Genomic DNA, 72,089 nt, shown 5'->3' with positions numbered 1-72,089 from the left:
ATGTGGCTCAAAAATGAAAATTGAGAAAGTGTTGGAATCGTGACACGATTTTGGGATCAAGACACGATTTTCAAGGCCGTGAATGGGTGTGCTCTAGAAGCCAAATCGTGACACGATGTGGGAAAACATGACACGAATTTGACAGATCTGAAACACGTTTTAAGCACTCCATGACCCATTTGTTGGGTAAGCTTGGTTAATCTCATGGAAACCAAAGGATGGAACTTTTAGGGTTTTAGATACTAAAGGTTGAGGGTTTTTGGGTGAGGTTCAAAGCTTCAAGATGTGAGAACCAAAAGAGGGAGCTCTTGGGAAAGGGTTGGTGCCTTTTGGGGAAGATTCATGGGGTTGGGAAACACATGAGTGGAGAGTCATTTGTGAGCAACTTTGGTGAGTCTTGTGAAACCAAAAGAGAAGATCCTTAGTGAAATCAAAGGCTAACGATTGGTTCTCTTTTATGGGTTAGATTCTAGAGTTGGGAAACAATTGTAAACACCTTGGGAGAGTGAAAATCATGAGTGCCTTGTTGATTGGTGAGATTTGGAAAATGGGTAGAAATTAAGGTTGTTCTTTGTGAGTTTATTGAAGCTAATTTCTTGTAACCCATTTGTATCTCTTTATAAGAACTCATTGATAGTGGATTGAAGAAATCAATCTCTCCTGTAGAGTAGGTCAAGTTGGACCGTACTGGGTGAACATTTCTTGGTGTTGTTATCTTTTCTTTACTCTCTTGATCTTGTTTATCCATTAGTTGAATTGTGTTTTTGCTATGCACTTGATTTATAGACTAGGTCTATATTGTTGTTATTGCTTGTGGTTTATTTACATTTGGTTATTGGTTGCCATTGATACTTGCTCCACACATCATAGTTTGTATTGGTGTGAAATTTGAGTCCGAATTCACAACAATTAGCCACCACCGTTGGGCAAGGGGAGAAGTTTGTCAAGTGTGCAGCATGGGTAATAAATGTTACATCTTGAAGATGGAAACAAGCATGGTTGAATGGAAGTGTATGGAAGCATTGAAGGTTGAGACGGTGATGTTAGTCAACCTAGCACAATCAAAGAAGGTTAAGTGTGAAGAGAGGAGGTCATGATGGTGGTGTCGGTGATGTGTGTGTTCCCAATTGTCAAGTTCAGCTTGGAGGGGCGGTGTGCAGAATACTCGTGATCAACCTTTGAGGTGGAGTTGCAAGGTAAAGGCAGAGTATGTGTACGCGTTTGGAAGTTGAGGTGCAGAAATCTCAACTTGAGGTGGAGTGTTTCTCTAGTGAGACTAGGAGGAGACAAGTTGAAGACACCGAAGCGGTACGACTATTGAGGCCTTAGGTGCTTATGTTCTAGTTGTGAGCATGTGAATTCTTCATGAAGACAGAAGGCATTTCGGGGTTGGAAGAATGTATGGCATTACTTGTGGAATTACCGGAAAAGACCAATGGTAATTGGAGGCAAGTGAATCTTCGGGAGGACGGGTTTGATCACTACGGGGGGCCGAAGAGGTTATGGTGTAGGCTTGTGGAACTATCTAAAAATCCTAGTGTAGTTGGATGCAAGGAACTTCAAGAAGGCGGAAGGCATTCCGAAGTTTGAAGAGGTAAAGGTGAAAACTTGTGGAACTACAAAGTGTAGTTGGATGCAAGGAATAGGACTTGAAAGCTTGTGGAATTACCGAGGGTGGTTGGATGCAAGTGGAGGTCAGATTGTGGATCAAGGTTCAAGCGGGGCTTTGGACTTGATTGGTTTTGTCTTGAGGGATTGTTCAAGGCAAGGATAAGGAGAATGGTGGTTGATGGTTAAATTAACATCATCATCATTTTAGAGTCAAGGTGGAGAATTGTTGAGATGTGGCTCAAAAATGAAAATTGAGAAAGTGTTGGAATCGTGACACGATTTTGGGATCGTGACACGATTTTCAAGGCCGTGAATGGGTGTGCTCTAGAAGCCAAATCGTGACACGATGTGGGAAAACATGACACGAATTTGACAGATCTGAAACACGTTTTAAGCACTCTATGACCCATTTGTTGGGTAAGCTTGGTTAATCTCATGGAAACCAAAGGATGGAACTTTTAGGGTTTTAGATACTAAAGGTTGAGGGTTTTTGGGTGAGGTTCAAAGCTTCAAGATGTGAGAACCAAAAGAGGGAGCTCTTGGGAAAGGGTTGGTGCCTTTTGGGGAAGATTCATGGGGTTGGGAAACACATGAGTGGAGAGTCATTTGTGAGCAACTTTGGTGAGTCTTGTGAAACCAAAAGATAAGATCCTTAGTGAAATCAAAGGCTAAGGATTGGTTCTCTTTTATGGGTTAGATTCTAGAGTTGGGAAACAATTGTAAACACCTTGGGAGAGTGAAAATCATGAGTGTCTTGTTGATTGGTGAGATTGGGAAAATGAGTAGAAATTAGGGTTGTTCTTTGTGAGCTTATTGAAGCTAATTTCTTGTAACCCATTTGTATCTCTTTGTAAGAACTCATTGAGAGTGGATTGGAGAGATCAATCTCTTCTTCAGAGTAGGTTAAGTTGGACCGAACTGGGTGAACATTTCTTGGTGTTGTTATATTTTCTTTACTCTCTTTATCTTGTTTATCCTTTGGTTGAATTGTGGTTTTGCTATGCACTTGGTTTATAGACTAGGTCTATATTGTTGTTATTGCTTGTGGTTTATTTATATTTGGTTATTGGTTGGCATTGATACTTGCTTCATACTTCATAGTTTGTATTGGTGTGAAATTTGAGACCGAATTCACAATACCCCATGAAAATGATTTTATTGAATAATACTAACAAGTGTCTTTGAAATTTTGTTTTAATTAGAAAAGTTCAATTTCTTAAAAGTTCAAAATTCATTTTTTAATAGAAAATTGATAGTTTTTCTTCAATAACTAGCTAGTGTCCAAATTAAAACTTATGGATGGCCCTATTTAATTTGAAAGAGTAAGCAATCTTTGTCCACTTGTATATGTTTGGGTGTTATGTGTAAAATGTTACTCATAGTACTCATTAGTTACATAGGGTGAAAATCAAGTGAACACATGCAGTAAATAGTCCTCAAGAGGGGACCATTGTTGGACACTTCGAAAAGCGGCTAGAGTACAACACTTTATCGACATCTACAAAAGGTTTAATAACTGAGGGCATCACATGGTGTTCAAAAGAAGCAAGCCAAACATCATCAAAGAAAATACTGTGCTTTTTGTTGTTTAGATCAAACCCTTTGTCAACTGCTATTATAATTAGAGGGTTTTGATAACAAGTGTCTTAAAATCGTTTTTTAAGAATTTTTAATTTAAAAACTATTTACTGTAAAAGTTTAATACTTCAATTTTTGATGCATTGAATTGTATAAGATCTCATAAAAAGTTGAGTGCATTTAGGACAGTCGTTAGCATTTCTTGTTCTTAGAAATTGTGGTTGGGTCTTACACAACTTCAAAAAACTGGTTTGTAAGGTAAGGATTGTCCCCACTTATAATTAAACACATTATCAGACCATCTCTTATCCGATGTAGGACTCTTTAACACTTGTATTTTACTTACATACCTTTGAGAATTTGTGATATAATTTATTAACTAAGAAAGTCTAAGTTAGAACTTAAATCACAATTAATGCAAGGAGAATGTTTGAGTTTATATAAATGCTGACAATGAAGTGTAGTAACTGCAGTTTAGAGCCATGGAGGGCTTATTGAAAGCAGGATCAATCACATGACAAAAGATAGATAATCAACTTGCAAAGTTGACACACATGATGTTAATGTTATGGTTTTTGATTCTTTTTGATTCAAAAGTAAAATGAAAAGGTAAAAGAAGATGAAAAAGAGATAAAATAAAAAACACGCAAAGGTATCATATCACATGGAGAGGATTTAGAAGATATAGTTTGAGAAATCCATACCCATTTTAGATAAGCATATATAACTAAAATATTTAGTATGTATGTGAATAGAGGAGTATTTATCCAAAGTAATATTAATTCTCTCTCTCAAAAAAAAAAAAACTTTAAGAAATTGTGGTCGGGTCTAACACAATCCTACAAAACCAGCTTGTGAAGTGAAGATTGTCCCCACTTATAAACATATTAGCAGGCCATCTTGTATCTGATGTGAGACTCTTAACACACTCCTCACGACCAACACTATTAGGTTGGTTTGTGGACATAACTGGTTGGTGGTCTGATAACGGAAATCTGATAGCAGGTGACCCAATGGATCTTGAAAAGGCTCTGATACAATCTTAGAAATCGTAGTTGGGTCTAACACAACCCCATAAAACCGACTTGTGAGGTGAGGATTGCTGCAACGTATAAACACATTGTCAAGATATTGGGCCAAAATTGAAAGTATCAAAATTGAAAGGGTCATTCATTTTGTGGGGATAAATTATTATTTTTTAACAAATGAGTCATTTGTGAATCATATATTTCCTATTTAATCATCTTTGAGTTTGGTAGCTGCAATTTGGAGAAAGGAATGCAAAATAGGGTAGGGACCAATTAGGTTATGGTATCTATCTTTTTTTATAAACCTCTCTCCACCGAGAAGAAATAGGACCACACAACTTTTGCAGAGAGATATGCATGGGGGCAAACTTGAAGCTTTTGTCCTGAGCTGACCCTCACAAGTGTTATATTCATCGCATGATTAATGACGCATGCATGCTTTCTTCAAGACAAAGTCAGTTAAATCATGTGAATATGTTGCACAAACAAACTTAATTTTTATTCTATTTTGGCAATGATAGCAAATATATTTGCAAATTAATATTGTTCTTGTGTATATAATTTTTTTTATCAAACCAAAATGATATATATTAACAAAAAATCAACAAATTACGGAGCACAGGTAGTGACATGGAAACACGCCAAAAGAATACAACAATTCAACAGTTTGTCAAGCAAGAGGCCAAAAAGAAAGAAACATTACAGGTTGGAACCAATGCAAAACAAAAGATTAATCATCATAATGATAATCAAAAGCAAAAAAATTATGTGCTTTCAACTATAAAAAAGAAAGTAGTTTAAACTTGTCTAACAACTGATAGAACATTTTTTTCCTTCTGAGTAAAATACTCTAATATTTCTTTCTTTCCATATCACTCATACCCAAGAAAACCAAAACAACTTAAACGAAATTCTAAGAGATCTTGAATGCCCTCCAAAATAAGCAAACTGATACAAATGATATAAAATACAAGACCGATCAGTTGAAGAGATATCTAACCAATTACGAAAAAGAGACCACAAATAGCTGAAAAAATCATACCCCAAGAACAAATTATCAGCTGTTCTTGTGTATATAAAATATCATCCCTTTTCTTTCTTTAATTTTTTCACCAATACATTTTACCTTTGATGCTAAAAATAAATTACCAGTCTTTATTTATTTATTTATCTTTCCTTCAAAAAAATTATTTATTTATCTTTTTATTTTTTTATAAGCAAACCACTCTTTATGTTGCTCTGTCATATTGTAATAAATGAATTCATTTTCTCCTCAAAGGCTTGGGTAGTGTAAGAAGTGGTAGATATAATCAAAAAAATTATTGGAATTGACTTCAAAGTACAGTTTTGATGACCGATTTGTTACCCGCTCCTGAAATTGATCCCTTCAATTAAAACTTATTTGGTTTTGGTCATTTCATCCAATTTTAAACTAAAAATAGTGATGTGACATGTTTTAAATGACCTACCATAAAATCTGATTATGTGAAATAATCAACACTCCATAAAAAATAATAAGAAAACATGCTAAAACTTTAGATTCGGTTTAAGAAATATATTGTATTTTTTTTTTTTTTGAAGGAAGAAATATATTGTATTCTCACTAATGCCTCTTGGTGATGCTTACTGTATTTAATTTGCTTTGATGTGTCAAATACCCATCGTACTTATTAATCCCGGTTTATAAGTAAAGTACCGATTGCTTTTCTTTTCCAGCTTAATACAATTTTTGTTGGTAAAAAAAAAAAATCACTATAATAACAAACATCAATAATTATCTTTCAAAAAAAAAAAATCAATAATTATTTTTTTGTGGGTATTTTACATCCATTTTGTACATTATTTTTTGATTTTGGGTATTTTACATTAATTTTGTACCCTTGTACACCAATTTCTAACCGTTGTAAAAAGTGTATAGACTGGTATAAACTCATAAAACTTAATCAACCTAAATGTTGGTGTGAAACAATTAGTTTTGAAACTCTTGAATACCAGAAACAAGTCTTCTGATTTTAGCGTAACTTTTTTTTGTTGGTTATTCTCATTTTCGCATAACTTGAAACGTAAAAGAATAAAAATATCTAGAATATGATATTTCAAAAGAGACAATTTTCAATAATTTTGAAGGAAAGAGAAGTGACCCAGCTGGCATCTTTTTAAGTCCATAAAAAATAAAAGAAGAAAAGTAGTGATTGCTCGAATTCCTTTTCGTACGTGAAACCCTAAAACATAAATGCTTTATGTTGGAGAAGAACAATATATTTTCTGCCATTAAAGGTCGAAGAAATATCCCAACACTAAGAAGAAATTAAAGTAAACATATAAGATAAAACTTCTTGAATTTGTTTCTTTTTTTTTTTAGGGAAAAACTTGAATTTGTTAAAAAAGTTAATTCAGTTGAAGCAGCTTTTCCATAAAAAAAACCTGAGAATATTGACGAGACAATAGCACACAATAATTTCAATAAAACACAAAACAATACAACAAGTTCAAGAATATAAGAAGAAAACAAGAAAGAATATATAATATGAACAAAAGCAAAAGAATGAAGAATGAAGATGAAAGAAAGACAAAAAAACATTGTTCTTAAACACTCCTTTCTGAAAGGGAAATGCAAAAGGATCATTTACATAATTTTTAAACTGTCTCTGAAGTTTCTTTCTTCTGTTATCGCCATCTGGATACTTGTAACACATAGAGTTGAAGAATAAGATTGAAGAAAAAAATAAAGAAAAGTTGCAACTAAGGGAAGAGACTCTACTGAATGGAATCTCTAAAGACATTATCTGAAAAATTGACCAATTAACTGCTTGTGTTATGGGGCCATAAGGGTAACTAACATACACATGACAATACATTATGGTCCAACAAAAATGGTCCCATGAACATAAGCCCTAGCTCAGATCTCGTGATTAATCTCTCTCACTTTTTTGAATAGCTACCAGAATGCAGATGAAGAAGCAGAGGTAGCAGTTGAATTGTCTCCAACATTTGCATTTGGTTTTTTGGTTTTTGTAGGTGAGTTTAATATTTGTGGTTATTAACCCTTCTGTTCTCAAGAAAAAAAAAAAACACATGAAAATTTGAAATTTGTTTGGAGGTACGATTAAAGTTTGACCAATACGTTCCGTCCTAAATTGTATGTCGCTTTAAAAAAAAATTGTACTAAATTATATGTCGCTTTACAAAACCAATGAAATATTAATGTTACTTTTCCTATTATATCCTTAACTATTAATTACTCCCTCTTCTTTCAATTATTTCATTTATCTTTTCCATACCATTTATTAAGGGATAATTTTGTAAATCAACTCATAATTTCTCTTCCCCACACAATATTAATTACATTTCTTAATACGTGTGAAATGGTCAAAACGTCGTACAATTTGGGACGGATGGAGTATTCCAGTAATGATACAACTTGGGTTCTCTCAAAAGATTGTTCTTTAATTGAATTTCATTAATATCTTGATCTCAATCTTAGTTGTAGGTGTGAATTCACTTAGCTCATAAAACCTAAGATAAATTTAGGTCAATCAATATGTGAGTTACTTTATAACTATTTAATTCACGAATACATATAAAGTTTGAAGGGGTTATCTAATATAGACCCGGTCCAACGCTGAATCCTCGTATTTTTGATAAATTTTAATAAAGTATTATTTGTTCTCAATTTATTATTTTAAAATTTCATAAATAAATCTTTTCCATATTAAACACTATTATGTAGTAACAAAAAAACACTATAATGTATTGTAAAACAAAACTATAGATTTGAAGTATAGATAGCCATCAACTTATTGCAGGAGTATATTTTGTAAAAAAATTACTCTTTTCAATTTTTTTTTTGAAAAAATAAATATTTACAATGTTTCCTGCTTAGATATTAAATTTCATAAATTGTACATTAAATATTTTATATTATTTTATCAATCATACATAACTAAAAAATATTGAAGTTGGATATTAGTAGTTATAGGATCTTTATTCTTTAGTTAAACTACCTAAAAAAAAAAGGATATTTAGTTAATATTTTACTTGTATATCACTAATCCCTTGAAATAAAAAAAAGTCATATCCTAATCTATTAGGTTTTTCAATTTGAATGTCATCCACTACTTTTTTAAAATCAAGTTAAAAATTAACATTTGTGAGACCCCCGTTACCAGGATCTATTGATGCGCATTATACAAGCCCTTAACTTCATAAAAATTCACGGCTTGAAAATTCATATGACACCAATCCATCTTTGCCATTAAAATACGTTGAATTCCAACTAAAAAAATACGTTGAATGTAATTTCATTATGTAATAAAATATCAAATATTTTTTCAAATTTGATTCAACTTTACAAATTTGATCTACTCAATAAAAACTATTATTTTGATAGTTAGATCAATGAAAGTTAAAGTTTACAAATAGTTATTAAGTAGAGTAATTCTTATAAAAGTTAGTTATGAAGTAAGTTGATTTCCTATCCATACAATATCTTATCAATTACTAATCTTGTTTAGGGAATTTGACGATAAGACAAAGTAAATCAAACACATGGATATGTTTGCATTGCACTCGTAACTTAATACAAAACAAAAAGGCCAATGAAGTTTTTTTTTTTTAAGGAACCAAAAAAAGTCATGAAAAGAAAGCAACCACACTTGAGCACGAATTTGTACTCAATCCAAAAATAAAAGCAAAGTCTTAAATAATTCGGGCAGGTTTCATTATCATTGAAAGAGTCTCTTTTTTTTTTTTTTTTTGAAGAATTTATCATTGAAAGAGTCAACAACAAAGAAAAACTATATGATAGAAATTGAGGTACTGGAATTGGGTGGGAAAGCGATTAGAGGAAAAATCACATTCATCTAGATTGAACTTTCGGATAGTGATCAATTCAATCAAACGGAAGTGGCCAAATCCCTTGGACTAAGACACTTGCCAATTCAATAATGGTACGAAAATCTCAATTTAATGTGGTCTTTATCACTGAATTAATCATACGTCATAGATGCATATATATATATATATATATATATATATATATATATATATATATATATATATATATATATATATATATATATATATAAAGCTGCCAACCGGTAAAATGTTGATATTGTTAAGCCGTACATCGTGATTGGAATTTAAACCTCAGTCTTTTTATTTGTGCGTGAGTTTCAATAACTATTTCATTAGCTATCCCGATTGATATGTTAGGTCAGCATATGTCACCAATGGAGTATCGTACTATCCTTAGATATCGTCTTATGATTCCATTATTTTCTATTGATGAGGTGTGTCATGTTTGTCGTAAGGCGTGCCTGGATACTTTTGGGGACCATGTCGTTCATTGTAAGGAGCTTCCCGACTTTAAGTACACACACGACTTTATTAGGGATGTACTTTTTGATATATTCAGATAGGCGGGAGTATCAATGAAGAAAGAGGTGCTTGTGAACTTCCTGAATGACCCACTAGATAGAAGATAAACACTCAGGCCAGCGGATGTTATGGTGTACGGATAGGTAGGAGGAAAACATGCATGTGTAGACTTGACTGGGGTTTCACCACTTGTGGGATTAGGTGTCGGGCCTTTTACCGTAGGACAAACAACCCTAAAAGCTGCGTCAAACAAAGTGGCCAAACATGAGAAAGCGTGTTCTGACAATCAACATGCTTTTATATAATTTGCTTTTGACACTTTGGTTTTCTAGCACCAGAGGTTGTTGACCTTCTACATAGAGTTCAAAAGTTCATGCATAGCAATGTCATGTCTCCTAGATTCATGAATGTTGTGTTTACGAGGATTAGCTTTGTCATCTAAAAAGGTCTAGCAGCGCATCTTATTGTCCGCTTGCCTTATATTCAAGTGTAAATAATGGTTTATATAAGTTAAAATCAATTCTCTGTCATTTCGTCTATACAAACAAAAAAAAGCTACTAAACTCTCAAATTACTATATGTTTTTGGACGGAGGGAGTGATGTTCTTTTACATTTTGTGAAACATCAACTTATAAGTTTTTTTTCTGTCTCTTTTTCAATATAGGTTAGCTAGCTTAGTTTCTTAAAAAAAAAAAAAGTTTTTTATTTTTTTTATTTTTTAAAATCAACTTATAAGTTTATTACCCAAAATAACTTATAACATAACCCAAAATCGCTCAAAATGTAATTAATTATAAGTTGTTGTTTCACAAAATCACCACTCACCCAAAATAACTCAAAAACACCCTTTTTCAAATTTTTCTCATTTGAGTGAAGCCTTCCTAAAATTAATCCGTTTTTGTCATTATGTTTCAAACCATTCTTTTGAAATTTGTGATTGTATCGTCTTACAATCAACCCCATTTCCTCTTCGTTAGGTGAATCTTCATTGAAATCACTATCTTATTGAACCATAAAGGTAACCTTGGAAGAAGAGGCTTTTAATGCGATGAACTTCTTCTCCTTCTTCTTAACATTTTTCTCACTAACTTTCAACCTTGTCATTTCATGCTCATGTTCCTTGAGCTTTCCAAATAAGACGGTGATGTCTAGAGTGTTGAGATTTCGAGACTCCTTGATGGCGATAACCTTTGGTTTCTATTCCCTAGTCGTACATCTTAAGACCTTATTAATTCAATCTTTGTTTGAAATTGTTTTACCAAGGTTTTGTAGCTTATTAACTATATGAGTAAATCTCATTTGAATAGAAGTGAGGTTTTCATCTTATTTCATATGAAACAACTCATATTATTGAGTAAGTGTATTAATCTTTGATTGTTTAACGTCTTTGGTACCCCCATAGAGGGTTCTCAAGTGTCCCACATTGCTTTAGTCATTTTACAATATGAAAGCGAGTGACACTCATATACGTCTAAGGCCAATATGAGTGTGTTCCTTGCTTTCAAATTGTATCGGAATTATTTTTATCATCGGCTGTTCAATCGGCCTTAGGCTCGTTTTGCATGACACCACAAACGTCTATTTGCGGTTCAAACCACCCGTTGACGACAACAACTCAAACATCCATGTCAACCGATCGTATATGCACGCTCATGCATTCTTTCCAATATAAACTGTACTGTACGCCGGTTTAGGATCCTTGCTTGTAATATAAACTCTTTCGTTAATTAAACCGTGACCGAATAAACCAAGCTCGTGATGCTATTTGTTGGCCGATATGATGAATACAACCATAATAGACGCGTAACATCACACAATCACAGAAAAACCAGACCCCTTTAATTTTATAATAAACATTAACCTCCCCTAAGGTCTTTTAAAATATATATTATATCCCTTTTCATTTAACACCGTTAGTACTCTGTTAGAAATTAAAAATGTAGTGTCTTCTTGATGATGTCAATCTTACTCTATCAAACGATTGAATGTTTCTCCCATTGTTGTAAGCTTTTCAATTCTTACTTTTATTTTTTTTTTCTCTTTTATTTCAAATCTATTGTTGAAACTGCTCTAAATTGATGAAAAAATCTGTAAGAAACATGCATAATCTTATTTCCATGTTAGCAAGTTGTATAAAAAAATCATTACCATCCCATTAATTTGGTTTTTATTTTGACCAAACCAATTATGAACAGCACCCCATTTTTTCATCACAATAACTTGCAACATAATTGCACAATTTTTTTTTGAGTGGATGAGAAACATCATCGTATGATAGGAAGGGATGGTTAAAGAACACAATATATAAATAAAAACACAGTATTGTGTGTTGTGTGATTCCTCTTTTATTTCCCTTTTCTTTGTTGGTATGTTATTTCTTCTCTTTTTCTTTGATTGTTTTTTCTTTGGTTGATGCTCACTTTATTGCGGTTCGTCTATCTGAGTATTTCTGTTTTGATTGTTATTCCCTCTGTTGGTTTGGATTTTTTTATTTGGTTTTGTATAGCGTTTTGTTTGGTTTGATTCCTCTAAGCACATGATAAGAAACATACTGGAGATAGCTCATAAAATTATGAAAGGACTAAAACTAAGTTAAATGAACAAAAATGTAATTAAGTTTATATTATTTAAAGACACCAATAACACAAACCCAGTACAAACAATAAGTGTCAACATCGTGGTAATCTTAACAATACGAGACTTCAATACAACTTCAATATCGACCAGACTCCTAGCGGCGGTATGGTCCAATTCCCACATTTTCATCCCTCTTGACAGATAAAGACAAAGGTATCATAAACAAGATCTTTCAAGCGGTCAAGAAAATGAAAATAAGCATGCCTGCAAGTTCTGATCAAGAAAGTAGCAATGCAAACCCCCCAAAACCCTGCTGCAAATCCAACTCCCATTCCTATGTAGAAATCTGATGTGTTGAAGAAACCTGCATCGGAATTTCCACCCTCCAAAACTTGTTTAAGTTTGGTACAATTGTTCATCACAGGAGGAGCACATAGCTAAGGATTACATGCATAGCTAAGTGCTTCAAAGCTCTGAAGTTGAGTGCTAGTTGGAATTCTTCCTGATAAGTTGTTGTTTGATAGATTCAGGAAACTTAAAAATGACAAATCAGACATACTTTGAGGTATTTGACATGAAATTTTGTTCAATGAAAGATCAATTGATTCTAACAATTTCATTTTCCCCATGTCATTTGGTATCTCCATAAAGACGGTTTCGAGACAAGTTCAAAAACCGAAGTGCAGATAGCTTCGAAATTTGAGGTGGAATAGTTCTAAAAAGATTATTACTTGAAAGATCAATCATTCTCACAAGTATCAAATTGTCTCTATACTCCAACTCATCTCCTTTTGGAACAAGGACAAGACTTTCTTTGTAATTGTTATAGTTAAAGCCAAAACCATAGAAATATTTTAAAGGGTTGGCAAAGAAATCATCTTCACCCGCCAGTGTTTTCATTTCATTCAAACAATTGGGGATTGTTCCTGATAGGCTATTGTTGGCAATATCTAGCACAATAAGGGACGAAAGTTGGCACATCTTTTGAGTAATGCAACCTTTGAATTCATTAGATCGCAAACGAAGAACCATTAGATATTGCATTTCCCAAATCCAAGATGGCAATGTGTCAGAAAGTTTGTTATTTCCCAAGTCAATGAACTTCATAGAACAATTTTGCAGAGTGGAAGGAATGGATCCATAAAAATCATTGTCATCTAGTAGCAAAGATTCAAGTTCAGATAAAAAACCGATGGGATTTGGAATTTCACCAGACAAATTGTTTCTTCCTAAATTCAAGTGCATTAAATTTTGCCAATGTATCCAACAGTGACCAAGATCACCAGATAACAAGTTATTTGAAACATCAAGCACAGTTAACTTGTTCTCAAAATTCATTTTTTTGCATAGAAAAGTTGAAGAAATTGGACCTGAAATTGAGTTATTGGCAATATTTAACACATCAATATTTGTAGACACACTTGGCAATCTACCTTTGAAATGATTAGAACTCAAGTTTTAGAAATTAAATCTGCAAAGTCTAATTCCAAAACCAACATGGAGCCAAATCAAAAATACCAGAATTCGACATTGTAAGCACTTCAATTTGACGGAACTTTGCATTTTCAACCAAGACGGAAACTTGGGACCTACTCCACAGGAACTCAGTAAAACATATTCAAGTTAAAAAAACGGGAGTCCAACTCGATTCGACATTGAGGAACACATTGGTCGAAGGCAAACGTGGTTCCTTTAATTCGAAAAGTTTTTCGAGACTTTTTTCTTGGATTGGTCCTTCCAAACAATTCGATGAAAGGTCTAATGTCACAAAGTTTGATAGAATTCCAAGAGTTGCAGACATTCCACCAGTTAAGGAATTAGCTCCAAGGTTTAATACCTGCAAGTTTCTAAGGAACCCTAAACTCTCGGGAATTGTACCATTCAGTTGATTGTGACCAATATTTAATGTCCTCAATGATGATAAATTTGAAAATGTCGAGGGAACTGAATGGACAATGGTATTGTTACTAAGATCTAGAACTTCAAGATGCTTAAGTTGGTCTAATGAATCAGGAAGTGCACCACTGAGTTGGTTTCTTTGAAGGTCTAATTAAAGTCTTTTAAGTTTTGAAGATTTGAGATGATTTGAGGAATTTCTCCTTGTAGAAAGTTACTAATCAAATCAAGTTGGACAAGAGTTTTGTACTTAGATTGGAGAACCATGAAGGGATTTCATGATTGAGATTGTTATTTGAAAGATCAAAGACTTGGAGATTTGTGAAATTTGTTTTCATTGCTGGTTTTATGTTATCAATTTAGCAATTTTCCAAATGTAATTCTAAAAGAGAAGGAATTGAATTACTCAATAGTTCAAACCAATCTGTTTCTTTTTGAAGGTCTACACCACTTAAATCAAAGTGTTCTAAAGAAGGAAGTTTTGTAATCAATTCAAGATTATATATTTCAAGAGGATAATTGAATCCAAGATTAAGGTACTTTAGGTTTGAGAGATTTCCTAGCTGATGAGAGATATGTCCCATGAAACCACTTAAACTAAGGTCTAGGTAATAATTAACCTCTCCATAGAGCCAAAAAAGCTTGGTATTTTAGTATGGACAAAGTAATTTAAGCTCAAGTCCAAATCAATCAAACATTTTAGTTCTAACAAGGAAGGACTAATCTCACCACTCAATTGCATGTATGGAGAGTCAAGAGGTGTGCTAAGATCGAGTTCCATGACTCGGCCTGTGATGTTGTTGCATCGAACTCCCATCCAACGACAGCAATCGTCGGCATCAGACCATGATGAAAGCCTTTTTGAAGGGTCAGACAATCGATGCTTGAAGCTGAGGAGTGCATTCCTCTCTGTCTCATTGCAAGTCACTTCCATGCATACAATGAAGTTGAGTTGCATATTGGACTGCCATGAGGAACAATCAAGACCAGAGAATAAGACTCAGTTACACAGTCGAATGTGAAACTTAGACAAACAAAAATAATGATGGCTGCATAATGCTACAATATATATAAGTGATCTATATTTATGAAAAATACTAAATAGGCTCTTGAGTGTTTTTTTTTTTTTTTTATTTGACAAAAAACTTTTGAGTGTTATTACTTGTTTATTAAGTACTGTTAGTTTATATAAACCACTGTAAGGATGAAGCATTTTCTTTTTTTGATAAACGAAGAGTATGAACTTGCATTAAAGTGGTAGTTAGACATCTCAATTAGGTGTCCTCGTGAGCTTAGTTCAGCTGGTTGGAACAATGCATAAAACACGTAAGGTCCGGAGTTCAACCCCTAACCACTACAAAAAAAAAAAAAAAAAAAAGACATCTCAATTAGGTGACATCCTAAAATACCCCAAATAAAATACAAATATATTTATAATAAATAGAAAAAGAAATACAAAGAATTGGGGGCTATGCCCAATCCACGACAAAAGAAATAAAAGAGAAGAAAAACATAAGAAAGAACATAAGTATTGTATTAGCATTTTTCTAGAGAAATAGCATTTTCCATTATCTATATACTATTTATTAAAATTGATGCCATATGAATTTCTATTTTTGCTCTTACGAGAGGCAATTTGGTAATTTCATAATTCATGGCTTTGGTTGAGTGCCAACTCACCAATGGCCTATGAATTTTCATTTTTGCCCCGAACCAATTTTTTTAATTATTTTTTAATTTTTATATTTTTAATATCTTTTAACTATTTTTCAATTTTTATATTTTTAACTATTTTTCAATTTTTTCTTCCAAATTCAGTTGTTTCTAAATTGCCATTGTGGGAGACTAAGATATCTTTTGACCCGGCTTTTTTCCAACTTCTCCACATTTTTAAGGAGAAGTTAGGCCAAACACAATATCAATAAGTACTTACTAAAAAAAATACTTTTTTTGAATGCATAAAACTACTTCTCGACAATTTATTTCAAAAGCACCTCTTTTCAACTCACGCTGGGAACCTTTTCTTTTATTTTTTAATATTATATTTCAATATGTTTTTTTCTTTCATTTAACTTTATTTTATTTAATTTTTTTGAACCGTTCCATTTAATTTTTTAAGGAGGTTCCATTTAATTTTATAATCTTTTTTTCAAAGGAATTTTATTATATTTTTTTGGAACAAAATGTGTTTAATATTACCCTTTGAGAGTTTTGATGATAACAAGGTATTAAAAATTGTCAATTGGATATGCTAATATTTGTTCAAGTGTATAGGACCATAGACAAAAATTTGACATCTTAAATAGGTTCTGGAAGAACGAAAGAGAGCAATGAAATCAACAAAAAGGAAGCTTGAAGCATCTAAAGAGAAGTGCTCCTGAAGTATAGTGCTCCTGAAGTGATGACGTCATCAGAAGCATCGCATCAGAAGCTGAAGTTCATCAGGAGATGCAAGACTTAAAGCTTCAAAGGTTGTTCAATGGATTTAATCTCGTCTAAGCATTGCAGAAAACTTAAAGTACAATTGTACGAAGTGTACAACCGCTACCTCCACTACTCTCTTTTTGTCTCTGCTACAAGACAAGAAAAACAGCTCTGCCTGCAACGATTTTCCTTCACAATTGGAATGGATTTGAAATTGATCCTTCATAGGACAATAACCATATCAGGAAAAAGATCATTGGTGATTGATCAAAGCTTCAAACGACTCTATTTTGATGTGTTGGCAATTCACAACGTCTCTTTCACACCTCTATATAAAGGAGGGAAGACTTAGAGATTGGCAAGGACTCAACAACAGTTTACTAGTACCAAAACTCTACTGAAATTGTTCTGCATTCAAAAGTTCACTTAGAATTTCTTTTTCAAAGTTCATATCTTAGAAATTATAGAGTCTTAAGAGTCTGTATCTGATTTGTATTGTGAACACCACTGACTGTATATCAAGTGTTCAACCTCAAACATTTTTCTTTGTAATTCTGTTTGATTAGAAGTCTCTTTGCAATTGTGCTTGAGCATAAGAAGTCTCTTGATTGTGCTCAGGAGCATAGGAAGTCTCTTGTAGTTGTGCTTGAGCAATTTGAAGTCTCTTGCTAAGTTTAGCAGTGAGCAGTTGTAATCAGATATTACATTTTTAGTGAACTCTCCTTTGAAGTGCAAGGGGGACAGGAATACTTCCGGTTTGTGAAAGGAACCTGTATAATTGCTTTGTGTCTTTCTTCTCTCTCTCTCTCTCTCTCTCTCTCTCTCTCTCTCTCTCTCTCTCTCTCTCTCTCTCTCTCTTTCTCTCTATTTTTATCCGCTGCAAGTTAGTTATGAACATCACTTCAGAAGTAGAACTCTATCTGCTTCTGATCAGTGTTTTCAGCTTAGGAGAAAACGAAGAAAAAGCTAACACAATTCAACCCCCCTTCTTGTGTTTTTCTCACCTTCATATTTTTATTACTTATATATTTAATTTCAATATCGTTTAATCATCACAATCTCACAAATATTTTTATTCACGCTGTCATTTAATGATACCAAATATTTTGATTTTCTTTCTTCAACCTCGCGAATATATACATACACACATTAACGTTTAGAGTAATATTTTATGTCTGTTTGTCTGTTTTTTTGTTACACTAAAGCATATAATTTTTTTTTAGTGTTGCTTGGTTGAATGCTACCTCACCGATTTTTTTATAACTATTTTTCAATTTTTATATTTTTAAAAACTTTTAACTATTTTTCAGTTTTTTTTTAACTACTTTTCAATTTTTTCTCCCAAATTCAGATGCTTCTACACTGCCGTTGTGGGAGATTAAGGCACCGTTTGGCCCGGATTTTTTTTTTCAGCTTTTCTACATTTTTAAGGAGAAGCTAGGCCAAACACAATATCAATAAAGTACCTTCGAAAAAAAGTACTTTTTTTAGAATGCATAAAATTGAATGGAATGAGCTTTAACCAAAAGTTGTTGAATGCTACTTCAAAAAATTACTTCTCTCTAGTTTATTTCACAAGCACTTCTCTTCAACTCACGCAGGCAACCTTATCTTTTATTTTTTAATATTATATTTCAATTTGTTTTTTTCTTCCTTTTTTTTTTTGAACCGGTCCATATAATTTTTTTTAAAGGAGGATCAATTTAATTTTATTATCTATTTTTGAAGGAATTTTATTATCTTTTTATCACTTATATATTTAATTTTAATATCGTTTAATTATCACAACCTCACAAATATTTTTATTCGTGCTGTCATTGAATGACACCAAATATTTTGTTACGCTAATGCGTATAATTTTTTTAGTGTTGCGTAATGCGTACAATTATTATTTTTATAAAATTTTGGTTTTAATTAAAAGTACTAGTATAGATGCCTAAAAACATTATACTTATATATATTTTACACATTTATATTGTAACAAATTATGCATATCTTTTTCTTATTAAAAAAACTAAACATATATTTTTCAATGACACCAACAATGTAACAAATATAATAGCATATAATATAAATTCTTATCTTTTTAAATAACACCAAAAATATGATATTCTTATAACAAAATTTGTTATACAGTATAATTGAAAAAGAAAAAACAAACTATTCTCTAGATTAGCTCAGTTGATATCGACAATGTATAAATATATGCAAGGTCGCTGGTTCGATCCCGGACACCACCAAAAAAAATAATAAATTCAAAGTTTTGTACAATATTTTGCCAAATAACTTTTAATTTAAAATAACCTTAGAACTAAAAAAAATAAAGAATCCAAACAGCTTTAACTTTTTTCTTAAAGAGCTTTATTTTAACTTTGTTTTAAAGTAGCTTTTAACCGAAAAAAAGTCTGGCCAAACGGTACCTAAGATACCGTTTGACCCGTTTTTTTTTTCAACTTCATTACAATTTTAAGGAGAAGTTAGGCCAAATACAATATCAATTAAGTACTTACTAAAAAAATGTACTTTTTTTTAATGCATATATTTGAATGGAATGAGCTTTGGCCAAAAGCTGTTGAATGTTACTTCAAAAAACAACATCTCAACAATTTATTTCACAAGCATCTCTCTTCAATTCACGTTGGGAAACTTTTCTTTTATTTTTTAATATTATATTTCAATGTTTTTTCTTCCATTTAATTATTTTTTGAACCGTTCCATTTAATTTTTTTTAAGGAGGTTCCATTTAATTTTACTACCTTTTTTTTCAAATAAATTTTATTATCTTTTTATCACTTATATATTTAATTTCAATATCGTTTAATCATCACAACCTCAAAAATATTTTTATTCACACTGTCATTTAATGTTACTAAATAATTTTATTTTCTTTCTTCAACGTCGCAAATATATATACATACACACACATTAGAGTTTAGAGTAATACTTTACGTGTGTCTATTTTTTTGTCACGATAATGCGTATAATTTTTTTTGGCGCTGCATAATGCGTATGATTATTTTTATAAAATTTTGATTTTAACTAAAATTAAAATTGTAGATGTCTTTTCTTCAAAAAAGGTATAGATGCCTAAAAAAATTATACTTTTATATATATATATATTGCACCTTTATATTGTAATAAACTATGCATATCTTTTTCTTATTAAAAAAAATAAACATATATGTTTCCATGAGACCAACAATGTAACAAATATAATATCATATAATATAAAATTCTTATTTTTTTAAAAGACACCAAAAACATGGTATTTTTATAACGAAATTTGTTATAAAGTATAATTGAAATAGAAAAAACCAACTATTTTGATATTATTTATGTTATTATTTCAGGCTCCTTAAATTGTTTCTCCTATATTCAAATATTTAACAAGTCATTTATATGTTGATACAAATTTGTATTCATTTTACACAAAATAAACGTTATTGAGTAAATATAGTATTTGTAAAAAAAAACTTTCATTTTTTTTAACATTTTTAGCCTTTAGAAAATATTTTAAACATTTTATTTATTTATTATGTTAATTCATAATTAATTCAAAGTTTTGTCCTCGTGAGCTTAGCTCAGTTGATAGTAACAATGCATAAATATATGCCAAGTCTGAGGTTCGAACCCCGGACACCATAAAAAAAATAAAATCAAAGTTTGTACAATATTTGGCCAAATAACATTTAACTTTAAAATAGCTTTAAATCTAAAAAACAAAGAACCAAACAACTTTAGTTTCTTTCTTAAAGGCCTTTATTTTAACTTTGTTTTGAAGTAATTTTTAGACCGTAAAAAACCTTGGCCAAACGCTATCTAAGTTCAGTTGGGAACACTATTTCACTTTCTTCTTCAAAAGAGGTCATTTTCTTCCTTTTTTTCATGGTTCTGAGACCATGCATGACTTGAGTTGACTGATTTTAATGGCTTGAGGGGTTCATTTTTCGACACTGTTTTAATTTTTGCTTCATCATAGGTGGCTTTCTTCCTTTTTTCACGATTCTGCATTTTAAGGGTTTTGTTTTTTGTTTTTTTTCAATTGTTAATGGATTATGTACCAGATATTGTTATGTTGCATGACTGTAGAAAAATCTTCCTTTGTTATGTGGAATATAGTAGAGGTCATGATGATTGAATTTTAGCTCATGGTAAGGTTTTGACACAATTGTTATTTTAGCTTCTGGTACTGAAGTTGAAAAAAAAATTGATGCATGTGGGTTATTTTAGTTTTTGTGAGTAATCCTAAAGTTGTAACAGTTTTCATATTTGGTTTATTCTTTCCTATATCATTGAGCCGTACGAAAGTTGATTGGTGTAAATTTGTTTTTGTCATATCATTGAGGTCCAGAAAGTTGATGATACAGAAATTTCTGCATTTAAGATCAGGTTGATTTGATGATACAAAAATTGATCACATAGAAATATGTTAGCTTCTTTCGATATCAGAATGAACAAACACTACAAGAAATTTGTCATTTTGCGACACATAATCTGCGACTGTTCAATAATAAGGGTCGCAATTGTATATTTGAGGCGGGTCTTGCGACGGGTAAAGCCAACCGCTGCAACTTTTGGAGTGAAATTAAATATGCTTTTTAACATATAGCGCACTAGCCCTTTCTCTCTCTCCTGGATTATCAAAAGACAAAAAATCTCACCACCAAAAAACCCCTCTGTCCATCCAAAACATCCCAAAAGCGAAACCCAATCGGCCGTCCCAAAATACCCTCTCTTATCTCACGATTGCTCTAAACCTTCAATCGATCATCCCTTCTTTCTTCTCTCATGTCCGATTCAAAACTCCAACCGAAAAAGAAGATTTAACCCTCAAATGAAACCTAATCCGTTCCCAATTTCGTTAAACCCCAGTCTCAGGTCAGATTTGTTTCGTCACTTCATCTTTCATCTGGAAAAAGAGATAATCCAAACATAATGAAAAATCGTAAGTATTTTCTTCTTTATCCCTCTTGTTTTTTGATTTTCTTTCAATATTTTTGTTTTAATTTCTAGAAAATTGGAACCTTATTATTAATAAATATTATTATTTAAATTAGAAAGTTATTATTAATAACTATTGTGGTTCTCTCAACATATTATGAATTTGTAATTTTTTGTGGGGGAAATTTACAGGTAAAAATGGCAGCTCAATGTCTTTGAAGCTACTTATTCAATCTGGTTGGAAGGAAAAGGTCTATCTTTTGTTTCTTGTGTTCCTTTTTGACTATTCAAGGGTAACAAGAAAAGCAAATATGTTCTACAATGGGCACTTGACAAGTTTGTTCCAAAGGGAATGATTATCTTCAAGCTCATACATGTTCATGCTGGTATAGTTGTCGTTCCCACACCAAGTAATATGATTGTTTATTGTGTTTAACAATTAATAGTTTTTGTTTTTCTTTTACAATACAAAGTAACAATTTTATGCATTTAAAAGTTGAAAAACATTTTTTCTGTAAAATGAAGATGCATTTGTATCTTGAAGAGATTGGTTAATGAATTTTGATCACCGTCGAAGACGTAGGAACAATTGGCCAAACTCTATGATCAACTGTTGTGTTTTTGTGCGTTTATTTATATGTTTACTTTAGAACCAGGTTTGCTGGTCTAACATATTATAGGGCTGTTATGACTTATGATTGGCAGTCTCGCATTCTGTATGAAAGTCAGAACTTTTATGTTTCCCTTACTTTTGTTAACATGACTCAACCTCACAAAAACCGAATTTTCAGGTGAGGAGAACTGCCCAAGCCTTATAAACACAATTTAGGTCGCATATTTAGTCAATATGTAGCAACGATGTTGAAATAATGTGTATGGCCAACATGTTCAGGGCCGAACATCTGAAGCGTGAAATAATGTGTATTGAATAAGAGGATCTCAACAACGATAAAACTGTAGAATAGTTTTTTGGCCATGTATAAAGTTATCACTTATCAGCATGATAGGAATAGTAATTACATGGCTAACTCTAATATTTTTCATATAACAAATGATTTTATTATACATAAGTGACTATAGCTATATTTTTATTTCTTTTTCAAGAAGTGACTATAGCTGTTATGATATAGCCGTGGAAGATTTTACAAGATTATTTTTTAGTTATGATAATTCAACATTTTTGTACTTGCAGTGGGAAATTTTCTCCCAATTTCACAAGTGTGTGATGATGTTGCAGCTACATACAAAAAGGAAATAGAGTTGGAGACAAATCAAATGTTTCTACCTTTTAAGAAAATGTGTGAGCAGAGAAAGGTAAGATATTGTTCTTCATGAATATTAATTTGAACAAATAGTGCACTATAGGAACTGCATTCTTATACTATTGTTGAAACAGGTGCATGTAGAAGTTGTAGTGATTGAATCAGATGATGTGGCATCTGCAGTGGCAGAGGAAGTGATGAAGTATGCTATAACGAAATTGGTCGTTGGAGCTTCAATGGGTGGCTTATTTAAAAGGTACTTCTATAATGACAGCAAAATCATTTTAGCATTTACCTTGACTAATAAAGATTTATTATCACCAATAGTGCTAAAATCAAACTGGATTCTTCCTCAAATAATTTGTGTCATTTTCTTGTTGTCCTATTTTCTTGTTTCTTTCATTTCCTTGTGTTTTGTTTATTTGTAAAATTTGATTTTTTTTTTAGATCTCTGCTGGTTCGTTTTCTGTTTACGCTCAATTATTTGATTGTTTTTTATAGATTGATTTTATATTTAAGTAATTGTAATTTATGCAGTTTCTATAGATTGATTTTAGTATTGCAGTTATAACTGTGTGTGTTAGTTAGCTTTTGTTGTAAGTTAAACCCCGCTGAGTGAAGGTGTGACTATACGCAAACGTTGGTTTCTAAGTGTATGATATTAAAACATGATAGCGATTTTTGATGAAGAACATAAAATCTGATTGGTAGGCATATTTTCTTTCTCAGATCGAAAATCGTATTTCCTTCAAATTTTCTGATGCATTAAAATATGATAGCAATTTTTTTGTTTTTAAATGTATGATATCTTTTTCAGGTCATGAAAGTGAAGTTAATTTAGGAGGAGGTTTTAGGGATCTTTCAAAACTTCCAACGCTATTTCAGAGGTAGTTATTCCCTTCAATTTCATTTTTTGGTTTGTATGTCAAAACTGAACCACCTGGTTTTATACAAAAACTGGATTTGTTTTGGTGAATTAGTTAAGCTGGTTTTGAACCATTGCATGTATTAAACCAGTCTCAACTTTTGGTTTTGGTTGTAGTCAATTTATGAATCTTCCATTCAAAACTTGTTTTTATTTTGGTGTTGTTTGATTACATAATATGTATGTTGAGTATTAATTATTGTTACGTGGCACAATTGATCTTTATATTGATATAAGAGTAGTAGTGTTGAATTGATCTAGTTATGTCCTCTTTTTTTCACTTTTTGCTAGGGGGTATATTTTTTGTTGAGAAAACATAGGCCGAGGTTATCGGGTTTCTATTTTGTGAATTAGATTCTTGTCTTATCATTTTTTCTTTCGAATGGAACACAAACTATAGGACTGTGATAGGTGTTGTGTTGTGTTGCGCTACGGCTGCTGCCTGTTGTGTTGGAGGTTTTGCGGGTTTTTGTGGGTCTGCTGGCTGCATTTTTACTTGATGTGAAGTGCAGTTTTTTCTTTGTTGCGTGGGGGCTGTCATAGGTCCAGCAGGTTGTTGGGTGATCAATAGGCGTAATTACAATGGCTGTATTTTGCTTTATTTTTTGGGTCTTTGCTAGTTCTGTGTTCAGAAACAAACAATAGAAATAAAAATAGATGTAAAATACTCATGGATGTATGGCTATTAGTATTACTAAGAGTTCTATGTCTTTAGGCAATATGTTCAGTGTGTTTCATATCAATTGATTGGAATTTCATATTGATTTATAAAGATGATAGATATGATGACCATTGATTAAATAAGGTGTTTTTTTGTAGGTTATATTGGAGGGTTACAACGATTGAGTATTTGTCGATTCTGCTACAAGTTTGCAAATAAGGTTCATGTAGCAGTGTGTGTGGCAGAAACTCTCCCGAAGTTAGGATACTCAACTGATAAAGATCTTAAAGATGGGAGTCAGTTTCATAAACTCTTATGTTTTCCTTGTTTGATTTTGTAACATTTTTGTGGATTCATATAATGGGATTTAGATGTTTTTAGTTATATATTTCTGTATTTTAAGTATTCATTAATATATTTGTTTAAATCGTCAACAAAAATTGCCCCATTTAATTTTTTTTAAAAAAAACTAAACATTTGCGACTGTTCTGAAGGGTCGCAAGCCTATTTAAATTAAATTAAAGTGCCTACTTTGCGACAGTCGTGAGGGGTCGCAAGTCCCTTCAAAACCTAGTGAAAGCTCTACATTTGCAACTGTTGGGAACTGTCGCAGTACCTTTTGCGGCAATTGTTGCGACTGTTCTCTAAACTGTCGCAAAAGACAGTTACGACCCTAACATCCGCGTCTGTTGGGGAACAGTCGCAAATGTACATTTGCGACCCTTCTAACAGTCGCAATCTGTCATTTTAAAAGTCGCAAAATGCATTTTTTCTTGTAGTGAAAGGGAATAAAAATAAATGATGTATTATTGTATTTCTATGTCAATGGATTATGACTACATTAAGGATCTCAAAAATGATTTGAACATTTGGAAAATAGGATTTGGAGTGCTGGATTCTTGGATTGTGGCTGGTAGTAATGAGAATCAGCATATGAAGCTCATTATTTGTAATGCAAAGGTTAGATGAGTTAGTTAAGATTTGTTGAGAAGTTTAAGACTTAGTAAGTTTGCATTATGATTTCACAATATAGTGTTAGAGTAACTTATTATTTCATAATCTGATTTGATTGTTTTTTGACCACATTTCTTGAATTATTGTCGTGACCATAACACTTCTCAAGCTCAGAGTCAAAGCTTCAATCAGAACTTAAGTCAGAGTTCAGCTTCTTCTACAACGATTTATCCAATCTGTCTCAAGTTAGGCCAATTGCTGAATTTATAAACTTAGTCAAGGTTTGCTTTTTTTATGCACAAACATGCTTTGAGTTTTTTTACGCACAAATTAAAAGTACATATTGCATTATTCTTTATTTCATGTGCATAATTTGTGTTAGGATACATACTGTAACAACCCGATTTTCGCTAGATTTGTTTTAAATTGTTTTATATGTGTTTTTATATGCTTTTATGTGATTAATTGCCTCTGTGTGTATTTTGGTTGGGATTATTAGAATTCGGTATAAGAAGGGTATTGTGGTCATTTTGTGAGTAAGGGTAAATTAGTAATTTTTGGTGGGGATTATTTTTAGTATTTAGTGAGAACCATTATTTTACTAAGTTACTAGTGTGGTAAATAGTTGTGAGCCAGTAAGTGACCGTTGTTAGTATTTTACCGTTAAGCGTGTAGAAACATTTTAAAATTGTGATTGAGTGGGTTAAGCCCACTAAGGCAATAGGGTTAAGCCCATTTGAGAATAGCCTATATAAACCTTGTCTTAAGAGAAATATAATTCGTTTTTCATTTCATAAGATTTTTAGAGAGAGGTAGAGAGAGAAAGTACAAGAGAAAAGGAAAAGGGTTTGAAGAGAGGAGACTTGAAGACCTAAGAGGTGGTGGAGATTCTAGGAGCTAAATTTGGGCTAGGATTTTTGCTAACTAAGGTAAAGGGGTTAGAATTCAACCATAATCAATTAGTTGTAATTTTCATTAATATCATGATTAAGTGCTTAATTGAATAAGTGATTATTTGTTCATAGTTGTTGAAATTCGTGTCCTAATATGATGATATGTTTGAATACATGAAATTGGTGATAATTGAATTGTTGTTGGAGAAATTGCATGTTCATTGTATGTGAAAATGATATATTGTGAATTATGCTCAAATTGTTGAATTGTGCTATATTGTTGTTGAATTGTGATGAGAATCATGTTTAATTGATGTTGTTGTTGTTAAGAGATATTGTTGTTGATGATTCATAGCTTGGGTATTCATGAATCATGATTTGATGATGAGAAATAAGTTGTTGTGCTTGGTTTTGTAAAAATGGGTTGATTTGGTGAATTATGTTTAAATGACATTTGTTGTTATGTTTGATATGTTCTTGAGAGCTATTTTAAGTACTATGACCTGTAAACAAAATTTGGAAACATATTTGGGCATTGGGAGATCAAAATTGAGGATTTTAGGTGAAAAAGGGGAGAAACCCGAGAGTTTTTGTGCAGAACTGATGACTGGACGCTCAAGCGTGCTCCAAGCGTGCAGTCACAGTAGCTACTGGAACTTGCACGCTTCAGCGTGCAGGAGGAAGCTTAAGCGTACATGCCCAGTTTCAGCACCTTTTAGTTTTTGTTCCGGGCTTTCGGGGACCAATCCGAACTTTGTAAAATGCTTGTTTCAACTTGTTTAATGTCTGTTTAAACTCCTAAACCTACATGATTTACTTATTCAAATTTGGGATTTTCCATTTTTGGTTTGAAACTTGAATTTTGGTAATTTCGGATTTTTGTCGAAATGAACTTTCGTGAATTAAATGAGATTACAAGTTTAACCTACAGCTCATATAGACTTAGGTAAGGCTTGTAAAGTTGGTCAAACATCTTAATCATGTTAAACTTGATATTTCGGGTGGGAATGTGGAAAATGTGAATTTGGATTTTCTCATACGAACTTAAGCTATTCTTTGAACTAATGTTTAATAGTTTGTAAGTGGGTTAAGCTCATGACTACATGATTGATTAAGATTGATTTGTAAGCTTTCAAACTTTAATAAGTTACCTTATTTTGAGAATTATAAATGTTGGCAGTTTGCCACTTGATACAGACTTTATCGGAAATGGTTCCTTAAGCCAATTATCTTATAAATCTTTCGTGACTAGCTTTATATGACTAAATGAAGATATGTAAATTCTTTACATGTGTTGAATATGATGTTTATCATAATATGTTGTATTTTCCCCTTTATTTGAATTGTGAGAAATTGTATGGAGTTGTTGAACTATATGATATAGTTGATGTTGATTAATGCATATATGTTGATTGATTGTGATATTGTTGTTGAATACATATATGTTAATGGATTGTAATATTGTCGGTGAATGCATATATGTTAAGTGATGGTGATGTGTTGGTGATTGCATATATGCTAAATGATTGATGATGATGTGGTGATGGCTCTTAATTGATTTATGACTTGATTGATTGTGTGGACGTAAATACTTGATAATGCAATTGTTGTTGAGGTGATCAATATAATTTGAGGTTATCCTTTATATTGCTGTTGAATATTATGAGGTGATGTTGTATTGTCGAGTCTTTGCTTGTATGTCCATGCATCATAGTCATGTTGAGTCTTGATGTTGTAAAGGAAGGTTACTCTTTTACTTCGGTGATAATGTAAGACGGGTGTGAAATCTTACATCGAAGGTGACGACCTTGACGTGATTTGGTACCACATGCATATATGTGTCGGGAATAGGCGCATAGCATAATTGGCATGAGTCTTAATTGTTTACATGTGAATGATGATTGTTGATGATAAGTGTGCTTGATGAATACAAACTTGTGATATTTGGAATTGATTGGTTGATGAAGTGTGTCATAATTGAATATGTGACTTGATGAATTTGTGCATTGGTGAAATTGTTGAATGATGTGATCTATGTGGATTGTGTATATGTACATTGGTGGATTTTGTTGATGGTTGTAAATAAATGATTTATGCTCTAATTGCATATATTGCTTACTTGTGCTTATACACTTGATGATAAATGTTTTGGTAATAGTGATGAGGTGAGAATTGTATATGCATATATACATATATGTTTTGGTGATTCCTTTGATAATTATAATTACTTGCTTATAACTTTGAAATGATGACATGTATTGTTGAGTTAAGTATGCTAAATGAAGAATAATGTGAGTAATCCTTTCTTGATTGTTGTTGATGAATGATGAACTTATGTCGATGACTTGGTTAGTGATTGAATATGTTGCTATACTATGTTAGTAATTTGACAGCTTGAAATGTATGTGCTGGGGGATAATAATCATGTGATGCTAGTATTCTAGGAGGGATGGTTATGTATATGTGCTATGCATGAATCCTTGAATGCCTATGTTTGTTTATGTTGATTATGATTGATGTAAAGCTTACCCCCAGTGATTTCGACCGCCTACCTGTCTGTATGGATGGGTAGACGAAGTGCAGGATTAGTTGCTTTGGTGAGTTGCTTGGTGATTGCTTGGATAGCGGGAGCTATCTCCGTTATCGTTTCATTAGAGTCTTAGGATAGGCTTTGATCTAGGATGTCTGTCTTATGATTATTCTAGATTGTTTATTTTGGATTTATTTACATGTGGAGATTTGCCCATTTGTCGGGATTTGGAGAACTTTTATGATGTTGTATCTTGATTTCATGGCATGTATGCTTTTAAAGTATATGGTTTATATCCGCTGCAACTGTTGAAATTTTTTATACATGCATGTTGTTTTGGATTTTGTTGATGATGTGGCGTCTATTTTTTGAATATTTATATTATTCGTGTGTTTTACCGCTTTAATAGAAATAAGGCGTTACACATACTGCATCACTATTTGGAAAACAGCTAAATTCAATCCTAACCAGTTTAGATGATATTATTACAGTTGCACCTAATGTTTGAAGACATCAATGTCAAATGGTGCTAGCTATAGATGCACATGCGGGAGTGATGCTTAATTTCCATTTGTTTCAACAATGTTAATTGGTCAACGGGGTACATATAATCCATATACATGCATTTATCTAGACTTTATAGGAAGATAATAGGAAGATAAATTAGAAGTCATGATACATTTTCTTTAGTTTAAAATCAATTATGCTACCTTCATTTTATAAATTATATGTAACTATATTCGCATACATCTTATCTATGTTAATATGCATTAAACTAATATTGCAGTTATTTCCCTGTGGTAAGCTCATCTTTGATCTCGAAAAGTCACCGAAGAAATTGCACGTTCGAGTTGTTCCAAAGTAGACCTTTGTTGCTGAACTATTTGAACTTCTATTATTTTGACGCATCGCTTTGGACTGTAATCGTAAACTATCTTGACTTTGGGATGTCATTTGTTCTTTTCATTTTGTCTGATGTAAATATTGACAAAAATCCATTTTTGGCTAGTCTATGACACTTGTAGTCTCTTTTATAAACCTAACTATTAGGTAACGTTAATCTACACATTGTTGATTCCTTCATTGGTTCTAATTTGTATCATGATAATTATAATGTTGTTTTCCTAATCTCTTGAACAAAATAGAACATGCTCTTTTCCTACAACAATTCTTTATAATGCTTTGGTAAATGTTTTAGAAATGTACATATAGCTGAGATTTGTGCAATATGCTTGCTTGATTTTCACATTTATGAACGGCAGTAATTTCTTAGAAAGATGCAGTTATTTCCCTTAATTTTCCTCATGTTTTTGGGTTTTTGTTTGTGGCCATTTTTCATGCATGTATGTGGATTGTGGTGTGTTGTTGTGATGTTATATGTTTTATTTAATTATTGAATACTTATGATAAAGAAAATTCTGCCAATGATACAGAAAATTTGCTTCCTTTCTCATTTGATGTATCGAAAATTAATGATATGGAATCTTTTGATATTGATGGTTCTCAAAGGTTTGGTTCTTCTACATAATTTGTTGAATGCTGGTAAATTTACCTTTCCCTTCCTAATGATACACAAAATTTTCTTACTCTCTCATTTGATGTCTGAAAATATCATGATATAGAATTTTTTGATATTCATGGTTTGCAAAATTTATTTGGCATATTCTCAAAGGTTTGGTTCTTCTCACATTATGCAACGCATATAATTCTTTTTTGTGGAATGAGGTTTGTTAATGCACAAGATTTTTGTGTGGCCTTGGCGCAGATATAGCCATTTTTTTTTTTCTTTTCTGGATTTGGTTTATTTGACTGAGGATAGTAGAAACACAATGTATTGAGGACAATAAAAGTTGAGGTTCCTTTATAGGGTTATACTTTGTTCAGTGGATTCATCTTTTTCTGAAAGAGTGTATCAGCAATTATGAGTATAGATACTAGATATTGCAACTGATTTGTGTTGGTTTGTATTGACAATTATATTCCTTAACAAGAAGAATCTAGAAGTAATTGGTGATTGATGCAAAAACAGTAGGGAATGAGTGCGCCACTATTAGTCTTGAAAAAACACAACGTGCTAATTTTGTTCATCCATTTCTTCTTATCTATCTCAGTCTCAATTGATTAGCAATTTACTCAATTTCTTGCAATCTCTAATTTGTATTGATGAAAATGTCATTTTCCATGCAACAACATGTGATTAATCATATGTATTGAATTTGTTGCCTCTGACTGTGTCTCTGCATCCTTTCACAACAATAATCGACGAAAATTCTGTTATTAGTGCAAACACAAGTTTGTGAGGTGTTGCAATATGGTCTGGTGATGAGTTGCTTTGTTTTTAAGTAGGGTTTTCTATGTCAAGGGATTATAATTATATCAGGGATTTGAACAAGGACTCCGACATTTGGAAAATCGGTTTTAGGCTGCTTGAGTCGTGGACTGTCGTTGGAAGTAATGGAAATCAGCACGTGAAACTGATTATCGGCGATGCAAAGGTTAGAAGGATTTGGTCGCAATTGTTGCGAAATCTTTTATGGTTTATTTACGTTGTTTGATGTTGTTCATTTGAATTTACCTCCGCATCTTTGTTTTGTTCATGGGTTTAGGGTGATCGAATTCATGTCATAACTCGATTTAGAGACTTTGAGCTTTGGAAGTCATTGATTGAGGAAAGCAAGACCCTCAATTGCTACAAGACAATTCTTCTTCCTTCTCAAAGTTGGTGTCAGAATTTTTGAGAAGATCATCCCAAAGTAATTGCAAAAAAAGATAAGAGCATGAGGATAAACAGAAGGAATAGCATAGCGGCAGCAGTAGCAGACAGTCAGACAATTATTGTACATAGCTAAAAAAGTTAGGCCTAATTCTGAGTTTAATTAGTTTTGGCAAGGGATTGCAGCTCAAGAAATCCTAACTCATTACATTAACAACTCAAAGTTGAAGGTCAAGTAAATTGAAGGCTCCTGATCTACTTGATATTCTGATTTCACAAGTTTAATGAGTTTCTAATATAACTATGATTTTCCTTTTCAAATTATATTCATCACACAATTAGTGATTGTTTCCATAGTTTCTATACTGGTTCCATTCAAAAAATTTAAGTACATAGACTTGTGCATTATATTCAGTGAATGAAGTCTTATTGTATATATGCCACCAATAAATACTCCGTAACTAAATGTCAATCTAGAATATAATAGCAAGCAGCTTTTCTTCAAAAAAAAAAAAAAAAACAGGCAGCTTATAATTTATAAGTTAACATCTTAATCTTTTATTTTTACTATGAACTCTATGCTTGAGTTTTTTTTTTCCTACTTCTTTCTGAAGTTACTCAAAGTAAGTTTTTATTTCCATTCATTACTTCATTAACATTATTTTATTTTAGAGTCGCTTTGAATTTCTGTAATGTGTTATGTACTTTCACTTTGTTTGCTTACGGTTTGAACATCAAAGTAGAATTTTTTGAGTTTGGCTCTTTACAAGGACTTGAATTTGAGGCATTTCTCTTAGCACTTAAATCATCACAATGGTGTCTATTTGTGTGAACTTTAAGGCCAATATCAAATTTACGAAGATTAGCAATGTTCTGTAATTTGAATATCTCTCCTTTAGAGGATTTTTTTTTTAAAAATACGTGATTCAACCCGTACGAAGCACATGTTTGTAACTAGTATTAATAGATAATGATGCAACCAAAACCTATAAATAGCCAAATGCCACTCATTTGGGCTCATTTGTTCCATTTTTATAAAAATTAAATCACTTTTAAATTATTTCATTCGTTTATTACACTTAAAATAAAGAATAGAATGCTTAAAATACGAAATTTTGTAGAGTAGTTTTTCTTCAATGCCATTTTCTATAAATGATTTGTATTATGGTAAACAATTAAAAAACAATTTCTATTTTCTCAAAAAATATTTAAACTTTTTTTACAAAAATAAAGTATTCACAATTTCTTAAATATTTTTTTAAATGGTATTAGTTCATAAACATTTAAATCGCTGTATATTTTAATAATAGGATGGCCCAGTCTTACTACTTTCAATTTAATGTCTATGCTAGTCTTCCTTTTTGTCACTTTATTTTGAGGTAGAAAACAATTTTTTGAAAATCTCATAACTCCAAAAATTGCACAATAACTTTATGTGGTCTTCTGCAGGGTGTGGTACATTCTTGTGGATGATATCGATAGCAGCCATTTAGAGTTGGAAAATTAAACTCCAAAATTGGTTTTCATCATTATCCAACTCACATAACAAGTGATAAAAGTCATGATGGTCCTTGTCTTTCCACACCATTGACATTTAAAGTATCTATTACTCAAAGAAAATAGGTTTAAGTACACTTTTGATCCTCGTGTTTTGGCCTACTCACGAAACTGGTCCTGCCCTTTTAAAACAGAATAACATTGTCCTTCAATTATCATTTTTGTTGCATTTTTCGTCTTATCCCTCATTTTATTCTCCAAAAACGCAGAGAAATAACAGTTTTAGACCTACCCCTATGCTCAACCATGAAATAAACAAGGAATAAAGCATATGGGTACAAAGAATCCACTTTATTGAACACACTAAGAAAAAAAACCCTAATTTCTAAGATATGTTTCAAATTAGGGTTTTTTTGGTTAGTGTGCTGAATAAAATAGATTCTTTGTGCCCACATGCTTTATTCCTTGTTGATTTCATGGTTGAGCATAGGGGTAGGTCTAAAACTACCAAAAACTGTCATTTCCCTGCGTTTCTGGAGTTTGAAAATAGGAGGTAGGACTAAAACTGCAAAAACATGATAGTTTAGGGACGATTTTATTCAATTTAAAAGAGGCGGGACCATTTTCGTGAATTGGTCAAAATGTAAGGATCAATAGTGTAATTAAGCCAAGAAAATAATTAGTTTTGAAATTTTAGCTTTATGGTTAGTGTAGTAGACAGAGAAAGATAAGCTATTCAAATCGCCAATTGCAGTTTCTTATTTTGTAAAACTTCTATTTTTCTACAAGTTATTAATTGTAGAAATTATTAATTGTGCACATTAAGATGTAAATGGAGTTTCACAGACATAGGTTCCGTTTGGATTGGCTTATTTTGAGCTTATGTGGGCTTATCTACTCCCATAAGTCTTTTCAAAGGTGTTTGGGTAAATAAATAAAAATAGCTTATCATGGTTTCATAAGCTGCTTATGCCATATTTCAATAAGCCTAAATTTTCAGCTTACCCTCCGGCTTAACAAGGAGCTTATGAATTTATGTGACCTCCTTCGATTCTCTCTGGAGCCACTTTTTCCAAACATATATTTTAATTATAATTATCTTTGGCGGTGCATAAGTAACAAAATTGTTATATACTTATCTTACTAAAGTAACACATGTAACTAAGATTTTTATTATTATTTTTTTAAGGAAGATTTTTATTATTTTTTGTTACGTAACAAAATTAAACTGAATAGAAAAAACAAACTTTTCGTTTTTTTTAAGGAAGATTTTATTATTTTTTGTTATCTTGATATTTTTTTTAAGGACAAATATTGATTATACTATATAGGGTTGAATATGTTTTTGGTCCCTACAAATATACCAACTTTTCGTTTTAGCCCCTCTAAAATTTTCCTTCAACTTTTAGTCCCTATAAAATTTTCAATCACTACTTTTGGTCCCTATTTTTAAGTTAATTTTAGTATTTTTTTTTAATGAAATTGTGCAAAAATGTGTAGAATATTTCCCAAAAAAAAATTAGAATTTTTTAACATAACATAAATTTAATATGAATTTTTAACCATCAAAATATAAAAATTCATATTAAATTTATGTTTTGTTAAAAAATTCTAAATTTTTTTGGGCGAGATTCTTATAATATTATGAATTTTATTCAAAAATATGAATTCTACATATGAGTTTACTTTAAAAGAGGGACCAAAAGTGAAGATGGAAAATTTTAGAGGGACTAAAATGAAAAGTTAGTATATATATATAATTATAATTAATATATTATAATATTGTTTTTTACATCTTGATTATTTTTATCAAAAAAATCTTGATAATTATGGTTCGATTCTCTGATTTTTATGTTAACTTAAAAATATTTAAAATTTTGATAATTGGTTATGTAATGTCACATCCAAACACTTCAATTTATGTAAGTACTTTTTAGTGTACATATCTAAACATAAACAGCTTATTAAGTATAAGAGCTTATGATGTAAGCTCTAATGATATAAGCTCTAATGCTATAAGCATCTATATAAGCTGTTTATCCAAACGGGGCCATAGTCTCTCTTGAATATTTTTCTTTTTACCAAAAGAGTGCACTTTTTAAATTTATTCACCAAAAAAGTGTAGTTTTCAAGAAACAAATCTAGTTTTCAAGAAAATTACACATATGACTTCTGGTGATGACGATTTTTTATTTTTTTTTAAAGATCCAGTGACGACTTTTATTTGTCACTAAAGTCAATTTATAATAAAAATAAATAAAATAAAAAAGCAAAGCAGTGTCTGCCATCAACGTTTTTACTTTAAAAAAGAGGGTAAGTCGTTGGTGGCAACCACGACTTACCCACTTGTGTGCTAGGATATACCAGCTATTAGTTAGTTAAAAGTAGCTTTTTTTAGGTTACTTGTTTTTTAAGTAAACTAGTTTAGTTGAATTTTTTATTCTAATCAGCTTCTATATAAAGCATTGTATAACACTACTGGTATTTAAACCCGTGCGATAAGATATGATATTGATTAATAAATAAGATAATCGTAAATGAAACAATAATAGTTGTAAGTGAGTATGAATTAACGTGTTCAAAATAAAATCAATAAAAACTTGAAGTGATTTAGAATTCTCGATATCAATTTGGATAGACAAATAAAAATAACCAAATGCAACAACTAATATAAGTTTGTCTTGAATAATAATATACAAATTTTTGGATAATAAAGACGTATCAATTCTCAACAATTGAATCGGTAAAACTCAGTTTTGTGTCCATGACTTTTGCTGATTCCAAATCAAAAATTCATCATAAAGATGATGATCAACCTGGCATGAAATAAAAAAAAATTGTATGATTATACACGATTATTTTAAATGGCATAAGGTATAAAGAGAAATACAAATTACATAACCATATAAAAAAGTATAAGAAAAATGCATAACATATTGTTAATTTGTGAAACAAATTTAGTTGATAAGTTTTGACTTTTTTGTCAACAACAAAATTCTAAATATTATTTCTTACACACGCATGTGCGCCCACACACACACGCACATATATACATATATATATATATATATATATATATATATATATATATATATATATATATATATATATATATATAGTTCGAAAGAAATGCATTATTTTAAATAAAAGTGCTTTGAAAAACATAGCTAGATGCACGCAACAATAAACAAATAGAAAATATATACGAATATGTATATGTGTAAATTACCTATCTTAAATTCTAAAAGACTTCTTTGTAGACAACATTATTAGTTTTGTTGGAGACACGTCCTTCGTCATCGCAAATCAGCATCTTCAGCCCAGCACGTGAAGTAACGCGTGAAAGAGCAACATATAACTGTCCGTGTGAAAATATGGGTTTTGGAAGATATATTCCAACATTTTTAAGAGATTGTCCTTGACTCTTATTGATAGTCATCGTAAATGAGACCATAATAGGAAATTGTTTACGTTGAAACGTGAAAGGAAGTTTTGTATCAGATGGAGATGGAGACAAACTCAATCTTGGGATATATACCTTTTGTCCAATACTGTTTTGTGATATTATCTTTGCCTCAAGTACGAAATTTCCCGTTTGCGTATTTATAAGGCGCGTACCATTGCATAATCCTAATGGCTGATCAATATTTCTCAATAACATAATTGGAACTCCAACCTTGAGATTTAACTCATGGTTTGGCAAACCTGAAGATTTGACGGTGTTCAAAAATTCTGGAGTGAGAATCTGATCAGGACCATTAATATCTTCATCCTGTGTAGACGGACTATCAGCACTTAAGTATGTTTTTTTCTCACCAGGAATCATCGATAAAATGTAATTGTTTAGTGAATCAACAATATCATTGGTAGGTGCTAAAATTGCCCTATCTTAAAAAAAATGAAATATCACTCATATTCTCCAAAAGTGATGGATATGTGCTATTAACAATTGAAGAAATTGGGTCACCTGAGTTCTTGATCAACATATCATCTGGTATTTCAATTTCAGCTTCCCCATCATTGTTGTCTCCAATATTTCCATCTCCAACATTTAAAATTCAGTCAGAGAACTCTTTGAGTTCATTGACATCAGAACATGAAGATCCAGTTTGAAGCCTCATGTTTTTGGTCAATTTTAAGACTCGACAATGTTTCCAAAGGCGCGATGAATTAATGCTAGCATCAACAACATCATGTCTTGGTGCTCTTGGAATGACCGGAAGAATTTTCCTGAAATCACCACCCAAGACGACCACTTATATAGAGAGAGATAGTGGATTAGTTTGGCATAAAGTGCCACATATCTAGGAAAAGTTACTTAACAAAAACAAACAATAGATGAGGGTAGGTCAACAAAATAGGAAAGTTAGTGGAAAACAAACTAAGATTATTATGAAGAGAAAAAAAAAACAGTTAGATTCTATTTTGATGAGTCTATTTGTTATAGCTTTTTTAAGAAGTAAAAAAAATCACTTTTAAGAGTGTGCATCCAATTTTTACAATTTGTAATAAAAAAATAGAATCTAAAATTTTTTCCCAAAATAAGAATCAAAATATTGAAGCAATTTTAAATAAGATAATTCATTTTATATAGTTGTATCCAAACAATTAATGGAAAACAAACTAAGATTATTATGAAGAGAAAAAAGAAGAAAAAAAAAAGTTACCTAGTTTATGAGTCTATTTGTTATAGCCTTTATAAGAAGTAAAAAAAATCACTTTTCAAGTTAAAAAAGAAGGACTCTTGCTAGTAGTTTGAATAACTTGGTTGAATTAACATTTTTCTAAAGTTGGTTTTTCACATAAAATTTATTTGTGCTTATAGCAAAATATGAGTTATCATTTAAGAATAGGCATGCATATAGTTTTTGCCACCATATGAAGAGAGGATATTGATAATGCTACGAAACACAATAAAAAAAAGTAAGGTGATTTATTTTGGTCACCAACGCAAGTGATTTTTGGTTACCACCACATCATTCGATAGAGATAATTTTTTTTTATATAGATAGAGTGACATTGACGTGGACAAAAAAGGACGTAAACATGTTATTTTTGGATGTATGACATATGCACCAAAGTACCAAATGTTATAACAACTATATTAGCAAATGTGAAGCAGATAAATTCCAAAACAAATAACAATTAAGAAGGTACTTATTGAGTAAAAAAGAAAAACGAAACAAAATAAATCTAAGTAGTGTAGACTAAGAAGAGCTAAAATATCAATCTTCAGGTTCTTGCTTAATTTTGACAACTTTCTGCAATTTAGTGGTGGACGACCGAGTTTGACAATCAACGTCAATATATGTTGCATCTGAGTCGGCGTTTCTCTTTCTCAAAGACTTGGATGGATGAGTATCTTTAGGAATAGAATTAGCTTCATCACCAAGAAGCTACATGAATAATAAACATTCATAACAATAGTTAATTTAATAAGTTTTATGAATACTTTTAAAGTAGATATAAAGAATATTTAACTACCTTAATGTTATCATCAGTTTGGGGAGTAATAGGACCTATGATATCAACATCATCTTCCTCACCATTCGGAGGAGCAGTATGACACTCAATATAATACTTTTTCTTAAACTCATCAATGATTTCATTGTCATCGGACATCTTTTTGACTACATAGGTATAAAACCTCTGTTCAACATTTTTTTGATTGATCTCCAGTTTGAAAAGCATTTCCTTATCACTAAGGTGTCAAACTCGGTTGGATAATCATTTGTGGTCTTTCCCTGTTTTTTATTTGGATTAGTAAACAATTAAAACCAATGTTTATTGTTTTAATAATATAACATAAAAAATACAAAAAAACAATATACTTAAGTTCATTATCAATACCATTTGTTCTTTTGCAGTCTTTCCAAAGTGCTGTGAAATAACTCCATCAAACAACACAAAGGTAGTTGACCCACTATCATCCATAACATGAATGTGCACCATAAACCTAAAATGAAAAGTGAATATACATGAAAGATTCAATAACCTTATAAGGAAACACTAACCAAAAAAATCAGTGACCAAAAGAATAAAAGTGGTGATGATGCAACTTGTCGTTTATATAAAATTGTCGTTTATATAATCATGTACATAGTAAGTTATTAGAAAGAAAAAAAATTGAAATTAGATTTGCTAATTATATAAGTAACCGAATAGAAAGAATAATTGAGTTTAGCTTAAAAAAAAAGAGTGAAACATAAGAAAAATTAATATGGAAAACGTTACCTTTTTTAGCATCGACTAATGTATCACATTTTTCACAAAAGTATTTTGTACAACCAGGTTCAACCTTCTTAAAACACTTATCACATGAAACGTAGCACCACTTTTTATTGGTGTCTATGTCAATAATTTTAGCCAAGACAACACATGCACCCACCTGCGTAGTTATTAAATTTATTTAAAGAATAATAATTAGAAAATTAAAACACAAAGATATGGATTAAGAATTATTTAACAACATAGTACAATAGTATAAGTCAAAGCAAATTAGCATAAAGTTGTAGACCTGTTTAGCTTGTGTAATATCTGAAATTGTCATGTTTTTTGTTTGGAGTAGATCATTAGACAAAGAAAGTGAAGATTGTGCTGTCATCTGGGTGACCCCTTGGGTCAAAGATGCATTGCCAATTTGCATTCTATCGTAAAATATAAGAAAATCATACTTAACAATTTTTTTTTCCTTCCAATTATCAATATATAATATATGTGTAATAACGATAGGTTAGTGCATACCCTTTCTTGTAGGTGCAACATTCTTCAATGTTGGGATTTATAAGCAGCTTGGTTTCATTGAATGCATTGGCAATCCCATACATACCTATTAAAACGATACACCAAAAGGTATTAAGTGATATATATCATTAACAATACAAAGAAATTAAAAATAATTACATTTAAAAAGATAATCTAATTACCACCAAAAACTTTAAGTCGACATAGATGCATAACAACTACAATTGAAAAAGTATTTCTATTCGTGCTCATATAGCTATTCATTTGTTCAGCAAAATGACCCCATAAAATACAAATGATTGTATTGCTCCTGAAATTTACAAAATAATTTTTATTAGACTAAGAATAATAATTAAAAAAAACATCTATATATGTAGTTAAAACAATCATAAAAAAGAAATCATAAAAATCTAAAAATAAGTTAATATTTAATTTGTAAGTTTAGTATAAAGTACTAACCCATTAAAACACCGTTATCAGTACCACCAATAATGTCCGGAAATTTTGTGAAGTTAAACAAATTTGTAGGAATTTTATCATAAGATGTTTTGGTTATAATAGTGCTTCCTATCAAAGTTAGCTTGTATTTGTGATTTGTTGGCTTAATATTTTCTTTATTAAATTGGATCAAGAACTTTTCTATAGTATACGAAGCACCCTCTTCAATAGAATCTCCAAGTTGTTTGAAATCCTTGCTTTTAATAGAAGCTTGTATCTTTGACAGCTGAAATAAATAAAATATTATGTGAATTTATGTGAATAAAAAGATAATGAGAATTATAAACCTGAAACAAATTCTTTCAAAAAAAATAAAGGTGAAACAAAAAAAAACAATGATATAATCATATCAACACGTCCATAGTATGGACAGTCATGAATCAAATTAATAAACTTCTTTTATTATCAATTTATAATAGTTTAGGTTGTTTTTCGGATGTGTTTTGGGCAGGCAATTGGCTAAGGCATGTTAACCTCTCCTATGCCGTGTCCTGCTAAATTCAGTTCAGCAGTTTTGCTGCTCCTGTTAGATGCGCTGTTAGATTCGGCTGTGCAGTTTGGCTGTTTTTTTTTTTTTTTTAACGGCATATTATATTAAAACAGAGCCACCAGAAAGAAAGTGTAGTGAACTCAAAATAACAAAGAAGATTATAGTGGAGGAACAGGAACCCCGCGCACCCAAAAACTGCACAGCAACAACCAAAACAAATAAATCCCCACCTTTGAATTTAATAGGCTAATTGTTTTACTAACACGTTCATACATGGTTCTTTTAATTTAATAGGCTAAATTTACTTGTGATGAAAAACAGAAGATACAAATTTTGAAATACATGAATAAATCAAAGATCTTTAATAACAAAATTTATAGGTACAACAGAACCATACCTTTTCATCTAGCAAAAGAAATTCAATAATGGATGCCTCTTTTGGTTTGTTGAAATCAGGAATTTTCCAAAGATTAACTATACGAACACGTATCTTCCAATCGATTTTTCCAGCAACAATGTCATCAATATTAGTAATATGAGAAGCCATTATTCAACCTACATAGAATTGAAAAGAAATAAATCATAGAAAGGTAGACAAAGTTAAAAATATTAATAGAGAGATACTTTAATCGTTGATATAAAAAAAGAAGTTAGAAATAAAAAAAGAGATTCAAAGCAAAAAAATATGAGGTACGATTAATTTGAAGCAAGATGATTTAATCAAAGGAAGGATGACTTATAAATATTATTTGATGTTACTTATATAGAGAGTTGAGAGATGATTAGTTTGGCATAAAGTGGCACATATGTAGACATAGTTAGTTACCAAAGACAAACGTTAGATGAGGTTTTTTCTTTTCTTTGGTGGCACAAATTTAATGAGAATTTTTTTAGCAAAAGTTTGTTTAGAAAAACATAGTTAACAAAAACAAAAAATCATATGGGGTTCGGTGTTTATATTGCCAAATAAATAGAGAAAATAGCACTACCAAAAAAATAGAAAACAAACTATGATGTCCATAAAAAAAAAAAGATTATGAAAGGAAAAAAAAACAAACTAAGATTATGGAAGAAAAAAAAAACGTATTTAGTAGTTTATGGCACAAATTTAGCAAAAGTTTGTTCAATTGCTTAAATATATGTTAAATAATAATAATAATAATAATAATAATAATAATAATAATAATAATGAGATGTCAATATTAAATTTAGCAAAAGTTTGTTCAATTGCTTAAATATATATTAAATAATAACAATAATGAGATGTCAATATTAAAATGATAAAATTAACCTCAAATTCTGACTCCAAAAAGTTGTTTAAGACAACTTAAAACCTTTTATAAATAAGATAAGATAAAAAGATAATGTGAAATATAAGCTTGAAACAAAAAACAATGACTAAATAATATTTTTTATCAATACGTCCATATTTCAGTCATGAAACCCAGTAAAGAACTTCATTTATTATCAATTTATAGTAGTTTTAATTTTGTTTTTTTTAACGGCATATTATATTAAAATAGAGCCACCCACAAAGAAAGTGAATCCTTTTCATCACATACATAGACATGTTGTAGTATAAATCAGAGATATTTAACAACAAAATTTATAGGTACAATAGAACCATGTGAATATCATACATGACCATATCTTTTCATCTAGCAAAAGTAATTCAATATTGGATGCCTGTTTTGGTTTGTTGAATTCAAGACTTTTCCAAAGATTAGCTATACGAACATGTATCTTCCAATCCAATCAATTTTTCCAGCAACAATGTCATCAATAGAACTAATATATGAGAAGCCATTATTCAAACTACATAGAATTGAGAAGAAATAAATCATATAAAGTTAGAAACATTAATAGAGAGATACTTTAATCGTTGATATAAAAGTGAAGTTAGAAATAAAAATAAAAGAGATTCAAAAGCAAAAAAAAAAATGACGTACTTTAATTTGAAGCAAAATGATTTAATGGAAGGATGAAGGATGTAATATGACTTATGACTTATAAATGCTATTTGATGTTACTTGTATTGTATAGAGATTTGAGAGAGGATTACTTTGGCATAAAGTGGCACAAATGTAGACAGAAGTAGTTACAAAAAACAAACAATAGATGAGGGTTGTTTTTTCTTTTTCTTTTTCTCTTGTGACACAAATTTAATGAGAAATTTATTTTAGCAAAAGTTTGTTGAAGAAAAGTTAGTTAAGAAAGAAAAAAAAATATGGGGATTGATGTTTATATTGCCAAATAAATAGAGAAAATAGAAAACAAACTACTGTACGATGTCCATCAAACAAAAAACAAAATAAGATTATGAAAGAAAAAAAACGAAAAAACAAACTAAGATTATCGAAGAAAAAAAAACGTATTTAGTAATTTTTTGCACAAATTTAGCAAAAGTTTGTTCAATTACTTAAATTAACTAATAATAATTACTTGATATATATTAACTAATAATAATAATGAGATGTCAATATTAAAATGACAAATTTAACCTCAAATTTTGGGTCCAAAAGGTTGTTTAAGACAACTTAAGACCTTTTATAAATAAGATTCAATAATGAAAATTCAATTCACCTTACAATTGGTATCAGGAGCTGCGTTAAGGGACATCTATCATGTTTCACATAAACATCTCAGTTTTACAAAAACACAGTTTTTGGAGGGAAGTTAGTTACAATATTTTCATGGCTAGTTACAAAGTTTTTCATTGCAAGTTCTTTCATAGACCTTCATCAAGATCCTTCTTTCTTCTTCAATCCTTCTTGTGTAATCTTCAAACTGATTTGAAGTTTTAGCTATGGTAGATCAACAAGCATTTATGCCTCCTACAATTCCCAAGTTTGATAGGTTATATGATCATTGAGAAGAACTCGTGGAGAATTTATTGCCATCAAAAGAATATTGGAGTTTGGTGGAAACTTGAATCACCATGGCACCACCAAATGCAACTCCTGAACAACTAAAAGTTGTAGAAGATGGCAAGATCAAAGATCTAACGGTAAAGAATTATCTTTTCCACTCCATTGATAGATCAATCCTGGAAATAATTCTTGTGCGCAATACGTCTAAAGATGTCCGGGATCCTGTGAAAAGAAAATATCAAGGTGTTGAGTTAATAATTAGTGTTTTTAATATATTATTTGAGTCTATTTTATTTGATTTTATTTCCTTTTTAGAACTATTTTACTTCAATTGCAAGTTATTTAATTTCAAGAACAAATATTTGAAAGATTGCGTCTTTGAGCAAAAGAAAGGAGATTTGGAGCTGATTTGGGCCAAATATATGAAGATTATGTGCAAAAATACAGACACAGCTCGTGCCTCCAACAATTCAAAGCCAAAAAGCCACCAGAGAGCTTGCACGGCCCGTGCCTTCAAGGCACCGCCCGTGCCACCACCACAGCACTCCTTTTGTTGCTTTTGCTTCTCGGACAAGCTGTCTGTTTAATTTATTTCTAACCTAATGATGAGTCATTTATTATCCATTTCTAGATGTTATTTAGTCTAGTTTTAATTAGATTTAAGTTTATTTTATATTAGTATTATTTCCTTTTTAAGATAGTTTACTACAAATTGCATTTTATTATATTTCAGGAATGAATATTGGATGGATTGAGTCTTGGAGCAAAAGAAAGGGACCTGGAGCTGATTCGGTACGAAAATACAAAGATTTGAAGACAAAATATGTCTCCCCCAAAGTCAGAAGCTTGGCACGGACGTGCCACCCTCTAGAGTCACTTTTGCTGCTTTTGCTTAGATTTTAAGCTACTCTATTTTAGCCCGCAGTTTCTTGTGGAACATTCTAGTAATGTAATTACTTAGATTTTAAGTCGAATGTATGCTATAAATAGAGTAGCTAGCCATCACAAATATTCATCTTTTCTTGGAATTCAACATGTGACAATTGTCTTTCTAATAAAAGTTCATTTACTTTCTTGTTATTTACTTTTAAGCTTTCTCTCTTCTTCTCCTTGTCTACGATGAACATTAGTGAGTAGACTTCTCTTTGTCTTGGGATTGTTGGATAAGTCTAAATGACATAATCCTAATCAAACCAAGCTTTAAACCTTAATCTTATGTAACCCTAATTTCTTATCTAGATTCACCGCTTTAACATGGATCAACCATTATCAAACTGTGGAAATGAAAGTGGAGGGTTTGATAATTGTTTATCCATCATCTCAACTATCAATTCATAAAACGAAAGTGGAGCTTTGATATTCGAACAAGTGAATTTAGACAAAGATTGTAAAGGCATCGAAATAGTCTTTACAATCTTTGAGACATATAGTTTCGAACTTCAAGGATTCTAAATTGTGATCAAGTCAGCGAAATAGGCTTGGTTGCAACTTAGGACCAAAATCTAATAGTAATCAAGTCAGCGAAATATGCTTGGTTGCTAGAGGAACAAAAGAGAAACTGTCTTGAGAAATTAGGTCTAACATAAAGTTATAAGTTTAATAGTTTGGTTTGAGAAGGACTTGTCGTTAGGATGAACCAATAATCCCAAGGCTTTTATCTTTTATTATTATTTTCTTTTAAATATACAAAAATACAACTTTCTATTTTCTATACTTTAATTCTAATCATTGTTAAAAGATAATTGAATTCATAACTCCGTGTCGGAACGATACTCTTATTTTACTACTTCGATAGGACCGTGCACTTGCGGTTTTATCTCATCACCTAAAGCCCATGGTTTCTCGAGGAACATTCTATTGATGTATTTCTGACCTAAATATATTGAATCATCTTTTGTTCTCTGAAATTAATAGTGACAATTGTTTCTTTGAATAAAAGTTCTCCTTATTATTATTTTATTTTATTTTATGTTCTTCTTCTTCTTCTCTTCTATGTCTACAATGAACATGAGTGAGTAGACTCTTCTTTGTCTTGGGATTGTTGGATGAGTCTAATGACCTAATCCCTATCAAACCAAGCCTCGAACCCTAATTTTATGTAAATCTATTTTCTAATTTAGTTCACCGTATTTGTAATGAATTAACAAGTATTATTCGAGGGACTGAAAGGTGAAGTTTAATGGTTGTTAATTCATAATCATAAATATCAAGCGAAGGATCGAAAGATGAAGTTTTAATATTGGAACAAGTGAAATTAGACAAGGATTGTAAAACATGAAAATAGTATAGCAAACTTTGAGACAATAAAGTTTCATACTTCAAGGATTTCAATAGCAATCAACCATGAAAATAGGCGTGGTTGCTAGAGAAACACACTCACTGAGACTGAAAGGAGATGTGATAGGCTAAAGAAAAATTTGTCTTTAGAAAATAGGTCCAAAATAAGGTTTTAGGTTTAGGGTTTGGTTTGTGAAGGATTTGTCACCATGACGAACTAATAATCCCTAGACGCTTTTATTATTATTGTTATTTTCTTAAAACAAAATCCCAACTTTAACTTTGAATTCTCTTCTAATCATTGTTAAGAGTTAATTGAATTCATAACTCCCTGCCGGAATGATAATCTTTTATTACTACATCGGTAAACCGTGCACTTGCGAATTTACCCCATCAAGTTTTTGGCGCCGTTGCTGGGGAGTTACGCAATTTGATTAACTTTTTAATAACGGTTAGACTGAAAAGAAAAAAAATTCTTTTTCTTTTTCTTTATTTTTTTTCTTTCTTTTTCTATTTTCTTTTTCTTTTTGCCTTTAACTTTTGGAATTTTTTATTCTTGAATGCGAAGAACCATAAGTCTTGGAGAATTCGTTCTTGAGATTGAAAGGTTCTTCCGTGAAAGAAGATGAAACACACATAATAATAACGATATAGCTGAGGAGCGCGCTCTCAGAGAGTATGCAATCCCATCTTCAGATGAGCCATACGCTGTTATTATGTACCTAACGGTTGAGGACAATAATTTTGAAATAAAACCTGCACTTATTTACTTAGTGCAGCAAAATCAATTTTTCGGATCACCCACTGAGGATCCGAATCTTCATATTTCAACTTTTTTAAGACTCAGTGGAACCTTGAAGGCAAACCAAGAGCCGTAAGGCTGCACCTCTTTCCTTTTTCCTTAGGGGATAGAGCTAGTGCTTGTTTTCATTCATTGGAAGTTGGTTCTATTACTTCATGGGACCAAATGAGGCAAGCATTCCTTGCCCGATTCTTTCCCCATAGTAAAATTGTTCAGTTAAGGAATCAAATCACACGATTCATTCAAAAAGATGGGGAATCTCTTTACGATGCGTGAGAGTGTTTCAAAGAAATGCTTAGGCTTTGCAACTATCATGGTTTAGAGAAGTGGCTTATTATCCACACTTTTTATAATGGTCTTTTGTATACCACAAAAATTTATGTTGATGCAGCTGTAGGTGGAGCTTTGACGAATAAAACTTAAACAGCAGCATATGCTTTGATCGAGGACATGGCTCAAAACCACTATCAGTGGACAAGTGAAAGAGCCATCGCTGCGGTTGCTCCTTCATCCTTTAAAAAAGAGGCACGTATGTATGAAGCTTATACCCTTGATCATTTGAATGCTAAGGTGGACACACTTTTTAAAAAATTTGATAAATTAAGTATAAGTTTTGTCACAACTGCTCCTGTTTCACCTCCATGTGAAGTTTGTGGTATATTTGGCCATACTAAGCAATTGAATTATGCTCAATATAACCAAGGGATGAGGCCAAATCAAAATTTTTATAAAACTCCTCAAAATCCCTTTGGACAAACAGCACCACCCGGTTATGCAAACAACCAAGATATCCCTAAAAAATCCAGCTTGGAACTTTTACTGAAAAATTATGTTATAAATCAATTCAAGTAGCTCCAAGAGCTTAAGAATCAAACTGGATTTTTGAATGACTCTCTTGTCAAGCTTACATTAAAAGTGGACTCCATTGCTACTCACAACAAAATGTTAGAGACTCAACTCTCTCAAGTAGACCAACAAGTGGCTACCTCCTCTCAAACCCCCGGAGTATTTCAGGGCCAAACTGAAGCCAACCCCAAAGGCCTTATAAATGCTATTATTCTTAGGGATGGTAAGAAGTTAGAGGACCCCGTTTTTTCTTTGAGGGTTTTGGTCTAGTTCCCCCTCTCCTTGTAAATTTTTCCCCCATTTTTTTAATAAAATTTTAGAGTTTGGCGGGCATAGGATGGAGGCTTCCTGGGGTGCCAACCTAGTTGGGATGTCAGTGTGGCCTCCTGATGTCTGTCTTTCTCCCTGCTTAGCAAAAAAAAAAAAAAACTGTTGTGAAAACTAAAACAATTGAGGGTGAGATATAGAGTGAAAAACTACAAAGTAAGAAAGCCATAGGAGAGAGTGATGAGCCAATTGTTTCACCACCTCATAAACCCAAAATTCCTTTCCCACAAAGGCTTGCTAAGCCTAATCTCAGAGGTCCCGGTAGTTTTTCCATCCCTTGTGTGATCTAGGGGCTAGTGTCAGTTTGATGCCATTGTCTGTTTGTGAAAGGTTGGGTATAGGATAGAGAAACCTTCTAACCATCAAGCTAATGACTTTAAACGAGCGCTTCGTGGGAGGCAACCCATGACTTTTATTGCTTTTTTTTTGTTTTGTTTTGTGTTATTTCAATTTGTTTTGTAGGTACTTGTCCAACACGATGCGAAAAATGAAGAAAAAAAAATTGAGCCTAGTGACCAGAAACACTGGCACGGCCCGTGCATGTCGTGGCACAGCCGTGCCTGGCCAAAACCTCCAAAAACCATGAAAAACCGGAAGCTTTGGCACGACCATGCCTATCACATCCCCTCCTAAAAACTTTTTTTTTCCTTCTTCCATTCAAACAACACAACCTCTTACTAAAAACCTAACCCAAAAACAATAATTTCTTCATCAATCCTCACCACAACACTCAAAACCTCTCACTAAAAACCAAAACCCACCACCCAAAACACATTTCCCACACAGAACCTAGCCAAAAACAAAACCTTTAACCAAACCAACCCAAACCAAGGTCAATGGCATCAAAGAGGAAAGGCAAGGAGATTGAAACCTCAGGAAGTGGTGCAGGGAGGAAGAAAGCAACAGTCCGAAACCATGGCATCAATTTTAAAGATGACAAGCAAAAGAATAGGTATAAATCTCTTATCTCTAGAACTATTTCTGCTTGTCAGTACCTTAATGTTAATGTTATGGATAGATTAGGTATAGAGGACCATGTGAACACTTGCTATTATTTGCTTGATTATCTTGTTTTTGTTGCTAACAAGAAATCGGATGATAAAAGTGACATAGTGGTAGGTGGTATCATCACCTTTATTGCTAGGAAGATATGAGTGGGTGAAGAGAATGTGATCAATAAGATTGAGGGGGACAATAGCCTAGACTTAGACACCCTCACAATGACCATTATGTCTTTTATTAGAACTCATGGACCGACTCACAATGACCAATATGATTAGAAAATCATTAGAGCTCATTGTTTGATTATTCTACCTAATCCGTTCATAACTAACCCGAAGGTGGTGGAAAATTTGCTTTATATTGGTACTAACCCACTGGTACATGATGATGGTGATGAAGAGGAGGAAGATGCACACTTGCACTATGAACAAGAAGTCGGTGGGCACTATGATGATGAATGGTGGGCATGGATGCAAACCGAACTACAAAGAATGAGCCCTGAGCAACAAAGATAAGGTTTTGAAATCTCCGGGCTGCGGAATGATGTCCAAAGGGGAAATCAAATACATGAAGAAAACAACCGCATGTTATTAAGGATGATGCAACATCTTAACCTCCAAGGTCCTCCTCAATGACCTCAGTAAATTGTGAGCTTTCCCTTTTCCTTCTTCTATTCTCTTCTCTTCTTTTCTCTGACCAAGTGCCCGAAACTGGTTGGTCACAAAAACATCAAAATGATCAAAAATGCCTAAATTTGGTTGATTATCAAGAGGGTCGGAAGCAAATATATTTTTAAGGGGACATCGTTGAGTCTGGGGGGCAGGAGTAGGCCTCACTAACCTCCCACGTGAAGGTGGTGTTTCTCTGACAACCAAAAGTAGCTTCTGTAATTCCTTCTTAAAATGTCAATGATCCGATGATCATATAATTCCCATCTCTCTTATATGAAATGAAGAAAGGACTTTTGTCGATTGGTTTAATGTCAAGATTAGAACCTGTTTCCTCATAATATCTCTTATACAGGAGCAAGAAAAGGGCTGGACTACACACACACACACTCACTTGAGACTTGTTGTTGGGTTGAATAGGTTTCATGAGAAATGCTTGAAGATGTGATTAGTGTACACTTGTAATGAAACCTTGGAGGAGACATAAGTTTTCAATTGTGTTGTCATATATATTAATCTTGTTTATGCTGCCATGTTTATGCCTTTTGCTTGAGGACAAGCAAAGATTCAAGTATGGGGGAGTTTGATGAGTCAATAATTTCTGATTTTAATATAATATTTAAGTTTATTTTATTTAGATTTAATATGTTTTTATTTCCTTTTTAGAGCTATTTTACTTCAATGGCAAGTTATTTTATTTCAGGAACAAATATTTCAAAGATTGCGTCTTGGAGCAAAAGAAAGGAGAATTGGAGCTGATCCGTGCCAAAAATATGAAGATCTTATACAAAAATATCTTGTGCAAAGAATTTGAAGATCCTTCACCAAAATATGAGCATAGGTTTGCTGCTTTTGCTTCTCCGACAAGCTGCCTATTTTAGTATTTCTGAACTAGAGCCCATGGTTTCTTGTGCAACACTTTAGTGATTTAGTTCTTAGGGCTCAAGTCAATGTTAGACTATAAATAGAGCAGTCATCTAGCTTGTATAATCATCTTTTGTTCTTGGAAATAATAAGTGACAATTGTTTCTTTGAATAAAAGTTCACCTTTATTTTATTGTTATTTTATTTTATGTTCTTCTTCTTCTTCTCTATGTCTACAATGAACGTGAGTGAGTAGACTTTTCTTGTCTTGGGATTGTTGCATGAGTCTAATGACCTAATCCTAATCAAACCAAGCCTCGAACCTTAATTTTATGTAAATCTATTTCACCATTCTTATAAATGGATCGAAAGATGAAGTTTAATAATTGTTATTGATTCATCACAAATATTAAGCGATGGATCAAAAGATGAAGTTTTAATATTGGAACAAGTGAATTTAGACAAGGATTTCGAAACATGAAAATAGTCTAGCAAACCTTGAGACAATAAAGTTTCGAGCTTCAAGGATTTCAAAAGCAATCAACCATGAAAATAGGCATGGTTGCTAGAGAAACACACTCACTGAGACCGAAAGGAGATATGATAGGCTAAAGAGAAACTTGTCTTTAGAAAATAGGTCCAACATAAAGTTCTAGGTTTAAGGTTTGGTTTGTGAAGGATTTGTCACCATGACGAACCAATAATCCCAAGGCACCTTTTTATTATTTTGTTATTTCCCTTTTAAAACAAAATCCAAACTTTTCAACTCAAACTCTTTTCTAATCATTGTTGAAAGTTAATTGAATTCATAACTCCCTGTCGGAACGATACTCTTTTTACTGCTTCGATAAACCGTGCACTTGCGGATTTACTACATCACTTATACTCCACAACAAAATGGCAATGCTGAAAGGAAACATCGTCATATTGTTGAAACAACATGTTCCCTTTTGTTGCCTGCTTCTGCTCCAAGTGAGTTTTGGGGTGAAGCAATTATCACTGTTGTTCATGTTATTAATCGAATTCCTTCATCTGTCACTCGAGGTTTGTCTCCCTTTGAAAAATTGTATGGTTTCACCCCTAATTATACTTCTTTGAAGGTATTTGGTTCGTTCTACTTGTTTCGTTCTTATTCCATAAATAGAATGTAAAAAATTGTCTCCTCCTTCAACAACAATGTGTTTCTCTTAGTTATGATGATGGTCAAAAGGGTTATCGTTGTTATGATCCTTCAAGCAAGAAATTGTACGTTTGACGCCATGTTGTGTTTTTTGAGCACATTTAATTTTACTCTGTTTCCCTCTGATTCTAATACTCTGTTGGGTATTTGTGTTGGCTGTATTGTTGCTAAAACAAATATCCTTGTTTCTGTAAGTTGGAACCAATGTTCCAACATCTGTTTAGGCATCTCTGTAAGATGTTGGATACAATGTTCCAACATCCTAGCACGATTCAGTGTGCCTAGGTTCATGCCTATTTGTACGCGCGCCCTTTATTGTTTATGGAAACAATATTTCCTTAACTTATTGTCCAAGCAACGCGAATATCTATCCAGAATCAGCTGTGGAATATTTCTAAAGTAGATTTTATATTTTTGGAAATATTTGTTATTGGTTGGAACGATCCTATAAATGTTTCGACATTTTAGGATTTTCCATAATTGTTTCTGATTTCTGTTTTGCAGATTAGCTGAACCGATCTGCTTTGTTCTGAAGCCTAAATAAGTATTTAGCCCAAGCTGCTTTAGTATATAAACAAGACTTCAAGACCTAATTGCTCATTCAAGCCGTCATACTAAAAAGTTTAGATTTTTAGGGTTTTGAGTCTACATGTATTCTGCTCTTGTATCATGTTGATGAAAGTTTAGAATCTTTATTGTATGCCTTTGTATCGTATGTGATACTTGTTTAAGACTGTGTGTGTGAGTTTGATACTCTTGTGTACTACACCAAAGTTGTGAAATAAGGTGTTAGTTGTTTGTGTTTAAAGGTAACTTCATCTTTGTGTTTGGTTTAGGTCTGATAGGTCACAGGGGCTGTGACTGACCATTAGGATAGTGAGATGGGATCTCAGATCTAGGAGTTCCTAGGTTGAAGTCTATACGGGTAGGTCCTAGGTCATAAAGTGTAAACGAGGAGTTTGCTGAGAGCTTTTGAATAAGGACTACACTAGTAGATTTCCTTCCTGGCTTGGTAGCCCCCAGAGTAGGTGTGTTTGTCACCGAACTCGGTCAACAAATTCACTGTGTTCTTTACTTTCCTGTCATTTATTTTCTTGTTTTTATTTCTGTTTGTTACGCGATGTTGGAACATTAAACGGAACATTGCAAACGTTAAAACATCTGACAGAACATATTAAAACAAGTGCGCTCGAATTTCATACTCCTAGCATGTATGAGTTAATTAATATTAATCCTTTTTGTCCTAATGATGATATTTGTAATGTTAAGAACCGCAAGGATCATATTATGGCTACTCCAAACACAAATTGCCCAATTTTGTTTATTACACTTATTATTCTTCTTTTGTTTCTTTTCTAACCTCTATTCACAATTTGTCTGAGTTATCTTCCTACAAGGAAGCTATTCTTCATCCTCTTTGGCAGCAAGCTATGGTAGAGGAACTTGCTGCTTTGAACAAGACAAACACTTGGGGCTTAGTATACCTCTTCCACGAGGAAAGTCTGGGTATAAAAGATTAAAACCAAGTCTGACTGATGTGTTGAGTGTTACAAAGCTCAACTTATGGCGGATACTCTCAACAATATGGTATGAATTATGAAGGAGCTTTTGCTATCGTGGCCAAGATAACTACTATTCGTACCCTTTTGCTCTCGTGGCCAAGATAACTACTATTCGTACCCTTTTGCTCTCGTGGCCAAGATAACTACTATTCTTAAATGATGATATGCAAGAAGTTTATATGATACCTCCACAAGGAGTTTCTTATAATCAGGGGGAAATGTGTAACTTAAAAAGGCTTTGTACGGTCTGAAACAAGCTCCATGAGCTTGGTTTGAAAAGTTTACCATTGTATTACATCTCTCGGCTTCCATTGTCGTGATCATGATTCTGCGTTGTTTGTTAGGAACACTTCTCATGGTCGTATTTTAATCTCATTATATGTCGATGATATGATTATTACATGGGATGATATTGATGGGTTTGATGATTTGAAATTACAATTAGCCAAGATGTTTGAGATGGACTTAGGTCCTCTTCACTACTTCTTGAGGATTGAAGTTGCCTACTCTCCTAAAGGCTACCTTTTTTGCCAATCTAAGTACATCGCCAATATTCTTGAACAAGCTCGTCTTTCTCATACTAAATTAGCATATACTACTCTTGGGTTGAATGTGAAATACTCTTAGTTTGATGGTGTTCCTTTATCAGATCCCACTTTGTACCGTACTTTGGTTGGCAGTCTGGTGTGTCTTACGATTACTAGACCTGATACTTCTTATGTTTTTCATGTTGTCAGTCGATTTGTTGTCTCTCCCACTACAATTCATTGGGCCTCAATTCTTTGTATACTTCGCTATCTTTGGGGATCACAATTTCAGTCTTCTCTTTCGTTCATCATCTTCATTGGAGTTGCATGCTTATTCTGATGCAAACTGGGTTGATGATCCTACAAGGTTTTGTGTCTTTCTTGGAGACTCTCTTATCTCTTGGAAAATTAAGAAACATGACATTGTCTCGCTCCTCTACAGAAGCTGAGTGTCGTGCTATGCCATCAACTACTACTGAAATTATTCGGTTGCGTTGGCTCTTGTCTGATTTAAGTATCTCTCTTTCTAAACTAACTTCGATGTACTGTGATAACAAGGTTGTTATCCAAATTTATCATAACCCGGTCTTCCATGAACGGACCAAGCACATTGAGATTGACTGTCATTTTACTAGTCATCGTCTACAACATGGAACAATAACTCTATTGTTTACCTCCTCATGTTTGCAGATTGCTGAATCAATCACAAAGATGCACTCTATAAAACGTTTTCGCTTTTTAGTTGACAAACTCTCGATGCTCTCTGCTAATGCATCAAAAGTTTGAGAGATGTTAGATAATATAGTTATTATTTATTAGTAAGGGTATTTTAGACATTTCAATTCTCTAGTATGTATTCTTATTGTAAGACTATGCATTCATGTTTCGCTCATGATGTTTATGAAACCCTAGCCTCCATGAGTTCTTCTCTTCTTCAAATGTTCATGTCATATTATCTATGTTAACAGTTCAAACCCCGTATGCATCACAATCCTCGATGAAACGATATTTTCCGATGGATAGCTGTCTACTTAAAATTCTTGTGTCAGTAAGTGATTTTTGTACTCTCTAATGTTTACGGATGTTATTTTTAATTTAAATAGAACATCACTCTTTTATTAGGGTTTTTTTTTACTATAAAAGTCAAACCTCCAATTTCATAGAGACAATAGTGAATATGATATATATAGTGGATATGATGGTGGTGTGTTCGTGGTAATAGCCACCAATATGTAAACAAAAGTTGTGGTGGACACATTTGATGATAATGGCCACTAATATATAAACAAAAGTTGTGGTGGACACATTTGATGATATTTAAGTTTGAAGGTGAGAAAAGTGTAATTTTTAAGAAACAAGTAATAACTTGCTATTGGAGGTCAAATGTAATTTTCCTATCATGGGAAAATTTGATCATTTACTTGATTATTACATGATTTAGATATGATAGTAGTCTAGAGTGTTTACATTTCGATTTGATATGCAAACGATAATATATTGATATGATAATATATATGTGTGCTAAGGTCAGAAGTATAAAACTAAAAGCCCAGCTACTAAACTATACAACAGACTCTTTCCTTTAAAAGGGGCACCGTTCTTTGTTGTTACTGTTTCATCTGTTCCTTGGTTTCTACTGTGTTGGGAACTTCCTTCGGCTGCATACACAAAAGGCATATTAAAAATAACTAGACTTTTGACCGATGAATAATCTTTAACCCGTAATATTATGGGTCGATCAATAAACACAAATTAGATTATTAGAGATATAATATTACAATCAAATTTATCTTACTATGTTTTTCAATGACACTTGAATCTTATCAAATTTTACATTTTAGTTTTGAAAAACTAATCAATTAAAATCTGTTATTTTATTTTATCATAATATATTATTAGGGGATTATCTTCTCATTTTTTTTAAAAAAAAATTATAAAGCAAAAAGATAAAAAGAATACAATATTATATTGTTGCACGAGTCAATTTTATTTATTACTTTTATAGTTAAAAAAATATTTTAAGTTATTTGATTCTCTTCATTGTCAATTTTATATAGCTGAGTTTGCATGAAAATTGGATATTCTGTTTGTAAACGTATTAAATAAATGTACAGCAACTTGTCAAAAAAAAAAAAGTCTACAGAAATAATAGATATATACAAACGATGACACAACAGGATAGGAATGAAAAACACATCAGAGGAGAAATATTAGGGATTGCTGCATTTTAGAGGGAATTTGTTAGGTTATATTGGTGAGCTTCATTTTAGATGGAATTTGTTAGGTTAAATTGCTGCTAACCTAATGCAGCATTTTAGAGGGAAATTATTAGGTTAAATTGTTGCAGACCTAATAAAATTAATAAATAAGGATTAGGGTAGCCGTGTTTGCATGAAAATTAGGGTATCTGTTTGTAAACGTATTAAATAAGTGTACAAAATATTGTAAAAAAAAAAGGCAACAGGATATGAATGAAATTGGTGCGATGCATTTTTTTAGTATTAAATAAATATACAAAATATGGTAAAAAAAAAGGAATGAAATTGGTGTGATAAATTTTTTTAGTATTAAATAAGAGTACAAAATATTGTCAAAAAAAAAAAAAGCATGAAATTGTGCGATGCATTTTTTTAGGATTAAATAATTGTACAAAATATTGACAAAAAAAAGGCAAAGATGGTAGGAATGAAATTGATGCGATGCATTTTTTTAGATGGAATTTGTTAGGTTAAATTACTGCTAACCTAATACAGCAAATTGGAGGGAAAATATTAGGTTAAGTTGTTGCAGACCTAATAAAATTAATAAATAAGGATAATTAATACCCTTGAAATTAAAATGTGCTACTTCTATTGTTGCGAATATCAAGGCCTAATGTTGAAATTTGGGGTCTAATTAACTCATCCTTACAAAACCGGTTTGTGAGGTGAGGATTGCCCCCACTTATAAACACATTGTCAGACCATCTAATATCCAGTGTACTTTTAAACACATTGTCAGACTATCTCTTATCCGGTGTGGAACTCTTAACATCTATAAATAAAGGCAACGTATAAAAACACAGAAAATAATTGATGTATTTTTGAAATGATCACTACCTGAAGGACTGGTAGCAGGACTTATGGAGTTAGCACCATTGGAGTTCTGTCGTAGCTGGTTAAAAGCTTGAGCTTCACTTGATTTAGGATCCAAGTGTAGAAGTGCTGTTCAAATCATTTGGAACAAAAATGCATAAAGTTATTAAAATTAAAATCAGAAATCAATTATTTTAAATTTCAAATTTGATACAATTCCCAAAATAGACTAAAAATGGTGGTAGACTTATTACATGTTTGTTCTCATAAAATACTTTTTGTCTTCATTTTCCGTTTTAGGTATAAAATTTTTACTTTGATTTTAATGCTTGGTTTTATTATTTTCTGTACAAGTTTTTTAAATCAAGAAACAAAGTAAAAACAAATGTTTTTTTGTTTGTATTAATCCTCTAATTCTTAAGTGAAGAACCTTGGTAATCTTAAACTCAAATTCACCCCAAGATTTCTTCCTTAATTGAAGCTCATTAATCTCTTAAGTCTAATCACTTGACGGTATCTTTGTAATTATAACAAACAATGGAAAATAAAATTATAAGATTAATTTTATTTTATAAGATTAATAAAACACAACAAAACAGTCCATTAGAAACATTTATTTTCAAAGCATGTTAAATATTATCAAGTTATGAATGATAGAGAAAAGAAGGCAATTTCAAGACAGGGTATGTTGACCATTATATAGGAAATGTACGTACCATGGCACGGCACTATTTAAATTCTTTGATGAAAAAAGAAATGATCCAAACAAATAAATGGGATTGAAAAAACTCACAAGAGCACTGGGAAAAATTATCTGGTGTATTGCAAAGAGAAGGAAGTCCAAGAGCAAGAGTAATGTTAATCTTTAAACCTAGGTCAGGGTCATCTCTGTCTTTAATAATAATGCATATGCATTTCTTGTTGTTCTTGGTGGATTGTATGAGACCACTGCAACAATCTGATGTAGGTGAGTTGGCACTTCCACCAAGATATGGAAGACATGTTGTAAGGTCTGTGAGTTGTTCTGCACATTTTTGTTTCTCTTGTGCTGATTCTCCCATCGTATGGCTGATGATCAACATGAATGATAATGTAAACACTACCATGTATGGTGGACTACCCCTTAAATCCATTTTCAGTGATTGAGTTTAATGAATGAGTGGAGATATCTAGAATCAACCAATGATAATAGAAGCCTTAGAAAGTTATAGAACACTATTTAATATTGAGTATTTATACAAATAATGGTAGCAAGGAGTGGAAACTACCTAGTAGGTACGATGTTATATGTGAAATTTACCTTTATTTGAGGTTATTAAAATGTTGTGTCTACTTATTGATAAAAGTTTGATTTTATAATATTATTAAAAGACGAAGTTAAATTTCCGTATAAAAAATTGGACAAAACTTAGTTTTTAGGTGCTTTTTGTATATGGTTCTTAACTAAAAATACACATTTTTCGGATATAGCAAATTAGAAGACACAATTAAGACTTCAATTTTAGAATAACAAGCATGGATGAGGAAGGAGAGTAGTTGTATTATAGCTGAAAAATATGTGGTTGATATTTTAAAGTACAAACCCGTTTTATACTTCTACTACCCATTCTCCACCAATGATTGATATTGTTTTGAAAAATATAATCTTTTGGTCCGTACTCAAATATAAAACGAATTCTGCTCTTTACTCAACAAAAATTGCTCGCTCCCAATTGAATTGATTATTTTGTCTCTGCGTGAGTTAAGATACGTTGTGTGAGTTAACTCACGTTAAGTATTATTATCGAACAAAATCCAGCAGGCAACCACAACTCCATTTTTTCTTTCCCTCCACCTCCAAAAACCTAAAAAGTGCAAATTTTTGGGTCAAAATCTTCATTCCAAATAATTGCAAATCATCAGGAATATAATCTTTTGGTCTGTACCCATTCTCCACCAATGATTGATATTGTTTTGAAAAATATAATCTTTTGGTCCGTACTCGAATATAAAACGAAGTCTGCTCTTTACCCAACAAAAATTGCTCGCTCCCAATTGAATTGATTATTTTGTCTCTGCGTGAGTTAAGATACGTTGTGAGTTAACTCACGTTAAGTATTATTATTGAACAAAATCCAGCAGGCAACCACACAACTCCATTTTTTCTTTCCCTCCATCTCCAAAAACCCAAAAAGTGCGAATTTTTGGGTCAAAATCTTCATTCCAAATAATTGCAAATCATCAGGAAGCAAGTTTCTACATTCATCAAGCATCAAAGAACAGGTAATATATTCTCAAAACTAATCTGTTTTACCTGGTTTTTCTGCAAGGTTCGTCAGTTTTTTGAACTAGGTGATAGGGCTCAGCGTGAGTTAACTCACGCTAGTTGTATGGGCTACGTGAGTTAACTCACACAGAAAGTTAACACTAGCGTGACTTAAGTCACGCTAGTGTGATGCCCAAAGATGAGTAAAAATTTCAATAGCTAGGTTTGTTTGACCGTCACAAAATCAATATTTTAATCTCGCCTAAAAATGGTTAGGAAAGTTGACATTATAACACTCCTTGTGTTCTAACAATTTACAAAAAAGAAATTGCAATTGGCAATTGAATGGCTTATCTTTCCCTGTTTACTACACCAACCATAAAGCCAAAAATCCAAAACTATTTATTTTCTTTGAGTAATAGATACTTCAAGATTCCTTCTTTTCCGACCCTATTGATTACTCACACACCTTATATTGTTTGAATTATATAATCTGAACGACATAAATAACCCATAAAAACTTCAAAAACATGTTAAAACATTTCAAATTTTAAAATCTGAATAAAACGTACACAAGAAAATCATAAAGTGGAAAAACTATAATAGACATGGGGCGTCATGACTTTGCGGTGTCATGACTTTTATCACTTGATATGTAGGTGGAATACATAGTATTGTAGAATAACGATGAAAACCAAATAAGAATGGAATTCAATTTTTCAACACTAAATGGGCTGGTATGAATATCATAGAATGGTCCACACCCTGCCGAAGACCACATAAAGTTCTTATGCAAATTTTGGAGTTATATGATATTAACAAAAAATTTGCTTCTACCACAAAATAAAGTCACAAAAAGCATAAAATTCAAAATAGTAAGACTGTGCCATCCTATCATTGACAATAATGCTATGCCACAATCTATTACAGATTAAAATAACGATTTAATTATTTAAGATCTTATGAGTAATTTATTTTTGTAATTTTTTTTAAATATTTATTAAGAAAATAGAAATTATTTTTTAGTCTCTTTACTAAAATACAAATCATTTATACAAATTAGTATTTAAGAAAAACTAATCTATTAAACTTTCGTATTTTAAGCATTTTATTATTTTTTTAAGTGTAATACACGAATAAAAATTCTAAGTGATTTTATTTTATTTTTATAAAAAAAAAATAACAAACGAATGAATTGATATTATCTAAGTTCTGAAGAACATCAAACTATGGACAAGTGTAGCTTATGAAGAATCAGAATATGAAGTTCCAGCCTCTGAAGAAGCAACTTCTTAAGGTCATCAGATTCTAAAGAAAAAAAACTCCAAAAAACACATCAGATTTGTCGTCTTCTAAATATGTCTCTATCACGTGTAGATACAAACAAAGAACTTCAACAACAGATGGAACGAACGGATAATTCCTCTTTCTGCAAAGGAATTTCAAATGTCTTTTCAACGATATTATCCAAATAAAGGAAGATTTTACCATTCATGATTAAGCGTCTCAAAGACTCAAACCATGCACTAGCACCTCCTCAACGCCTCTCATTTCATTCTCTATATAAGGAGCTAAAGACTTGAAGAAATTAACAAGAGTCTGAAATTTTAAAGGTGCCTTTACTCTGTCAAATTCAAAAGCGCATAAATGATGACAGATCATCTTACGTTATTCTTAGCATGTTTTCCAGTCATTTTCAGTAGGTTTTAGCAACAAAATGGAGGAGTATTAGAACGATTGCCTGTGATTTCGGGACTTTTGTAATGTTTTCTATATTTGAGACTATAATTCTAGTTTTCCCAAAACATAGCAATTTTAGGGGGTTTTTGATGTAGTTTCACGAAGAAATCATGCAAATCGACAAATCAAGAACAACTGAAGAATTGTCAAGACTTTGGGAAGACAAAAATGAAGATTCAAGAGGCCTCAAGAATTCTGTTTCCAAGCTCGGAGGCAAGTTATTTGAAGACGAAAACCTAAAAACGACAAAGATCGAAGAAATTGGGCCCGGAAGCACAAGAGCATGCGTCTAGGGCATGGAGTTATGCTATCATGTGCCTAGGGCATGAAAGATGCGCCTCAACCATCTGCAAAGAGTTATTTGTGCCTCAAGCATATTGCATGCGCCCCAAGCAAGCTTAATGCGGGGTAGCAAGCGTAATTTTATTTGTTTTTGTGGGTAATTAAAGTCCGCGTTTTTACCCCAATCCCAGTTAGAAATCTCCATTATAAATACTAGCCTTCCTCATTTAGAATTTCTCGTTCGAAACTTTGGCAGTTCAAGAGGAAGGCTACTTTGAAGCTTCGGGAGAGAATCTATCTACTCCTTGATTTTCTAGGGTATGTTTTATCTTTAGTAATTTGTTTTTAGTTACCATGTGTAACTAAATCTTTTTAGGTTAGAGTTCTAAGATGAACCTCTGTATATTTTTGTTGGATATTTATTTAATTTAATATGTCGTTTATTCTATTTTTTTATGCTTTTGTCCACTATATAGTTTTATTAGGAAGTAGTTTTATTTGTGTGAGAGGTGCAACCCTAGATTAGCTACTTAGGTTGTGATAGGACCTAATATTGCTATCACAAATTGGATGCTTATATCTTGATATTTATATCTTTTTATTGATAACTATCTGACTAGGAAGTAAGTGATTATTAACTAGCCAAAGATGCCATAGGAATTTTTGACCCTAAATGTAGGTACCTAGTGACTAGAACCCATTGGGTTGGGTGGTGCCTTACCGAAGCTAGAAATTAACTGATTAGTAATTAGGGAAAAAAGCACCTAGATGCCTGACTTAAGCTATAACTTAGTAAGACCATTCTCTTGAAACCATTAGTAAGGTAGATGTAGAGTAGGGCTCTCCGTTTGTAGAACTACTAAGTAAGCGTAGAGAGAGTGATCTATGAGTGTCCTAAGATTCATAGATGGGCAGACCTAAGGGAACCTTGGCCTTCATTGCCTTGGGAAACACTAGAAAGCCAATATAAAGTTTATGTTTCAATTACCTTTAAATTAGCAAGACCCCACACGTAAGGCTCACTGTGCAGTTAGCCATCGGAGGGAAAAGCCTAATTAGGTACCCAATGGCTAAAATCCATTGGGTCAGGTGGTGCCCTACCTATTTAAAAAACTCCCAACGGCCTCATCAGTTTTATATTAACCTTAAGATAAATAAATGTGACATTTAGATTACTTATTATCCAACAAAGAATATACAGAGGGGATTCAAAGAATTCTAACCGCTGTTTACTTTTTTGCAACCAAAATAGGTAAATTCGCTCTGCTGCAAACAGATAAAAATTTCAACCTACTTTTATACCGTCAAACTTACAAAAATAAGTAACAAGAATTGTTTGGACAAAAGGACAGTCCCTGTGGATACAATACTTTACTTATCACTTTATTACTTGATGAAACGACTGATACACTTGCCATTAAATTAACCATCGTGTTAATACTTACGACCATTAATAATCACTTATGAATTTCTTACCAAGTTTATATCTTAGAAATACTAAATTCTTCAGAGTTTTACTCGATTTTGTAATTTCTTACACCTCTTATTTGATTAAGTTAGGTTGTAAGAATTCTCATTCAATTGTGATTGAGCAATAGAAGTCTCTTCCTTGTTTGGTTGAGCATTTGTAATCTTTAATGATTATAGTGGAAATTCCATAGAAGTGCAATGGGATTAGACTACTCTTGATTTATGGGAGGAATCAGTATAATCTCTCTTTGTCTCTCTCTCACCCTCTCTCCCTCTCTATCTCTCTCTACGTCTCCCTCCCCCTTTCTCACTCTCACTGTTTAATCCGCTGCATTCAGAACCTGAGTCAGAATCTGAACACATTCAAACTATAACTAGTTAAACACTTAGAAAAAGCCAACACAACTTTAATGCCCCTTTTTGTGTTTTTTCTCACCTTCAATTGGTATTTGAGCATAGTCTATGCTCAAACACTTAACCCTGTCACATACAAGATCCTAAGAGAAAAACATATATACTGATTTTGGTATTGGTTATGGTATATGTGGTACTGGTGTTTAAGTTCAGTATAATTATAACATCAACGCTTCTACCTCTAACAAGAACTATTATTTTGTAAGGCCTTCATCTTTCAATGGAGATGCTACTCATTTCTCAAGGTGGAAAAACAAGATGTACAATCTCATCATAGGAGTTGATGATGATTTATGGGACATCATTGAAGATTATGTTAACTTTCCTGTTGATCTAAAAGAAATAGTAATGGATAGAAAGAATCTGACTAAGACTTAAAGAAAAATCTACAGGAAGCATCACAAGGTACGTGGTATTCTTCTAGAAGTTTTGCCTCACTTAAAATACACAAAGATTGGGGACAAATCTACTGCTAAAACCCATATTTGAGTCACTGTGTGCTACCTATGAAGGAAACCAACAAGAAAAGGAAGTGAAGGCTAACCAATTGGTGCATCAGTATGACCTTTTTAGAATGAAGGATGATGAAGATATTAAAACTATGTATTCAAGGTTTTAAACTCTTGTATATTGCCGCCAGGTTATAAATAAAATCTATATTATTCCATACCATGTCAAGAAGGTCATTAGAAGTCTTCCTGATAGGTTCATACCAATGGTTACAACCATTCAAGAAGCAAAGTATTTGAAGAAGCTGAACCTGGAGAATCTGATAAGTTCTCTCAAAAGTCATGAGATTGAGCTTATCGAAGATGAACCTACTAAGAAGTCCAAATCCATTACTCTGAAATCTAAAGGAAAAATGTTAAAGCTCTTCAAGATGTTAAATCTGAAGAAGAGACTACTGATAGAGAATTTGATGATGGTTCAGATGCTGAAGAGATTGAATATCTAACCCAGCGATTTCATTAACTGACCAAGAAGAAGAGTTTTATAGGTAGAAGTAGTAGATCAAAAGGATCTGGATACAAAGGCTAGAAAGATAATCAGAAGGGATGCTTCAACTGCAAGAAACCTGATCACTTCATTACTGACTGTCTAGAGTTGCAGAAGGACAAGTCAAAGAAAGAATGATTTAAGAAAGAAAGTTTTAAGATCAAACTTAAGAAAAGTCATATGGCGAAATGGGATGAGCTTGACAAAGAGTTACTGACAAAGATGATAAAGAAGCTAAGTTGGCTTTGATGGTTACAAAAACTTTTGATGCAGAATCTGAATCAAATTTTGATGATGTTGATGAGGTATTTTCTAAAGACTTAAGAGCCCAAGGTTCTAAAGAGTTCAAAACCTAAATCTAAGAAGAATTCAAGATATGAAACCTTTAAACCTAAATCTAAGAAGTCTCTTTCAATTGTGATTGAGCAATAGAAGTCTCTTGCTTGTGTGCTTGAGCATTTGAAAGTCTCTTTCTTGTGTGTGAATATTATCATTGGGTGCATTTTTATGGGTTTTAGTGCGGTAAGGGTATTTTGGTCATTTTGTAAGTAGGGGTAATTGAGTAAATTCATATGAGAATTATTTTTAGTGTTTCAAGTGAGAACTATTATTTTACTAAATTACTAGTGTGGTAGTTAGTTGTGAGCCGGTAAATGACCGTTGTTAGTATTTTAACGTTAAGGGAGTAGTAACATTTTAGAATTGCAAATGAGTGGGTTACGCCCACTAAGGCATTAGGGTTAAGCCCATTTGAGAATAGCCTATATAAGTTCTAAACCTTAGAGGAAAATAGGTTTACATTTCATTTTATTAGAATTGGAGAGAGGTAGAGAGAGAAAGTTCAAGAGAGGAGGAAAAGGGTTAGAGAAGAGAAAAGCTTGAAGACACAAGAGGTGGTAGAGATTCTATGAGCTAAATTAAAGCTTTGGCTAGGATTGTTGCTAATGGAGGTAAGGGGGTTAGATTTCAACCATAATCAATTAGTTGTAATTTTTCATTAATATCATGATTAAGTGCTTAATTGGATAACTGATTATGTTGCTCTTAATTGTTGAAAATACGTGCTCTAGTTATGATGATATGTTTGCACACATGAAATTGGTGATAATTGAATTGTTGTTGGTGAAATTGCATGTTCATAGTATGTGAAAATGATATATTATGTATTGTGCTCCAATTGTTGAATTGTGCTATGTTGTTGTTGAATTGTGATGAGAATCATGTTAATTGATGTTGTTGTTGATAAGAGATGCTGATGTTGAATGATTCATGGCTTGGGTGTTCATAAATCATGAATTGATGATGTGAAATGAGTTGTTGTTGTTGGTTTTGTAAAAATGGGTTGATTTGGTGAATTATGTTCAAATGGCTTTTGTTTTCATGTTTGATGAGTTCTTGAGAACCCTTTTAAGTGTTATGACCTGTAAACAAACTTTGGAAACATATTTGGGCATGGAGAGATCAAAATTGGGGATTTTGGGTGAAAATGGGTTGAAACCCGTAATATTTTTCTGCAGAACTATGACTGTTCGCTTAAGCAAACGCGTAAGTGAACGATCATAGTAGGTTCTGGAACTCGGTCGCTTAAGCGAACCGGTAAGCGAACAGTATGCGTACATTACTGTGAGCTACTGTAACTTGGTCGCATAAGCGAACAAGCCCAGTTTCAGCAACTTTTGATTTACGTTCCGGGCTTTAGGGGACCAATCCGATCTTTGTAAAATGATTCTTTCAACTTGTTTAATCTTTGTTTGAACTCCTAAACCTACTGGAACATGATTTACTCATTCAATTTTGGGATTTTCTATTTTGGTTGAAACTTGAACTTTTGGTAATTTCAGATTTTGTCGGAACGGACTTTTGTGAACAAAAGGGATTACAAGTTTGGTCTACAGTTCATATGGACTTAGGCAAGGCTTGTAAAGTTGGTTGGATGTCTTAATCATGTTAAACTTGAATTTCGGGTCGGAATGTGGAAAATGTGAATTTGGGTTTTCTCATACGAACTTAAGCTAATCTTTGAACTAACGTTTGATAGTTCGTAAGTGGCTTAAGCTCATGACTACAAGATTGATTAAGATTTTTTTGTGAGTTTTCAAACTTGAATAAGTTACCTTGTTTTGAAAATTATCAATGTTGGCTGTTTTGCCACTTGATACGGACTTTGTTGAAAACGATTCTTTAAAGCCAATTATCTTAAAATCTTTAGTGACTAGTTTTATATGATTGAATGGAGTTATATGAGTAAATGGAAAGTGTTGGATGTGACGTTATCCCAAAGTGTTGTATTTTCCTCCTTTACTTGGATGGTGATAAATTGTGCAAGGTGAATGAATGATAGCATTTAGTTGAAGTTGATTAATGAATACATGTTGATGAATTGTGATATTTTGGTGATGACTCATAATTGAATAATGACATGTTGATTGTGTGGACGTAAATACTTGATAATGCAATTGTTGTTGAAGTTGATCAATGTAATTGGAGGTGTACTTTTACATTGTGTTGATGTTGTATATGTTGAGTTGTTTGCATTATTGAGTCTGTGCTTATATGTCCATGCATCATAGTCATATCGAGTCATATGAGAAATGTAAAAGGAGATGTACTTTTACATAGTTGTTGTAAGAGGAGGTGTACTCTTACCTAAGATGTGTGGTTGGCATCTTGTTGTTGTTAATTGGTACCACATGCATGTATGTGTCGGAATTAGGCGCATTGCATAATTAACATGAGTTGTAATTGTTGCATGTGAATGAATGATGATTGTTGATGATAAGTGTGTTTGATGAATACTTAATTGTGATGGTTGGAATTGTTATGTGAATGTGTATATTGAATTAACTGTTTATGTTAAGTACTCGGAACTTGTTTTAATTCATATATGCTCAGATTCATTTTATTGATTTTGATTGATGTAAATCTTACCCCTAGTGGTTTTGATCGCCTACATGTGTGTATAGATGGGTAGACGACGTGCAGGATTAGTTGCTTCGGTGAGTTGCTTGGTGCTTGTTGGATATCGGGAGCTATCACCAGTTTCGTTTTCTTAGAATCTTAGGATTGGCTCTGATCTAGGATGTTTGTCTTAGATAGTTTATCTTGGATTTATTTGTGGAGATTTACCCCTTGTCGGGATTTGAAGAATTTTCATGATGTTGTTTTATGATATTATGGCATGTATATTTGTGAGGTGTATCGTTTATATCTGCTGCAACTGTTGAGAATTATTATTTATATATGCTTGCTGTTTGAATTTTGTTGTTGACGTAGCGTCTATTTCTTGAATATTTATATTATTCGCGTGTTTAATCTCTTTAATAGAAATAGGGCGTTACAAGTTGGTATCAAAGCTGTGGTCAGTCTTGTCCAGACTAGTATTCATTGAATTTCCTGTTTGTACACGAATGGTATTGGATTACCTTCGGTACTTGTTTTGTTGTGTTGTTGTTCTTATCTGTTGGTTGGTTTGTGTAGAATTGAGATGGCTAGAGGCAGAGATGATGCTGCAATTGCATAGGCTTTGGCTGATATGGCCCACGTGTTGGCTCAGACCAATGAGCAGGCGGCGATTGGTCGTCGAAATGAGGGAGAAGCTGAGGAGCGAAGGCTTGATCGTTTCTTGCGAAACAATCCGCCAACGTTCAAAGGAAGGTTTGACCCGGAGGGAGCTCAGACATGGGTGCAGGGCATGGAGAGGATCTTCTATGCTATGGTGACTAGTGATGATCAGAAGGTCAGGTTGGCTACCTACATGCTTGCTGAGGAGGCCGAGTATTGGTGGACGAATGCTAAGGGAAGACTTGAGATCGGCAGAGAGGTTGGGACTTGGGCAAGGTTCAAGACTAAGTTTTTGAGGAAGTACTTTCCAGAGGATTTGAGGAATAGAAAGGAAGTGGAGTTCTTAAACTTGAAGCAAGGGAGCATGTCTGTGGCTGAGTATGCGGCGAAGTTTGAGGAGCTTGCGAGGTTTTATGCGTACATTAATGTTGAGGATGCAATGGTGTCCAAGTGTGTGAAATTTGAAAGTGGACATAGGCCGGATATCTATCAGTATATGTGTGTTAAGGAGATCCGAGACTTTGATACTTTGGTGCATAAGTGTCGTATGTTTGATGATGTCGGAAGAGTTAAAGCTAATTATTACAAGGCGCAACATGATAAGAAAGGAAAGGGTCATGGATTTGGGAAACCGTATAACAAGGATAAAGGAAGGAAGAAGTTGGTGGAGGCTCTAAGTCTAATACGGCTGATGTCAGGTGCTTTAAGTGTGGCACGTTAGGTCATTTTGCTAATGAGTGCAAGAAGGGTGATAGTTGCTACAAGTGTGGGAAAGTGGGTCACAAGGCTTTTGAGTGTACGAATGTCGAGAAGGAGGTTACTTGTTACAATTGTGGTGAGAAAGGTCATATCAGTTCTAAGTGTACCAAGCCAAAGAAGGCGGCGGGAAAGGTGTTTGCTTTGTATGTGGAGGAAGTGGAGCAGCCGGATAATCTTATCCGAGGTATGTGTTTTATCAATAGTACTCCTTTGATTGCAATTATTGATACTGGTGCTACTCATTCTTCTACCTCGGTTAGTTGTGTTGAGCGTTTGAATTTGGTTGTAACTCCGTTGTTGCGAGGGATGGTCATTGACACCCCGGCTAGTGGTTCGGTAACTACTTCCTTAGTGTGTGCTAGGTGTCATGCTAATTTTGGTAACATTGATTTTGAGTTGTATCTTGTGTGTCTTCCGTTGAAGCATATGGATGTGATTTTTGGTATGGATTTGATGTTATCTTTTGGGGTTAGCATTAATTGTTTGACCAAGAGTATAACATTTTCGAAGCTGGTAGATGACTTAGGTGGGAAGTTCTTGATCGCGGAGCAAGTGAAGAAGTCTTTGGACGATGAGGCTTGTGTGTTTATGATGTTTGCCTCGTTGAAGGAAAGTAGTGAGAAAGGGGTTGGTGATTTGTTGGTAGTGCAAGAGTTTCCAGAAGTTTTACCGGATGACATTACCGAATTACCGCCGGAGAGGGAAGTTAAGTTTGCAATTGATTTCGTACCAGGAACGAGTCATATTTCGATTGCGCCGTATTGGATGTCTGCATCAGAGTTGGGTGAATTGAAGAGCAGTTAGAAGAGTTGCTTGAGAAGCAGTTTATCAGGCCGAGTGTTTCTCCGTGGGGTGCTCCAGTGTTATTGGTTAAGAAGAAAGATGGAAGCATGAGGTTGTGTGTGGATTATCGGCAGTTGAAGAAGGTGACGATTAAGAATCGGTATCCGCTTCCGAGGATTGATGATTTGATGGATCAGCTGGTTGGTGCGGAAGTGTTTAGTAAGATTGATTTGAGATCAGGATATCATCAGATTAGAGTAAAGGCGGAAGATATATCCAAAACCGCGTTCCGGTCGAGGTATGAACACTAAGAGTATTCTGTGATGCCATTCGGAGTATCCAATGCGCCAGGTGTCTTCATGGAATATATGAATATAATATTCCATCCTTTTCTGGACCGTTTTGTGGTGGTGTTTATAGATGATATTTTGGTGTATTCGAAGTCTGGGGAGGAGCATGTCGAGCATTTGAGGATGGTGTTGCGAGTCTTGAAGGAAAATCGGTTATGTGCTAAGTTGTCGAAGTGTGAGTTTTGGTTGCGGGAAGTGAGTTTCCTTGGTCATGTGATTTCTAAGGGTGGTATTTCCGTGGATCTGTCGAAGGTTGATGCAGTGTTGCAGTGGGAATCTCCTAAGTCTGTTTTTGAGATTAGAAGCTTTCTTGGATTGGCAGGTTATTATCGGAGGTTTATTGAAGGATTCTCTAAGTTGGCGTTGCCATTGGCGCAGTTGACTCGGAAAGGACAAGCTTATGTTTGGGATGCTAAGTGTGAGAAGAGTTTCCAAGAGTTGAAGAAGAGGTTGACTTCAGCTCCAGTGTTGATTTTGTCGAATCCGAAGAAATCATTTGTTGTGTATTGTGATGCTTCTAAGATGGGTCTTGGTGATGTGCTTATGCAGAATCGTCAGGTTGTGGCTTATGCTTCAAGGCAATTGAAAGTGCATGAGAAGAACTATCCGACTCATGATTTAGAATTGGCAACAGTTGTGTATGCATTGAAGATTTGGAGACATTATCTGTATGGTTCTAAGTTTGAAGTGTTTAGTGACCACAAGAGTTTGAAGTACTTGTTTGATCAGAAAGAGTTGAATATGAGGCCAAGAAGATGGTTAGAATATCCTACGGATTTCGACTTTCAGTTGAGTTATCACCCCGGGAAGGCGAATGTTGTTGTTGATGCTTTGAGTAGGAAGACTTTGCATATATCCTCTTTGATGGTTAAAGAGTTGGAATTGATTGAGCAGTTTCGAGATTTGAGCTTGGTTAGTGAGCTAACGCCGGATGGTGTGATGTTAGGAATGTTGAAGCTAACAAGTAATATTTTGGAAGAGATTAAGAATGGTCAGAAGGAAGATTTGGAACTCGTGGGTCGAGTGGTGTTGGTTAATCAAGGTAAAGGTGAAGACTTCATATTGGGTGAGAACGGTGTTTTGATGTTTCATTATCGAGTTTGTGTGCCGAATGTGCTTGAGCTTAAGAGTTAGATTTTGGACGAAGGTCATAGAAGTAGTTTGAGTATTCATCCAGGAGCGACGAAGATGTATCAGGATTTAAAGAGGTTGTTTTGGTGGTCTGGAATGAAGAAGGAGATCGCAGAATTTGTATATGCTTGTATGGTTTGTCAGAAGTCGACGATTGAACATCAGAAACCGTACGGTTTGATGCAACCGTTATTTGTGCCAGAGTGGAAGTGGGATAATATCTCTATGGATTTTGTTGGAGCGTTGCCGAAGACTGTTAAGGGTTTTGATTCAATTTGGGTGGTTGTTGATCGGTTGACGAAGTCGGCACATTTTGTTCCTATCAAGACCAGTATGTCTGTGGCAAGGTTGGCTGAGATCTACATTGAGCAGATTGTGAGGTTGCATGGTATTCCTTCTAGTATTGTGTCAGATCGGGATCCGAGGTTTACTTCTAAGTTTTGGGAAAGTTTGCAAGCTGCTTTGGGAACTAAGTTGAGGTTGAGTTCTGCTTATCATCCCCAGACCGATGGGCAGACAGAGAGGACTATTCAGAGTTTGGAGGATTTATTGAGAGCTTGTGTTTTGGAGCAAGGTGTCAGTTGGGTCGAATGTTTACCGTTGATTGAGTTTACTTACAACAACAGTTTTCATTCTAGTACCGGTATGGCACTGCTTGAGGCTTTGTATGGAAGAAGGTGTAGAATGTCGTTGTGTTGGTTCGAATCAGGTGAAAGTGCTTTGTTAGGGCCGGAAGTTGTGCAAGAGACTACGGAAAAGGTTAAGATGATTCAAGAGAAGATGAAGGCGTCTCAGAGTAGACAGAAGAGTTATCATGATAAGAGGAGGAAGGACATTGAGTTTCAGGTTGGTGATCATGTGTTTTTGAGAGTGAACCCTATGACTGGTGTAGGACGTGCTTTGAAGTGTAGGAAGTTGACTCCTCGTTTTATTGGACCATTTGAGATTATTGAGAAGGTTGCAGTTGTAGCGTATCAGATTGCGTTACCACCGTCTTTGTCAAATTTACATGATGTGTTTCATGTGTCTGAGTTGAGGAAGTATGTGTATGATGTGTCTCATGTGATTCAAGTGGATGATTTGGAAGTAAGAGATAATTTGACTGTTTAGACTTGGGCTGTTAGGATTTAGGATCATGAAGTGAAGCGTTTACGTGGCAAGGAGATTGTTTTGGTGAAAGTGATTTGGGTTGGACCAACTAGTGAGAGTGTCACTTGGGAATCGGAGAGTAGGATGAAGGTTTTGTATCCGGAGTTATTTCCTTCAGGATACGAAACCTTCATTTAATCTTCATCCTAATCTTCATCCGGAGTTCTTTCTTGTGTGTGAATATTATCATTGGGTGCATTTTTATGGGTTTTAGTGCGGTAAGGGTATTTTGGTCATTTTGTAAGTAGGGGTAATTTAGTAGATTCATATGAGGATTATTTTTAGTATTTCAAGTGAGAACTATTATTTTACTAAGTTACTAGTGTGGTAGTTAGTTGTGAGCCTGTAAGTGACCGTTGTTAGTATTTTACCCTTAAGGGAGTAGTAACATTTTAGAATTGTGAATAAGTGGGTTACGCCCGCTAAGGCATTAGGGTTAAGCCCATTTGAGAATAGCCTATATAAGTTCTAAACCTTAGAGGAAAATAGGTTTACATTTCATTTCATTAGAATTGGAGAGAGGTAGAGAGAGAAAGTTCAAGAGAAGAGGAAAAAGGTTAGTGAAGAGAAAAGCTTGAAGACACAAGAGGTGCTAGAGATTCTAGGAG

The 72,089-nt window shown here is 32.9% G+C and overlaps 2 protein-coding genes, 2 long non-coding RNA genes, 1 other non-coding gene and 1 pseudogene across 21 annotated transcripts; 1 reads left to right on the top strand and 5 right to left on the bottom strand.

The window, feature by feature from the left end:
- Positions 1-12,804: 12,804 nt before the first annotated feature.
- LOC112416540 (receptor-like protein EIX2) lies at positions 12,805-15,093 on the bottom strand (annotated as a pseudogene).
- A 5,957-nt stretch (positions 15,094-21,050) lies between these two features.
- On the top strand, positions 21,051-31,830 carry LOC25497538 (uncharacterized). Of its 16 annotated transcripts, none has more exons than XR_003007126.2 (10): positions 21,052-21,439; positions 21,628-21,821; positions 22,628-22,749; positions 22,832-22,953; positions 23,515-23,584; positions 24,442-24,579; positions 25,164-25,286; positions 25,412-25,518; positions 29,152-29,261; positions 29,448-29,485. It is a non-coding gene; the product is annotated as an uncharacterized lncRNA (long non-coding RNA). The 16 variants fall into 16 exon arrangements; XR_003007125.2 differs by having other exon boundaries at positions 25,407-25,518; XR_003007122.2 differs by having other exon boundaries at positions 21,053-21,439; positions 25,164-25,243.
- Positions 31,831-38,062: 6,232 nt separating this feature from the next.
- Positions 38,063-38,828, bottom strand: LOC112416379 (uncharacterized). Of its 2 annotated transcripts, none has more exons than XM_024770012.2 (3): positions 38,721-38,828; positions 38,355-38,614; positions 38,063-38,266 (listed from the first exon to the last, which is right to left on the bottom strand). In XM_024770012.2, the coding sequence occupies exons 2-3, from the start codon at positions 38,559-38,561 to the stop codon at positions 38,096-38,098; spliced, it is 378 nt and encodes a 125-aa protein (XP_024625780.1). In that variant the 5' UTR covers positions 38,562-38,614; positions 38,721-38,828; the 3' UTR covers positions 38,063-38,095. The 2 variants fall into 2 exon arrangements, with proteins under 2 accessions (XP_024625780.1, XP_039683347.1); XM_039827413.1 differs by having other exon boundaries at positions 38,355-38,500.
- A 352-nt stretch (positions 38,829-39,180) lies between these two features.
- Positions 39,181-39,794, bottom strand: LOC120576901 (uncharacterized). The gene is made up of 3 exons (XR_005642975.1): positions 39,615-39,794; positions 39,388-39,517; positions 39,181-39,258 (listed from the first exon to the last, which is right to left on the bottom strand). It is a non-coding gene; the product is annotated as an uncharacterized lncRNA (long non-coding RNA).
- A 6,971-nt stretch (positions 39,795-46,765) lies between these two features.
- Positions 46,766-46,871, bottom strand: LOC112416839 (small nucleolar RNA R71). Its single transcript, XR_003007350.1, has one exon. It is a non-coding gene; the product is annotated as a small nucleolar RNA R71 (small nucleolar RNA).
- A 7,972-nt stretch (positions 46,872-54,843) lies between these two features.
- Positions 54,844-57,869, bottom strand: LOC25497534 (non-specific lipid transfer protein GPI-anchored 14). The gene is made up of 3 exons (XM_013592136.3): positions 57,395-57,869; positions 56,626-56,730; positions 54,844-55,185 (listed from the first exon to the last, which is right to left on the bottom strand). Exons 1-3 carry the CDS (start codon positions 57,732-57,734, stop codon positions 55,055-55,057), a joined length of 576 nt encoding a protein of 191 aa, XP_013447590.1. The 5' UTR covers positions 57,735-57,869; the 3' UTR covers positions 54,844-55,054.
- Between the last annotated feature and the right edge of the window lie 14,220 nt (positions 57,870-72,089).

The sequence above is a fragment of the Medicago truncatula genome, chromosome 7, assembly GCF_003473485.1.
Source record: "Medicago truncatula cultivar Jemalong A17 chromosome 7, MtrunA17r5.0-ANR, whole genome shotgun sequence".
NCBI lineage: Eukaryota > Viridiplantae > Streptophyta > Magnoliopsida > Fabales > Fabaceae > Medicago > Medicago truncatula.
Note: the sequence above shows the minus strand (reverse complement) of the source record. Positions and strands in the feature narration are given on the sequence as shown.

Excerpts from the sequence above, each read along its gene's own strand:
- LOC112416379 (XM_024770012.2), bottom strand. The coding sequence starts at position 38,561 with ATGCTTTTCAAACTGGAGATCAATCAAAAAAATGTTGAACAGAGGTTT. Across the intron at positions 38,267-38,354 it reads AAACTGATGATAACATTAAG|CTTCTTGGTGATGAAGCTAA; the intron begins GTAGTTAAATAT and ends TTATTCATGTAG.
- LOC25497534 (XM_013592136.3), bottom strand. The coding sequence starts at position 57,734 with ATGGATTTAAGGGGTAGTCCACCATACATGGTAGTGTTTACATTATCA. Across the intron at positions 56,731-57,394 it reads TAATTTTTCCCAGTGCTCTT|CACTTCTACACTTGGATCCT; the intron begins GTGAGTTTTTTC and ends TGATTTGAACAG. Across the intron at positions 55,186-56,625 it reads TCCTGCTACCAGTCCTTCAG|CCGAAGGAAGTTCCCAACAC; the intron begins GTAGTGATCATT and ends TTGTGTATGCAG.